Here is a 60,459-nt window from a genome sequence, read left to right as displayed (position 1 = left end):
TATTATATTACAATAGAAAACTGTTATTTTAAATTGTAATAATATTTTTCCATTTTTACAGAATTTTTTGATTAAATAAATGCAGCCTTGGTTAGCAGAAGAGACTTTAATAATGATTAATAATAATGTCATAATGTTTTTAAAAAAATCTTACTGACCCCAAACTTTGAAATTGGATGCCCACTGCATATTTTGTCAAATTTAGTAGCTCAAGTGTACAGCGTAATGCTTTGGAAAAATATCCCACAATGCATTGCACTCAAATTTCCAGTGTGGAGGAAGAACAGTAAATAATGCCACAAACAAAACCAAATTCAAAATGGGTAGTTAAAATGGTCATTTTTATTTCTAAGATGCAACTGGATGACACTCGTGGATGCAAGAATTAAATGAGGTCATATGACAATTTAGCATGCTACTATTTGAAATGTTTATCATTGCATAATTGCTTACTATTTCGCTTACTATGTTTTAAAAAAAGTAGATGGTTTTCATTCTGTACTGCACAATCATGTTAGTGCAACTTTATCCATAAAAATGCTGTTTCTGTTTCCACTGCTGACATTTTATACTGCACCTTCCCACATAAAAGTAATGTAACAATCTAAACACAAACAGTAATTTATTTTATGTGATCACTCCAGGCTGCTGCATGGATGTGTTGTTGAGAAGGGTAAAGGTTGAGCTCAGCAGGAGTCAGATGCATGTGTGGGCATCAGATGCTGCTGTCGGGCCTGACCTCTGTAGGGTTGTCATTCTGAGAGGACGCTCGACGGCTTAATTCACACGGGTACAGGGCTCTCTGGAGCTCCGCCGTCACCACTGGTATCTCCTGCTTCTCCCATTTACCCTAAAAGAAAAGATAACTTACCATTAGGCATTATTACAAAGAAACATCCTCATTTTAACACTGTTCAACCTGACATGACGGTGTTTTCTCATAGGTATGCGAATTAATTAATTAATATGCACTAATTTTGTCAATCTGAATGAATCCAATCCAAATTTAGATTCTGAAAGTTCTGTTAACTGTAAACTTTGTAATCTGATTCACATGTTCATTTTTGAGAAAACAAAAAACTAAGCCATGGCTGTTTTTGCCTTGATGACAAAGTTTTTTAGCAAATTATTAGCAAATATCAACCGTTCTCCACTGATAAGTTCAAGATGATAAAAATATGATGTAAATAAACCTATGCACATTATATGTATTATAACAGTTTTTCATTACAGTTTATAGTATATAGTTTTCAACTATATAGTTTTCATCACATATCAATTATAAGATTTAAAACATAATTATTCATTACCACCCATTTAACAGAAATAGTGTTTAAAAGGGGACATCGGATGCCCATTTACCGCAAGTTGATATGATTCTTTAGGCCGGGTGTTCATGAAATGTCTACAGCATACTTTGGTTAAAATTCCTCAATGGTTGTGTAAAACAACAGCTTTTTTACCTGGTCAAAAACAGCTCTGTTCACAGCAAGCCGTTTCGGTGCATGTCTCTTTAAATGATAATGAGCTACTGCTCACCCCGCCCCTCTCTTCCATTTTTTGTGTACTCTGTGGTGCATTACCAGTGTTGCCAGACGTACGATAATTATCGTATTTGTACGATAATTTTGACCTATGTATGATCAATAATTTTTAAAAATTGTACAATAATTTCAGAATTTTGTGATACTTCAAATGATGGTCGTTGTAATCATTAATCAATGATCGCGCACACCTCAGGCTCCCGATGACAGCGACAGCGTTTGGACCTTCCCACTAAGTTATTTATCTATTCTGGTAATTTGCAGGTCGTGTCAAAAAGTTGTTGGTAGATAAATAGCTTTGACTCGTGTACGATTTCTTCCAGATACGATAATTTTGAGCTTCTGGTGCAAAACATCAACATTTCCAATCTGGCAACACTGTGTGTTACCATCAAAAAAAAAAACTAATTGTAGGATGGTTGTGTCCACACTGCTAAGACACATTTATTTTTATAAAACTGAATTTTGCATCCAAGAATAACGTTTTAGTGCAAAAATATTGGTCATTCTCAAAGTTTATTAGAATATTAGAATCTGATTGGGCGGTTAGAGTCTAGCTGCAAAAAATCTAATAATTCAGTGCATCTGAACTACTCTGGAAATAAAAGACTTCTGGTCTGTCATTGATCAGAGATGGTGAAAAGGTGGTTTAATGTTGTGCTTACAGGGAAGAGCTCGGCGGTGGATTGGTTGCAGTGCATTGAGATTGGGGAGGTCAGGTAGAGGGAGTTCAGCACCTCCCCGCTGAAGCCGTCCCAGGACAGCGAGGAGAACTGCTCTTCCACCGTAGTCCCAGGACAACTGCAACTCTCACGTCCTTGAAACCTACAGAGAGGGCAATAAAATGAGGCTTAAAAAAAGAATTTTTTTTAAATGTCCACCTCTTAAAGTAGTAAATTGGTTCCACGGCCACAAAACCACTTTTATAATTCGTCTGATTCCACTATAGCGTTGCGAAATTGCCTTTTTTAAGCTGGAAAAATGCAATTTGCCAGTGCAAAATGGATGTATACAAATGTCATCTGTCTGTCTTTGTTTTATTCATTGCTGAGGAAAACCTATTTCTGTTTTTTACGTCTGATTTCATAGAGGAAATGAAAGCATTCCTCTTGTCCTCAGGCAGTTAATCTGGAAGCCAGATATTAGTTTCATATGCGCTGGTTTTTGTTGTTGTAGGCTGACTGTGTTAGAGCGGTGTGATACAGTGACGGCGCTGATGCCATTTCGAGGTTTTCTTCTCATTGTGAGGTAATGACTGTCTGGGATGAGTTAGACAGGAAGGTCATGTTTGCTGTTTTTGGTGGTTTAGTTGAGTCTTATGGACACATGGTGCACCTGTTGATGAGACTGAAGTATTTCTGCAGGTAATCTGTGTCCACGTGGCTCTTGCACAGCTCCAGCTGTGTGCGGGGGTAATAATGGACGTAATTGACACACATTTCTTCCATGATCCCAAAACCACCCTGCAGAAGAGAGAAAACAAAGCCACTGGATTTGAAGTGAATAGTGACTAAAATGTCTGTTTCTTACATAAATCTCTCATTCTCACTATAGCTTTAGAAGACTTCGAATATAACATAGCCTACATATTGTACAGACTGGCTATGAGGCTTTTAACCTGTCATTTTGGAGCTTGACAGGTCCAGTCCTCTTTCACTACTTTTACAGAAGAAAAAGTCATACAGGTTTGGAATGACATGAGTGGGAGTAAATATCTTTTTTTTTTTTGTTGAGTGAACCGTTCCTTGAATGTGGAGGTACTATGGGCAAAAAATCATTTTTTCAACAGAATATTTCAACTTCAAGTTTCGACCTTGCAAAATTTCTTGGCATAAAATAACTCAAATTAATGTTTCCTGGTATTAATTGGTATTTCACAATAGGTAACACTCCTAATGTGAGATATTGCTTCTTATTTGATATTGCTGAGGGTTTGTTTTTTTATTTTATTTGGAAAAACTTATCTTCCTTGGCATTTTGCTTTTTAAGTGGTACTTAAAAGCACATAAATGTGTTTTATTAAATTATCTGTTAAATGAGTTATTGACTGAAAAAAAGGGAGATTTACCAACCACTGATATGCTGATCACATTAAAAATAAAATAAATACAAGTTTACCGAGGAGGAAGCAACAATACAACAACAACAAAACAAACAAAAAAAGATTTAATATGACAAAAAAAGGGATTTGTTAAATGAGCAACTGACAAAGGGTCTGAGAATTACCGACCAATGATATGCTGATCACATAAAAAAGGTTTTCTTCGGTGTTCAATAATATAATATATTTCACATTTACATATTTAATATGATGTCTATTTTGCATATTTTTACCTGGGTGAATACAAACTATTCACTATGACAAATAATTATTATTCAATTTGACCAAAAAAAAAACTCATCTTAAGTTGAAATGTGACTATATTAATGTGGGTTTAATTTACTTTAAGCAACTCTTAAATGAAGTTTGCATTGTAAACTTATATTGTGCAGAATGATGAGAAACCTTTCAGTCCTGTTTGATTTCCAGCCAATCAATCTGTAACATCTAGAATCACATATCTTGTCTGTACCATACTAAATTCTCATGAGAGAATGTATTTGAGTGTTTTTTCAGTCTGGAGCAGTGTTGGGATGAGGCAGACTTACCACGGTAACTTTGTTCCTGTCTTCAGTGGTATACGCGCACTTAGTGACGAGAGCGTCGCCCTGTGGGGTAGACAAAAGCACAAAGCAGCGATCGCACATGATCAGATGGGGTTTAGCACTCAGCTATTTGTAGAACATGCTAGAATGAATGTCTCTTGGCAGGTTAGCATTAAATTGGCAGGCTCAGCCGTGTGTGTGGGTGCTGGTATTGACAGTCTAAATGCAGAAGATCTGCGCTTTTGTTGGTGGCTTGCTGGCTCCAGGCGTTTCCTGTAACGTCTGCAGCGTCTCTCTCTTTCTCTCATCTAAATACGCTTCAGATTTTTACATGTGTGATGAGAAACTTACTGGCAAAACAGTCACCATCTTCCTTAAAACACGGATAATCTGCACAAAAAGGGAGAGGTTACAAATGTTAGTATTTGACTGAGTTTTAGTATTTGAATCAAAACCAGATATATCCATTCACAGCATCCTAGGATTGTGTCAAGGCAATGTTTTTGTGGTACTGAGGTACTATAGTACAGTCAGTGCAGCAGATGAGAATTTACATGATAGTCCTGGTATTTTAAAGCCATGGTACATATAAAAAATTACATGGTAATATTCAAAAGGCAGCCCAAAAATAAACCATTTCATTTAGGGATTTTTATTACAAGAGTGTGTGTGATTGTAAGCACAAAAAATGGCGTGGGAGTGACAAAAACATCAAGTGCTCAGGTATACCGCAGGGAATCGTGGGTAGTTGACATGTCTCAAGCCGTGAGCAGTGTGTCACAGTGTGAAACTGTTATAGACTGTGTTCATATCGACTGAGAGACTGAAAGGGACACCTTTACTTTAAAAGTATTTAAGCCGGCTGCAAAAGAGCTGAAAATAAAAAAGGGTGAAAATTAATGATGAACAGTTACGGCATCTTAAATATTCACAAATCAGCATATTTGAATGATTTCTGAAGGATCACGTGACACTGGAGACTGGAGTAATGATGCTGAAAATTCAGCTTTGATCACAGGAATAAATTACATTTTAAAATATATTACAATAGAAAACAGTTATTTTAAACTGTAATAATATTTCACAAAATTACTGTTTTTTTACTTCTTTTTTATCTAATAAATACATCCTTGGTAAGCATAAGAGACTTCTTTAAAAATGAAAAAATAAAACGTGAAATTGACTGGTAGCGTATATGTATATTTTAAAGTCAACATGAAACAACCATTTAACTTCCGCCATGTGACTTATTCATGAAATTATGGAAGCCCGTTTCTGCCACTGATTTTTTTTTTTTTAAAAAGGTAATTGTGACTTTTTATCTCACAACTAAGACTTTTTTTCTCACAATTTCGAGTTTATATCTCGCAATTCTGACTTTTTTCTCAGAATTGTGAGATATAAACTCGCAATTGCGAGTTATAAAATCCAATTCTGTGAGGGAAAAAGACTGATATATATAAGTTTATATCTCACAATTCTGACTAAACTCACAATTCCGTGTTATAAAGTCAGAATTGCGAGGAATTCGGAGAAAAAAAGTCACAATTGCGAGTTTATATCTCACAATTCTGAGAAAAGTTCAGAATTGCTAGATGAAAACTCGCAATTACCTTTTTTTTATTCAGTGGTGAAAATGGACTTCCATACATAATGTAGCAAGCAACTATTGATTTAATAGATTGGGAATTGATTGGATTGTGAAAGTGGGTGTTCCATTCCAAAATGATGTAGTTGGTGGGTGTGGTCTCTGTATAAGTGGTTAAAGGGGATTGGCTGAAAAATGGGCTTGATGATGCCAGCAGAAAAGAAAAGTTGGGTAGGGTTATTATGAATCATGCACAATAAGACCAGGAACATGCATTTAAATTTGAAGTGAAAAGGAACATTTTGATGCTGTGCACATGTTGAGAAGCCAAGCTTAAAGGGATCGTTTACCCAAAAATGACATTTCTGTCATTAATTGATATTTTTGATGAAATCTGAGAGCTTTCTGACCCTGCAGAGAGCAATGCATCTGGGTTCCCAGACCCAGAAACGTAGCAAGGACATCAGTAAAATAGTCCATGTGACATCAGTGGTTCAACCATAATTATACGAAGCTACGAAAATACTTTTTGTGCAAAAAAAACAAAAATAATGACTTTATTCAACAAATGCTTCTCCTCCAAATCACGTATTCTGCCATTATGGAGAGTACCTCTGCATGTAAACAACGCATGCGCATGATGCTGCTGACGTAACACACATGCGCTGAGCCGTGTTTACATGCAGAGCAACGCACACGCATGCGTCGTGATACTCTCCATAATGGTGGAATACGTGATTTGGAGGAGAAGAATTGTTGAATAAAGTCGTTATTTTTGTTTTCTTTGCACACACAAAGTATTCTTGTAGCTTTGTATAATTAAGGTTAAACCACTGATGTAACGTGGACTATTTTACCAGAAAGGTTCCTTACTACCTTTCTGGACCTGGGAATATTTCAGTTGCGTTGCTGTTTATGCAGGGTCAGAAAGCTCTCAGATTTCATCAAAAAGTTCTTAAATTGTGTTCCAAAAATGAACAAAGATCTTACGGGTTTGAAACAACATGAGGGTGAGTAATTAATGACAATTTTAATTTTTGGGTGAACTATCCCTTTAACTTTAGTATAGGGACCAATTCTCACTATTAACTAGTTGCTTATTAGCATGCCTATTATTAACATTCTGCATGACCATATACTACATACCTAAACCTACCCCTAAACTTAACATCTGCCTTACTAACTATTAATAAGCAGCAAATTAGCCGTTTATTGAGGCAAAAGTCATAGTAAATGGTTTGTTAATAGCGAGAATTGGACCTTAATGTGTGACAAAACTTGGTAATACCTGGTAATGAGTGCTGAAATGTTTGTCCTCTTGTACCACTTCCACCTCTCTGCCTCCTCGTACCAGGACGGTCCTCACCCCGAGTCCAGCCAGATGAGTGTGCAGCTGGGACGCAAAGATGTGTATACCACCTACAGGAAGAGCCTGCAGGACAGAAAACACAGCTTCAATAATTAATATATGAACTATATTTTTATATTTTATGAAGAAAATTTAATTTTAATGTCAGGGTGTTCTGAGCGGACACTCTTTTGCATTATTTGCCTCAATAAGCCACATGATTTGAACTATCATTCAGTTACTTATATAACAATATTTTTTAACATTATTTCTCTAGATGATGAGCTTTTTCCACTGTGGGCTGGTTTATAAGGCTAAATGAGAGTGTTTTTCTTTTTTAATGGGGAGTCTCTTGCGATTGCGTAATTTGGTGAATATTGGCCTTGTTTTCAGGAATCCACTCAATGTGTTTTAATTGAATTCAAAGCCTGTATGTACTTGATTTATCAGAATGTAGCAGTTTTGGCTGCATCTTGAATTTCTTCGGCTGGCTTGAGTGAAGCGCAGTGTTTAGGAGTGTTTGTGAGGCGCGCAGACCGTCTGTGTGCATTTGGCGGTGCAGTAGCCAGTCAGCTGGAAAGAGCGCTGGCGGGGAGGAATGGCCATGACAGGAGTGTAGACTAGCCCCAGCTCCATGATGCCTGCGTCAAACCTCCTCAGAGATGGAGTGTACCACAAACGAATGCCTGAGGAGTCCCTCCGTCCTGTGACAAACACACAGAATGAGTCAAGAGGAGATGTGCACTCAGAAATTAAAGGAAGTGGTCTGGAGAAATCAGTCTGACGAGAAGTTCAGAACAGAGATTGCCAAAAACATTAGGGCATTGCTGCACACAGTACACAATTTGAGCACACTGGGTGTTTCATCAACTATAGGCACTTTAAAAAAACTGAAAACAATTGTCTTATTCACTAATAATTGCATGGATTATTCATATTTATGTGAACAGGAGAAATTTTCACATAAAGATGTGTATGCACACATAAATTTGTTCTTAACCTCATTCTAATGGTAATGAATTCAGAGTGTAATAAACAAGTGACTGCGTGCCTGAGGTTAGTCATTTGCATAAAATGCATCCAAACTTTATTTATATAAGTACATTTAATGCTACCCAGAGTTTGTCTTTATATTATTTTATTTTTTTAAGTATGTTTCTGTACCAAAATTGCTGAATCGTGATTTTGTTCATTAAAAAAAAATTATACGCAGATTCATGCTTACATTTTTTTTAATAAAATAGCCTTCTGTATTGTTTAGACTAATTTTACAATTTGCATTTTTAATACGCACAATTACATTTTCTAACTTATATGATTTGATCAAATTACAGGTGATTTACATTTTTTCTCCTCGAAAAACAAATACAACATTTGAAGAAAAAATATTACGAAACTACAATAGAAAAAAAAGCGAAGCTGTTTGGTAAATGTTTATTTTATCCTTTATTTAGATTATCATTGTTTTAAACGATGTAAACTATTTTGTGTTTTTATGTACTAATTCATATTTTTATGATTTTAAGATTTAAAGGCTCTGGAACAAGTGTAAAACAATATATATTGATGCATTTAAAAAGTAGCAGAAGTAAATAACGAAGGCATGAAAATGCCAACTTTAATGTGACCATCATATAACCCAAAAATTAAAAACTGAAATCTGTTAGTTTTAAAAAAAATCAACAGTAAAAGCGCCAAAGTTGAAAAAAATAACAAAATGTGCCAAATACTGTATCCCACAATGCACTGTGCTTCACTGGTGGTAACATCTGCAACAATTTCTACTGTCTCCTTCTTAATTTATTTAGATTGACAAAAATTAAGACATTTTATACAAAAGTAGTTTAAAAATGCAAATTAAGTCATTTTATTTGATAACTGAAGTAAATACATAATGAGCTCATGAGATAACAATGTAGCATTCTAGCACTCTTACATAATGTCTACTACTTCACATGCTAGTTCTTAAGAATCGGTAAGCAGTGTATAGTGTATACTGTGCAGAATTATGCAGCATTCTGAATGTAGTCTTAGCCAACTGGGCTGAAGTGCATCTTTGACACACTTTATGTGCTGCATACCTGATAGAAGGAGAGGGTTGTGGTAATGAACTTCAAGCCGAAGGAACCTAGAAGAACCTTCTCCTCCCAGAGGCAAACCAGCATCAGTGGGGTAGTAAAACGGCTGCGTGTACAGACACACATACAGAACTTTATATGAACTTTAATAAGATTGATTGTGGTGCAGTATAGCTTCTGATTTATGCTTTCCAGGCTAAAAGATATTGGAGCCAATGCACAAGAAGCTTATGCCAACTCTGACTCAGTCAGAGCCAGAAAAATCTCGTAGATCCATGACAGTTCACGACCAGCGGTTTAGACTTAGGAAGAAGAGCAAAGTGGAAACCTAAACCCTTATCAGTCTACTTTTAAAACTTGTGTGCGAAAGACCTATTTATGTAACCGTCCTACTTCCACCTCCAGTTTCTCGCCCCATTCCCGTTTCTCTCTCTATCACACTCTCCTGGCTCTCACCCACTCCCCCTCCTTCTCTCACAAGGCATTAAAAAACATTTAAAAACCAAATGATGAAAAAAATAAAAGACAAACTGCAATCTACTGAAGAAAAACATCTAATTTTTGCTACATAATCTCATCTCTCCAGCTTGACATTGGCAGCTAGCAGAACACATGATTTGTGTTTGTTTTACTCCCATGTAATCTCATTGGAGGCCCGTCTCTCTCTCTATCGCTCTCTCCGAGCTCAGCATCGGTCCTTGGCTCCATAACTGATTTATCAGGACGCCTCTGCTTTCAGATTGGCTCACAGCTCTGCTCAAACCATGACTGGCACCTACCTAGAGTGGGCGAATTGGCACAGATAAAGCCCATCTGTATGTTTGCCTCCTAAAATGGACTCCTAAAGATACTCATAATCATATGTTCTGTTTTTAGCTCGCAAACTTAGCGCTAAAGAGAGAGAATATGATGTAGAAAGTGACCTCTATCGATGCGATTCATGATAAAACATCTAATGCATACAGTCAGAAAGGACAGCCATTAAAAAAGTGCTTCATTTCACCTTCATTTCGCTCAGTTCCTCACATAAAGCAATTAAATGGCTCCAGGAGACTTGATATATAGCAAATGTGTCATTTGGACCACTTTTATGGTCATTTTACAGAACTTTTGTGTCTATTTTGGAGCTTGAGAGACCTTGGCTATTCTATACTTTTATAGGAAAATAGCAGCATGGACATTCATCAAAACACCTCTTTTTGGGTTCTTCAGAAGTAAGCAAGACATACAGGTTTTGAATGACATAGTAAGCTACTTATAACAGAATTTTTGGATGAGTTGTCACTTTAATTCTGTACTATGTACTGTAAATGCAGTATGCAGTAGTTCACGTACCTCTGCTCCCATGGCCCAGGCAGCCAGAACGTGTCGGCAGTAATTGAGTTTGCGGGGCTTCATCTTTGAATCGCAGGAGCCGCTGAATTGAGGCACGGTGTCTATCTGAGGAGAGCATTCGAACACTTCCATGTGATGAACAATGGCTTCATTACCAGGAGTGATCACAGACTCGTACTGCAAAAAAATAAGAGTAATTTATTTTCACCATTAATAACCAAGATTAAGACATACTGTATAAATTGATTGAGGAGGGGAAAACAAGTTAAAAACTAATTTTTCATTCAGAGTGTGCAAAAAAAAAAAAAAACAGATGCATTGTGCAGCATAAAAGAACGCACGATCCTTAAATGGATTTTAGAAATGTCACACTTTATTTTTATGTCCAATTATTGCTATTATTTAACTATTAACTATGACTTTTGCCTCTGTAAACTCCTAATTTGCTGTTTAATAATTGTTAGTAAGGTAGTTGTTCAATTTAGGCATTGGGTAGGATTAGGGATGTAGAATATGGTCATGCAGAATAAGTACTAATAAACAGCTAATATGTTAGTAATAGGCATGCTAATAAGCAACTAAGAAATAGTGAGAATTGGAGAAAAGTGTTACCAAAATGTTTTGTAGAAATTTCTGACTTAAAAGCGAGATGCTTGTGTGTGATTCACAGAAAAAAGTTGAGATGCTGTGCAATTATCAGAAATTTGTCTAATGTGTCAGAAAAACAATTAAAAAGCAGCATAGTAGAACAAAAATGTGTTGTGTTTTTATTTGATAACTGGACAACACATGCTAAATTAATTACATAATGACGACTTGAGATAACAATGTAGCATTCTACTGATTTAAATCATTACATAATGTCCACAATTTTACACTTACTATTTTAAATTTTGATGTACTATAGTGTAAGGTATTTTATATATCATATAAAAGATCAGGATCTCCAAGCAGATGCGGTTGTTAAAAGTTTAAATTTATGACTTAAAAGCACTCAAAGTGCTCATGCTCAATTGGAAAAGTTGTGAGACCTGGTGCAACAGACAAAAACATCTAACATGTTTAGAAAAGCAATTAAAAAGCAGCGTAGTAGACGAGTAGACGATGTCAAACTGAAGTAAGTTCATTGCTTGAAATCACATACTTATCTAGTAGGTGCTATGTTTGTTTTAGAACCTACTTTGCGAAAGTAAAAAAAAAATGGTATGTATATATGGTGTATTAATGAAATTCGTACATACGGTACTACATCTGCCATGTTGTCATGTGACCTAGCGTCAGTTGTGTTTTGGTTTCCCAAAGAACATTTCTGTGAACAGTTCTTAAAAGATCAATTTTTTCTTAGTGTGAAGAACATTTTAATAATCTTTTTCCACTTAAAGAACCTTTTGTTGAATGAAAAGGTTCCATGAATATTAAAAGGTTCTTCAATGCTAATAAAGAACCTTTATTTTTAAGAGTGCCTCATGGGATAGTAAAGTGTCCATTAAACGCAACCTATAGAATCTCAGTGGACGTATTAGGTCATCCTGGTACTTTTCACCTACTGCTCTTCAAATACTTTGAATGCGGCCATACTGTTTTTCGCATACAGTATTTGGTCATTTTTTCCATTCTTCAGCATCACATTGAGTTTTTAAATTAGAACGAGTTGTGAACAGCCCTGTAGTTCAAATCCCAAAGCTCCAAGTACAGTTTTATCAATAGTTTCGACTCTACTTGCTTCTCTGTTTCTGCCACGGGACTTGCATCCCGAGGCAACTAGGAATTACACAAGCTTCAGTCTGGATCCAGCCCTTACGAAGATCTGAGATGACCAAACACCTGAGAAGAGATGATGCCAACCCCTGTAATGTAGAAACTTAAAATTTTCTGAAAAGCTGCTATGCAACGATTTGTATCGTGAAAAGCGCTGTACAAATACATTAGAAACTCCATTAATTATATTCAGATCCAGTTTACATCGCCCCCCGAAAATGTTTTACTAAAGAGCATTATAATTGGTCAAAGTACCTCATATGCACCAATTATATAGGTATCATGAATCTGAAGGTTCACGTAGAAAGGTTAAATGTAATGTGCAAGTGGCTCCAAGACTTTCAGGTTACCATGACAATGTGGTTCTTGGGCATATTAGGTGGGAGCTGAAAGATGTGGCACCAGTAAGTGGTTTCCTGTGTGGGGATGATGACATCAGGGGCCAGGACCTCCAGCGTGCGGACATCTCTCGGGAGAGCAGGGGCGGGATCGTCTGGACGCAGGAGCAGCACTCGCTGGACGCCTGGCTGGAGACGGGACATGTTGAGCTCATGCAAAGATTGGATGGGCTGCTCCAGCATGGCGTAGATAATGTGGACAGTACCTTCCTGGAAATAAAGAATCCTGTTGTTATTTTTGTCATTATTTACATTCACTTTGATGTTTTTTCCAGACCCATGTTCATTCTATGGAAAAGAGCAGCCTGAACATTCTTCAAAACATCTTGTTTTGTGTTTTCAGAGAAAAACAAAGGTCACACAAGTTTGGAATAACATGAGGGTGAGTAAATAAAGATAAAGTTAATATACACCTAATTTAGACTCTTTCCTAACACTTACAAACATTTAAGGAAACAATACTACTGTAAATTGAGCGCAAAACGTTATTCTCGGACCCAGTATTATCGTTCATATGTCTCTTTGTACTACCTCTACCCTCTCTATCTGCTATTCTGCTTTCATTTGTTTACTAACGAACCTCTATGATGTAGTCGTGTGGGTCGCAGGTGCTGAATGGTCTTTTGAAGAGCAGGAAGAAGCCTTCAGTCGACTGATGAGTCTCCAGCAGCTCATAGTCCTGCTGAGTGTCCAACATCACTCTGCCTTCATTATCACTCCAAGCATCCTAAGAAAATGAAATGCTATCATGAAAACATCATTTATGACTATGTCTCTACCTTTCAAATGTTTGAGGTCAGTTTTAAAAGTCTTTTATGTATGGAAGACCATTTCTGCCACCGAATAAATAAGGTAATTGCAGCTTCTCCCCTCACAATTCTTATATAAAAATGTCAGAATTGCAAGAAAAAGTTAGAATTGAGAGATAATATTCTGAGGCGAGAGAAAAAAAGAATTACAAGATTTAAACGTAGAATTGTGAGGTATAAACTCGGAGAAAAGGGTCAGATTTTTGAGTTTTTCTCAGAATTGTAACTTCATTTCATGCAATTCTGAGTTTGTATCTTGCAATTCTGTCTTTTTTCTCTGAATTGTGAGTTTATGTCTCACAATTCTGACTTTTTCTAAAAATTGCAACTTCTGAGTTTATATTGTGCTGTTCTGACCTTTTTCTCAAAATGTGAGTTCACATCTCGCTATTTTGAGTTTATATATCACAACTTCCGATCTCAGAATTGTCAAACATACTTGCAGTTGCAAGAAAGAAAAAGTCAGAATTGTAAGATAAGAAGTCGTAATTACCGTTTTTCATTATTTATTCCATAGCATAAACACACACAAACACACACACACACACACAAAAACAGAATTGCGAGATGTAAACTCAGAATTCTGAAATAAAAGTTATATAATATTAATAAATTCTACGTTTATTAGAATTCTGAGAAAAAAATTCAGAATTAATAAATAAAAATATTTATGTTCACCAAGGCTGCATTTATTGAACCAAAAAATACGGTAAAAATAGTAATATTACGAAATATTATTACAACTATTTTATAACTATGTTTTAATATAAGATCCTTCAGAAATCATTCTAATATGCTGAATTTGAAATATTTTACTGCCAGCCATTTTCCAGCCCTACAATGTTTTGACTCACTGTCTGTAACTCTTCTCCTTGACATACGCTGTGGGAGGAAGGGTGAGCGGCTGGCCATACAACATTTATTCAAAACGGACCGAACTGTGCGGTCCAAAGGCAAAATAATGAAATAAATCATGCATAATGAATGAAGGGGGGCCTTGACACACGCATGACCTTCTACTTTCAAGCACTTTATTTGGGGCGCGGCAGGCAAAACCCAGACGTGAGCTGTTCAGCTCGATGTTAGGAAGCAGTATTGCACTATACGATTGAAAATGAGCTCTACCAGCATGTGGGTGTCTACTGTAGCCGGGCAATCATAACAAGATCCAGAAAGCAAGCCTCGAGTAACAGAGAGAGGTTGCTCTGACACTGGGGTTAGACATTTGTCATCAGTCGTTCATTATTCAGCAACAAAAAAATCTAAAGTTGAGTGCGGCCTTTTAAAGTTCACCCAAAAATGTTCAAAGAAAGAAAAAATTCGGTCATTATTTACTTAACTTCATGTCATTCCAAATCTGTATTACTAATGTTTCCTCTGGTCAAACACAAAATATGTTTTTAAAACAAGACAACAATTGTTTTTTCAGGCAATTTTGAGATTTTGACCATAATGTGTTGTCTTTCAGAATAGTAGAAAGAGCAAAATACACATTTAAGTGTTTATTTTATTATTCTTTATCTATTTGTATCTGTAGATTTCATGATGTAAACCCTATTTGTATATTTAAACATAACAGAAGATTTGTAATAAAAAAACTTTTAAACTAATTTGTACTGCCTTAATGTACTGTGATTAGTTAACTGGAGAAAATATCTATTAGTTAATGTGTTACCATATTCACCTGTCATGTCTTACCATAAAAATGTCTTTTATATATATATATATATATATATATATATATATATATATTTTATTTTATTTTTTTTTTTTTTTTATTATTATTATTATTTTTTTGTCTGTATAGTGTAAGTCAATGGGGCCCAAATTAACAATATTGGACCCCATTAACTTTCACTGTATGGACATATGGCCAGAAGCAGTTGAATCATTCCTCAAAATATCTTTTTTGTGCTCCAATTGAAAGGTGTGTAAAGTTTAAACAATAACAAAATTATCATTTTGGGGTGAACTATCTTTTTACCAAGACAAAACCCTCATATTGACAAGATTTTACATTATGTTGCATCATTTTTCTGCTCATCTCAAATACATATTTTGCAAAAGCACATAATCCTACACTATCCCTGGAGCAGATTTGCAACACCATAAAGCAATAACCATCATAAAATCAAATCGTATAAACTATTCTTACCCCAAAATAGGATTTGTGTCCATCGTCCCACAGAAGGACCAGGTCGGCATTTGTGGGCTCTCCCCGATCGGACATGCCCAGCAAAATGCCATGGTGGAGCTCTTTGACTTTCAGCTCCAGATAGACCTCCTGGGTGGGATAGCTGATGTTCCAGGACAGCTCCAGCTGACCCGCGGGGTCTAAGGGGATGTGGTAGGCCAGGGTGGGTCTGGAGTGGCCCGCAGGAGCCTGGTAGGACGCCACCAAGAGCACCACCACAGTGGCCAAAACGGTGAGGTACATGAGGGTGACGTCTTGCAAACGAAGATCTTTGTTCAGAAGACGCATTGCCTGTGTTGTGTTCTGCGTGAAGGCCCTTTGGACGTCTTTGGGTTTTCCTGAAGATATTCTCTCCTCAAGTTGTAAAAACGTTTGGTTTGATTAGATTTTTTTTTTTTTTTACTGCGGTAGCATTCACTCCTTTTCGCTGCTGTTGTTCTTTGGCATATCTGTCGATTTTTCTTATCTTGACTTCTTAGATCCAGGTTTTGTTTGATGTCTCGGTTGGTAGATGTCCACTGGTCCTCGCCTTGGTCCACTTCTGCTGGCTGTGGACTCTCTCTGGCTTTTAAGAGCACGACCCTGTGACAGCCTCTACTTTATCCTGCCTTAATTCTATTAGCTGGGTTAACGAAAATTCAATTGTTTATTTTGCCCTCTGGTAAAACTTTTTTCCAACATCTGCTTGTTGTGAGCAAGCAGGGCGAATTTCTGTAATGCATACTTTTTTCAATGATATAGATGTGAAGTATTATGCAAAATAACTGATATAAGGTGGTTTGTGATGTTAGATTGCATTAGGATATATGCATGTGAAAAAATGCATTTAATTGTTTTGCATTTGACTATTGCTTGGCTGTTACATGTACTTACTATAGAAATAATAGTATAATTATGCATACTTAAACAATTAAAAAGTACAAGCAACTAGCCTAATCCTAACCCTAAACCTGTAGTAAGTACATGTTGTTGATTAATATTGTGCAATTACAGTGTAATAATAGGGATGCCTTAAAATAAAGTGTAACCAAAAAAGTATTGATGTATCAGGTTAATACTTCTAAATCTCAACTTGATAACACATGTCAAAGATCCTTTATGAAAATTGGTACATTACTGTTTGGAGTATGAAAAAATAAATACAATACATTTTTAAATGCAAAAAAAAAAAAAAAAAAAGCAAACTGATGTGGAACTGTCATTTATTTTTCATAATTATTTTTATTTTAATTATTATTACTACAATATAGCATTGGTGTCTCTGGGAATGCCAAAATGTGGCTTTATAGTGCATAACAACATATGATTCAGTTATATTGAGGTCATATCAGAGCTGTCTGATTTTGGTTTTTTTCTTTAGTGGGAAATAAAAGGCTGCACAATAGAGAGCATGAATGTCAGGTTATTACGGTTAATGGAAACAAAAACATTAATTAAGCTCTAAATTAATATGCTGTTTGCTGCCTTCGTCTCTTTCAGTGATTTCCAATAGTCTGAGGAAGAGAGATTTGGTCAGACCATTAAATATTCAATGGCTGTAATGTATAGACTTTAAATTGATTATTCTATAGTATATAATTTTTCAAACAGTATTTTGTAAGTATAAATAAAACCAAACATTTTTCAGACACCAGATATAATTTTTGATATCTTTTTACTAGTGAGTGCAAGGCACTATAGTTCATAAATGTAAGTGAGGACAGCAAAATAAAGTGAACTGTCTGTGACATATTATACCCAAAAATTCTTCATGTGGACTACCAGTAAAATTTGGGATCAAAAAATATTCAGACACTTTGACCTGACCATGTTTTAATTAAGTGTTTTTTCTTTAATTGCTAATCCGACCTTTTTACACCAAAGACTGAACATAATTAAGCATCGGTAATTGGTTGACCTAAATTGGTATTATCTAATTATATACTTAAATTAACAGCTGAATCATTTTTGGTTGATTGTAAAGCATTACATACCTTTCTATCAAAGTTATCTGACAATATCAAGATGAATTTGTTCTGACACAGTTTAACTCTGAGTTCTTGTCATAGTTTATTACCATTTTTGACTGTATATGTACACACACACACACACATACATGCACATTTAAATAATATGCATTATTGTTGTATTTGTTTATTGTTATTAAACAAGAGTGTATTTTATATTACAGTATATATTAGTGTACATTAATAGTGTAAGATTTGTTTGTGCACAGTATTATTTAACAGCATGTGTGACAGACGTGTGCTCTGCTGTTTGCTTGGAGAAAGACTATTTCTAATGGCCGTGCTTCTGGAAGGGCCACCTGTGTCTTCATCCTTTCACTGGTTTATAAGAAATTAAAAGATATTGAGATGAAACACTTGCAGTAGTAACCTCCTTAACGCACATGCTCAAATGCCTTGGGGCCAAAGGGACACGGTGCAGCTGCTGCCAATTGTGTCGTCTCAATCAAGAAACATTTGGTGGTTTGAGGAATAAAGGTTATTTAGGTCCCTGTGGCAGTGGTGGGAGGCAGTGTGAATGTGGGAGGAGCGAGACAGGAACAGATGCCAGTCTGATCCGCTAATAAAATGAAGATGCAGGGCCAGAGGGGCGTTTAGTGCCCCGGAGACATGACTATTCCTCGAGCTGGAGCAACAGATCATCAGGCCTATGACACGCTAAGCCCGACCTGATCTGGACCCAAAGAAGAAGAAAAAATACAGGTGGAACTGGATTCTGGATTTGTAGATTTTCTGAAGGAAGTGTGAGTTGTGTTTGCCCTTGCAACAGTTGCCAGAGTATTGTGAGTGGTTGTCAGGATAGGGTTTCATGGTTACCAAGGTAACCTTGTTGCAATTTTGCATTGCTATGTGGTTGCTAGGGTGTTATTGGAGATTTATAGGTTTAGCTAAAATCAAAAGAGAGAAAGAAAAACAAACAAATGAGAAAGAGAAATTAAGACATGGAAAGTGCAGAAGGAAAGGAAAATAGAAAACAAATACTTGAAGGATCCAAATTTGTTGTTTCATTTCAAAAAATGTTTTTGTTTGTTTTTTGTTTTGCTTTGTTTTGTGTTTTAGTTTTGCTTTGTTTTAAAGATAAGGAGAATCAAATACTAAAAAGTAAAAATATAATGTTTTGCTTTTGTTTTGCTTTATTTTACAAGGGAGACAATAAGGAGGATCAAATACTAAAAATAAATAAATAATAAGTCCTTAAAATCATTTTAAAACTATTTTGAACTGTTCAACATTATAAATAAAAGGCGGGAAATTTCCAAAACTTTCCAGAAAGTTTGGAAATTTATGGAAAATTTCAGGAATTGTTGGAAACTTTTGGAAAGTTTCTGGAAATTTTCCACCCTTTTGCAACCCTAAATATAATCTAAAAATATTACATTATTAAATGTATTATATTATTATTATATATAAAAACCCTATAAAATGTATAAATATTATTAATGTATAATAAAATTAATGAATTATTAGAAATATTATGAATTTTGGCTTTTAACGTTTAGATTATGGTCTCTTGAATTTCTATGGTTTCACGTTCTCAGCACTAAAACCCATATTTATCAATGCAGCAAGTGAACATGTGTTTAACGTGCATACGTCTTTTATTTGTTTTTTATTTATTTATTATAACCTGGCCATGTTGATTTGTGCCTAATTTGACAGGCGTCTAGCAACAGATGAATTTGCTAAAAGATGCTGTAGAGTTTAATTGCCCATCCACTTATGACAACAACAAAAGATAAGGGTACCATTTTTCATCTTTTTTAAAAGTTAATAATCCAAGTTATTAACCTTTAAAAGCTATTCTACCTATGCATGATTATATGGTTAGTTGCATATACTAATCCCATTATGCTTTGTTATTTCCCTGCTGTTTTGATCAGAACAGACCTGCAGCCCATTTTAGGTCGTGCCCCATCGGTTTTAGTGTATATTTTGTATGTCGCACACACATGAATGTAACAAAGGGGGCTGAACGCATGCAGACACACACCATTGAGGAGTCAGATGGCCTGAGGCTCAAACTGACATTATCCAGCTTAGAACAGTCAGTCAGTCAGTATTACCTCAAACACACTAAACACAGAGAGAGAGAGTTGTTTGGTCGTGTGTCAGGAGAGACGTATCAGACTCAGGGTGTAAGGAGGGGTGAAGGGCAGGAAACAGCTCTGGTCCTGTCACTTTCCCTCTGGTCATGTATAATGCACAACCTTGCACTATAATAGAGCTTAATATGTGAGAATTGAATAATTAATGCAATAAAAAGTACTTTTAATTTGTAAAACTGTCTTTTTTTTTACCAAGTGAGGACAGTCTTAGCGTTGCAGTGAAAACTCCTCTGCGATATGCTACTGCTGAAAACTTTGGGGTCAGAATTATTTTTTAATGTGTATGAAAGAAGTTCACCAAGGTTGATCAAAAATCCAGTAAAAACAGTAATATTGTGAAATATCATTGCAATTTCAAATAACTGTTTTGCATTTTAAATCATTTAATTTATTCCTGTGATCAAAGCTGAATTTTCAGCATCATTACTCCAGTTTTCAGTGTCACATGATCCTTCAGAAATCATTCAAATATGTTGATTTGCTGCTCAAGAAACATTTTGGATTATTATCAATGTTGAAAACTGTTATTTTTTTTTTTTTTCAGGATTCTTTGATTAATAGAAGTTCAAACGAGCAGCATTAATTCGTAATAGAAACCTTCTGTAACATTATAAATTATAATTAGAAGCATCCTTGCAGAATAGAAGTATTAATTTATTTAAAACATATCTTACTGACCACTAAACTTTTGAATGGTAGTGTAAACTACATTAGAAGAGCCAGTGGCCTTGTTATTTACTCTAGAATGTGCGCACTGCGCTAGCTAGACAAATTTTAAAAACAAAAATAAAAATAGCTGGTACAACACACTAAAAATGTTAAATCCACACTGCTTTACTTTTCCATTGTTCTTCTATATAAACGCACTAGACGAACATGTTTGACTGTTGTGCTCACGTCTTTTGCAGTCAAAAACACAGCCTGTGTAAATGGCCCCTTATTGTGCAGTAAATAAATGAGGTCTCATAGTTGAAACTCATGAGAAACAATGTAATTATTTTACAAGGTGGTATGAATTTGTGATTCATACAAAAATATGATTTTAGAAAAAAACATAAAGCTCCACACTAAACCTAAGCATCAGTGGGGTTTAAGCAGATTGTATGAAAATGTGCAAAGGCAATCATACAAAATCATATGAAATAGCCACTAATTCGCCAAATTGTAAAATAGTTATATTATTGACATTGCTAAATCTGTAGAGCAGATGACTCCTGTTGTCCTGACAACCACTTAACTCAAGACGAACCTCAAGATGAAGTTATGACGAAAAAAGCTGGAGAAAAGGCTGGCAAAGCTTTTAACCTTTTTAAGAGCACTCCATTGAAGTCCATAATCCAACCCAACCATCAAACAGCAGTGATAGCGACAACATTACGCTCTGAAGCTGCACCTTTCAGCAGAAAGAACTGGAAAGCTTATTGCCATAATAGACAACATAGATGGAGAATCTGATGATCTGACTGTATCTGATAGCTGATTAATTTTTGCTTGACTGTATTAACAAAATGCATTGCCGCCATTAATCCACAGAGTCCATTCTGTGCCTTCAGCTGGAGAACCGGCCACATTACAGCTGAGTCCTTGCTGTGTGTGTATCCTACAAGTCATTATCATGTTGGCCAAAATCAATGAGCAGGCCTTACAGATGGGTTACTGCTTATCTTGGCCTTCATCCAGCTCCACTGGGCGGCTCTTTTGTTCGGTCTTCAGAACAACCTTACAGCCAGATTTCAGCAGATAAGGAGTTGAAGGAAATCAGCGGCTGACATGACATGATCATCTACAGTAGATCTTATGTCAACATTTTGTGTGAGAGAAAGGAAGACTGTGAGGGTGAGTGTATTTCTCAACACTCATCGCTCCAACCAAGAATTATATGCGCTGTTGACTGTAAACAGCCGCTGGTTCCATCAAATTGCAAATCGGGAAAGAGCAATCAATGAGAAATGAAAATATGACTTACTGTACACACTGTTTTATCGCACTTCACAACAGCTGTCTTGGACCTCTTTGATGTGTCGTACAAAAGTGAAAATGTGAAACGCTGCATTTGTAAATGTAGCTGCCAATACAGTAAACAGTAATAGCGTAATCAGATATACAGTTTAAAATGTTCATGAAAATGCAACTTTAAATGTGAAGTGTGTAGCATTTGGATGTTAGATTTTTAAAGCTATCCCAGTTTGATATGCAAAGACAACTACTGTATAAGTAAATATAAAGCTTATTTCCCTGAAAAGTGTCGCATCCGACTCAACCAATGGCGTGTGTTTGGGGCGGGACTGTGTGTTTGGTCAGCCAGTGACAGAAGGGGTGGGGAAGTGTTCAGAAAGCTTCAATTTAGTGAGGCTAGTGGTGCAAGAACACAACTTTAAACTTACAATAACATTTTAAATAACTTGGCCTTCAATTTTTCCCAGTTTTGATTAAAATTGTGGAGTAAAATAAACAAATAAGTCATGTAAAGCCTTGGCTTTTCTGATATACTTATCACTGCATTTTACCATTGCTTTTATGCACCTTATTTTGCAACGCAGAAGTAAGCAATATTTTCTGTGAATGTGCGAGACTTCATTAGCAGCTCTGGGTAATTACCTAAAGTAACAAAGTGCAGTAAATGGTCAAACTATTTGCACTTTAACCGGTGTTTATGAATAGAATAATATATTAAAATAATAACAAATAAAGTTTCCAATATCAAGCAGCATAATATGAAAGCCTGTTTCTGCCACTGAATACATTTTTTTTAAAGTAATTGCGACTTTATAACTCACAATTCTGACTTTTTTCACACAATTGTGAGTTTATGTCTGCCAAATCTGACTTCTCAGAATTGTGAGATGTAAACTCACAATTGCTAGTATAAAGTCCAAATCTGAGAAAAAAGACTTAGCCTATAACTTATAACGCAATTGATTGTTATAACATCAGACATGCGAGATATAAACATACAATTGTGAGAAAAAAGTCAGAAATGCAAGAAAAAAAATCTGAAATGCGAGTTTATATCATGCAATTCTGGGAAATAAATTCAGAATTGTGAGATAAAAGTTTGCAATTACCAAAATTCCACATTCAATTTACAAATGGTCCGATCTTAAGTTAAAAATAAGGTGGGTAAAATAGCAGCAACGGCAATAAAAGCCACCAGTATTCAATAAATATATAAAATTAGTAATAATAATCAAAATAAACACTTTATCTTTATTTTATTTATTTTTTAAAGAAAACGAATAGATATAATATAGAAAAAAAGAAACCTATTTTTTTTTTTTAAGAGATAGAACAAAAATAAGAAAGCTAGTGTTAGTTTTTCAAGAAAAGCATGCAATTAGAGAACAAATATGCATTTGATAGAGGGTCAAGTGTGTGTTTTTTTTTTTTTTTTTTTTTTTAATAAAAAGAAGACAGATAGATAAAATAGAATTAGAATAGAGAGTGCTAGAGTTAGAGTGTCAAATACTGTCTACACATACCCCAACCCTAAACCTACCCTTTACAATAATGCAAATACAGTATTGTTGTTCAGCGTGACAAAAATTAAGCTCTAGCCTGTTGATGTGCGCATGCCCAGTAGCTACAGCTGTATTGCTTCTAGCCTTAACCGTATTTATCAGCATTAATCATCAACTCAGAACGCAGCTCAGAATCAGATCAGAATTTCTAGTCTGAACTAATCGTTTATAAAGCGCTTTATGAACTATTTATAACACAATATTATTAACATAATGTTTAATTACAAGGTTCGCCACATAATATTTAAATTAGGCAACAATACTCATGTTGATTAAATAAGCAACAGCATTAACACTACTGTAAATTGTGGCCTCAGAAAGTTTAACATACTGTACATTTTAACGACTTAATTAATCAGTGAGGCGGTATCTTAACGCCTTCCAGGGGCTCTGATGAATTTATGATGCTTCTCTGGATTCGTTGAACTCGCATCACGGTTCCTGATAGCCGCATATCGTCAGTCAGCGCAGCGACCGGAACTGTAAAACCGTCTCATCCCACTCCGCGCGCGCGGGCAGATTTACAGTGCACTTCAGCTGCACGAGACAAACAGCAGCAATTATCTGGCGGGAAAGAACGCGACACCAAACATACGGCAAATCAGCATCGGAGAACAAACAAGCTGAGATTTCATAGTCCGTAGTAATTTCTCGCACAAAGAGAGAAGACACTGCCATCTGAAGCTCGAGGCGCATTGTGATATGGAGCTGCGAAGGTTTCATGTTCCGGTTGAGGACGTTTGAAGGAACGGCTGTTTTTATACGGCACCTCATTTCACGGACCGCTCTTCGACGCAGAACTAGTTTACGCTGATTTCTTCGAACGACGGCGGATTTGATTAGGTCTACCTATCGAAAAGGACTTTTGGTTACCTCAACAAGTTTTTCCTCTTCTAAATTACTACATTGTGCTCTCGGAGCTTCTCTTTTTTCCTCACATTTAAGGAACCGTCTATGAAAAGTCGCTCAGGATGTTGGCAACTCCACATAAACGGATATGAAATAGGGAACACTTTGATTATTACCAAGATATCGCTTCATCTTAATCGTGCGAGACTGTTAATACGCCGCATTTAATGTTTCCTCGACCCGTTCGCTTCACGTTTAAGCCGTTTTAGGACGCCGAAAGTCGAGGGAAAACGCCGAAAGTCGCTCGCGCGGATTCCGCAACAGTTCTGCAGATGTGCTCTGGTTCAATTCTAACCACCGTGTAGGTAAGATTACAACACACCTGTGATTTAGTTCGGTTCATTTGTCCGCAGAACTGTTTTTGTTGTGAAGAAATGTAATGTGGTTTCTCTATTGGTGAACGGTAATCATTCCTAATTCGCGTTTAATGGCAATGATGCTCGGAGACATTCTCCAGTTGGCATTTTCATTATTAGCACTTTAAATTAAATTAGGCCTGTTTTTTCTTCATGCAGCTTCAGCTGGCATTTATAGGGAGTTGTTCTCTGTCCATGGTGCTGAAGTTATGGAAAGTTGACCTGCTGAACTTGGATTTAATTCAAATATGTTGATGTTACATACGTTCAGTATATCCTTGATAGATCCTTCTCTGCGTTGTTATAGAAGTTTAATTCATGTCTGAGTTAATGTTTTTAACCAAATCAACTCTGTATAACTTATAGGAGGTTGAATTCCAGGTAAAAACCATTGAAAAGTACATTTTCCCACTGTTTGTACTTGGATGCACCCAAAGAGACAGCCCTTGGTAGTTGTTCAATTGAAACTGAGATGTAACTGCATCATGATTTTGCATCATGTGACCAGTAAGACCATCTTTCTCAACCTGTGCTCTTTTAATGATAATTCAAACATTAAGAGCCATTGAACACGTCATGTCACGTGCAGTCAAGCAGATATGGCAATCTACACTCCTCCTGATTGGTCGATGCGATTTCCCATGACCTCTTGAAAGGTGCAAAGAGATTTTTTCCCCTACGACATTTACGAGATGGGACATAAAGGGGGATGGGCTTTTCCAGCATAATAATGTTAAAGAATTCTCTCCACCCCCAGCCATGACCGTTCCTCCATCCTTGACCCTCCCCCGTCACATCCCTGTCACACACATATTAATTGCAAGATGCCCCCATTCCAGTGAATCATAGAGACATGTCTATTCCAAAGTGTCATCTTCAAAGGAGGAATCATCATATGCAGACCTTATTTTAACCAAATCATCTTCAAAACAGCTTTTCTGTAGTGTAGCAGTGGACATGTGGTGCTGTTACCTCAAAGAATTATTTTAGCCTGCTCTGACATGTAAAAATACGTTTCAGTAGTCAAGTTCGTTACGTCATAGAAAATCATATTTTCTCATAAACCTCATAAATCATAAACCTGTTGAACAAATATTGTGAAATTGGTGTACGGTTTAAATTTTATAAATCATTACAAAGAAACAGTAAGGAACACATTAAATTAAAATGAAATTTTTGAGTAGAAAGTCTGAATTATTATTTTCTTGTAAAAATTGTCAATAATTTGTTTTATTTAAAACTTTATTAAAAAAAAAATGTATTTATTTATTTATGTTTACAGTGTGTATGACATCCTTCTATGGAACACAAAAGAAAACATTTAAAAAAATTTGTTGGATTTTTGGACCCCATTGACTTGTAAAAGCTACGCTAATAACCTGTTTTATTTAAAACTTTAAAATTTAAAAAACTTTTAACATTTTAAAAAACTTAGTATTTATTTATTTATACTTACATACATACATACATACATATATGGCATTCTTCTCTGAAACACAAATATATATATACGTCCATTGTATGAAGTTGAAACATTCCTCAGAATATCTTCTTCATGTTCCACAGATGAAAGAAGTCATACAGTACAGGTTAGGAAAGACATAAGGGTGATTAAATGATGACAGAATTTTTAATTTTTAATTTATCCTTTTAATAATCTTAACACATTTTTTAAGGTTACCTGACAAAACGTTTTTCGTAATATAATGAACGCGCTTCTCAGAGACTAAAATGATTTGTATTCTGCATGCAGCAAGGTTTAGGAATAATTACAGAATGTAACAATGACTTTAAATTGCATCACCTTAAAAAGTATCACAATATTTTAAAGTCATACAATGTTTTTTTTGAAGCACCCAATTGTAAAGTGCATTTAAACAGGCTAGATTTTATTCTGACCATACGGCCTGTGAGCAGAGACGTTCAATGATTTGGATATTTGGAGCATCATTCTTCAAACTCTTTTCTGCCAGAACCTCCAGGCTGCCTTTCACACCACATCTCGTCGCTACTCTTTCATTTATGTCCTTCACTGTTCCTGCTCTCCTCCCTCATCCCCTCCCCCCACGACGGTTGCTATGTCTCCTGCCACAAGGCCATGTCACTTCCTGCGACCGCAGACACCAGCATGGGCTTACAACACTCCTGCCGCCCCAAGGGAGAGCATGCCAGCCGATGCCTTGCAGAATATAAACATAAACATGCTACAAAGACTGTTTTAATAGAAGATGGAAGCTTGCTCTCACATCCCCCCAAACCTGCTTAGGCTGAATTGGAAAAGTCCCAAAGCAATAACAAAATGGATTATTTCTCACATCGTTTGGTGTGGAGGTTTCTAGGGAGCGTATACCATGAACGTATAGGGATGTTCACTGTGAGACAGCAGCAGAATAACTTTTGAAGCACATAATGGTGGAATGATTCTGGATACGGAGCGGCCTCTTGCCAACTGGACAGGCAGAGATATAAAAAGATTAGGGCAGGAAGCAAAGTGGAAAAGAGGCTGGAGTTGTACTCAGCCGCCCTGCAGGAATAACTCTAAACACACACACTATGTTATCTCACAAAAGAGTGTTTTTATGTAAGTCCTGTAAACACTTTTATCCTCTTCGTGGTGATGGATGAAGGCTGGAGGTTGTGTACATAGCGGCTACAAAAAAAAATGACTCTAATGCAGACACAGTCAGTCGCCCCTGAGGCCCGAGAGAGTTGAACCGCCTGTTGTTCCGGTTAAACTGAGGACAAGTCCTTTAGAAATAAAGAGGACTGTCAATTTAATATCATTTAATAAATGACTTCCTTTAACATCATTATTATTAATATCTATTTTTAAAAAATGAATTTAATTTAATTATTTCCCCGCCAGTATTTTTTTTTTAAGTTGCCAGCCACCGCCAACATTTTTGATAATTTCCACAAAAATTTCATGGTCCCTAGAATATTTTGTTGTATGAATACATGAACATGTAACATGTCAAAACAAAGAACAAAAACTCATTTTATTCTGACATCATGCATCCTTTTTTATCAACACTTGAATGTGTTTCATTAAAAAAAAAGCTTGAACAAAAAGCTGAGGAAATCATGTTTTTGTCAAAAGACTACCCCAGATTGGATTCAGACCAATGATAAAAACATTGATAGAGTAGAACACTTTCATCAACATGCCCAAAGCTTCACAGTCCTATAACACTTACTGGGTCGACATTTCATTTGGTAACGTTACGCAGTTTTGATTTATATGCTGTTTAATGTTAGATGATCACTTTATTTTACATATGCATCTTCTTCGCCTGTATTTTGATCCAGACATTCAGTACTCTTTCAAAAGATGTGTAATAGCACCTCCTACCATGTAACAGTGAAAACACGGAAAGCCGGAAAACTCAGTCAATGGCAGGGAAAAAGTTAATTAATTGAAGTTTACACAATTAATTTTGTCTTGTCTGTATGTCATTTTAGACCGTTTTTAACCTGACACAGTGTCTTAAAGGGATAATTCACCCAAAAAAGAAAATTCTGTCATTAATTACTCACCCTCATGTCGTTCCAAACCTGTAAGACCTTCGTTCATCTTCGAAACACAAATTAAGATATTTCTGATGCATTCCGAGAGCTCTCTGACCCTCACATAGACAACAAGGATCCTAACACGATCAAGGCTCAGAAACGTAGCAAGGAGATCGTTAAAATAGTCCATGTGACATCAGTGGTTCAACCGTAATTTTACGAAGCTACGAGAATACTTTTGTGCACAAAGAAAACTAAAATAATGACTTTATTCAACAATTAGTCTCCACTGCATCACCCTATAGCGCCATTTTGGGGTAAACAACGTATTCAATGTATGCACGCGGATAGGTTGTTTACATTCAGATCAAAGTGTAAATGATGTAAACAGCGTATCTGCGTACGGTGCGGCTGACACAGAACAGCATACGTTGTTTACGTATGTGATATTCTCCATAATGGAACCACATGAATTATTTTAACTATCTCTTTGCTACGTTTCTGAGCCTTGATCGTGTTAGGATCCTTGCTGTCTATGGGAGGGTCAGAAAGCGCTCGGATTTCATCAAAAATATCTTAATTTGAGTTCTGAAGATGAACAAAGGTCTTACAGGTTTGGAACGACATGAGGGTGAGTAATTAATGACAGAATTTTAAGTTTTTAGTGAACTATCCCTTTAAAAGTGCAAATGGTGTGAGAGGCAGAAATCAGCAAGATGTGCTGCAAAAGCCAAAGACATTCATCTGCATTTTTATATAAAACAACAATGAATTAAATTTGCATGTGCATGAATTCATTTGAAATCATTTATCATCACTGGTGTACATTATATGAGAATCATTTATAGTCAAACACCTGAACTATTAAGTAATATAGTTATAAATAGAGATTTCAATGAGTACATTGGGATGGGAAGTGCTCCTCAGCTAGAAGATGACTCAGACACCCTGAGGTGCAAATGAATCGTCTGTTCCACATTTAGCTCTTACAAAATAGAATTTGATGGTTTGAAATGAACCGGATATTTACGTTTTCTTCAGGGAGTGCTGATTACCAATGAAAAGCCTGATAAATGTATGCTAAAGTGTTCTGGGTGGGAGTTTACATTTCATAGTTCTGAATTTTTTTCTCCAAATTCTGAGTTACATTTACATTTACATGTAATCATTTTGCATACGCTTTTATCCAAAGCGACTTACAATTGGGGAATACATAAAGCGATTCATCTTAAAGAGGCAAACAAAGGAAGTGCTCGCAATACCAAGTCTCAGGCATTGTTCAAATAAGTACAGGCTAGAAAAGGAAGTTCATGTTTCATTTCCGCCATAGAATAAAAATAAAAAAGGTAATTTAATAACTTCTTATCTTACAATTCTGACATTTTTCTGACAGATTATATCTCACAATTCTGAGTGGGGTAATTTAAAATTTGGTAAATTGTTGTGGGAATAAATTTTTTGATAGTATTTATATTTTTGCCAGTTTATATTACATTTTGATATCTGTTGGCATAATTGTCTTATAATTGCCATTATATTGACTTATTCTGGTCAAGAACTACCCACTTCATACCCCAATCCATAAAAAGTTGCATGTAAATCAGCGCAACTCTCAGTGCCTGCGTGATATGAAGTGACATTCTGACATTCACTGTTCCATGAGTAAATCTAATGCAAACATTTATTTTTATGCTACATAGGGAATTTATAGTTTACAGTATCTATTTAATGTAACTTAAAGCTTGAGTTGATGAAATAGACAGTAACTATGCCTGAAGAACTCGGGTCACAAATGGATAAACCCCAATGCAGAACACCTGCAGTTTACAGCAGGAGCCATTTTAACCATTAATTTGTATGCGCGTGTATAACTGTATTGTGTGGGTGAGACATGCTCAAGCAGCATACCTGTTGCCGTTTCCATGGTGACAAGATGCCACTTTGTGTGCCCTTGAAAGATTTCATCTCTTTAGATGGTATAGCCAGCGCATAATGACCTGGATGGACAGACTAGTGTACCTGTTATTTGTGCCAAAGTGATGCTATATAGACCTACCATGAATTAGAGCTACACGATTATGACAAAAAACATTTCGATTAATTCCCTTGATATTGTAATTGTGACTATTAACATTGATGAATAGAAAATTCTGCATGCCAGATTCTTTATGTAATTTACACATCTAAGCTGGTCCATACTGCGCTTTTATTATGCAGGAGAAATAATGCAACTTTGGTTACTAATATTATTTTGAACAAAAAATAGCAAACACCAAACTGGTTAAAGGGATAGTTCACCCAAAAATGAAAATTCTGTCATTAATTATTCACCCTCATGTCATTCCAAACCTATAAGACCTCCGTTCATCTTCAGAATACAAATTAAGATATTTTTGATGAAATCCGAGAGCTTTCTGACCCTGCATAGACAACAATGCAACTGACACATTCAAGGCCCAGAAATGTAGTAAGGACATCATTAAAATAGTCCATGGGACATCAGTGGTTCAACTGTAATTTTATGAAGCTACAAGAATACTTTTTGAGCGCAAAGAAAACTTCTAAAAACAACTTTATTCAACAATTTCTTCTCTTCCGTGTCAGTTGACACACGTTCACAAGAGTACCACGACGCATTCAATATTGTTACCGGTTGTGGTTGTGGATAAAAAGGGCTTGACGAAGGAGTCATGAAACAGAAATCCTTTAATAAGCTTCAACACACGTATTCCATTTTACAACATAAAGCTGAGACAACGACAGACAGAAAACTGAGGACTTATAAAGGAAAAGGAACAAAGGAGCAAACAAGATAATAAATACAGATCAGGTGGGGATAATAAACGATGATTAACTAATGACGAAGACCGGAACAAAACCAAATAAGGGCAAACAGGAAACTAGAAGGGACAAACACGTAACATATCACGCCCCTCCCAGAAGGCGCGTCTCGCGCCGCAGAGTTCTACCGGGGAGGGGGGGCGGGTGCCCTGGAGGCCTGCGCAGGGGCCTCCAGGGCGGATCCGGGGACACAGGCACTGACTATATCCCCCCCAGCGGAGACTTAGGAGGGCTGGACGGGACCAGCGGAGACGACGGAGAGCTGGACAGGACCAGCGGAGACGTAGGAGGGCTCTTGCGAGGAGCAGGCACTGGAGGGCACTTGCGAGGAGCAGGCACTGGTGGGCACTTGAGATTCTCTGGCGGGCTTGCCATACTCTCAGACGGCAGGCTTGGGTTGGCTGTGAACGGCAGCAGGCTTGTGTTGGCCGCTGGCGACGGCTGGCTTGCGTTGGCCACGAACGGTGGCGTAAATTTCCCCACGAACGGCGGGCTTGGAAGAGCCGTGGACGGCGGCTGGCTTTCGTGGGCCGCGGACAGCGGCGTTAGTTTCCCCGCTGACAGCGGGCTTGGGAGAGCCGCGGACGGCGGCTGGTTTGCGTGAGCTGCGGATGGCGGCTGGTGACGGGGAGCCGCGGCCGGCGGGCTAGTTCCGGCTCGGGCCCGGACAGACAGAAAACTGAGGACTTATAAAGGAAAAGGAACAAAGGAGCAAACAAGATAATAAATACAGATCAGGTGGGGATAATAAACGATGATTAACTAATGACAGCGACAGCCTCCCCCGGGTCCTAATGCCCGCTCAGTAAGGAGTTTTAATTCTGTAGGGGGCGCTGTTGGCCTACTTCTAATAAAATGAAAGTAAAATACACAAATAACATTTAGACTGTGTTTCTGATTAAATAAAGCAGTAATTGACATCATAAAATCATGAGTATGTTTTGATTTAAAGGTCAGAAGCTATAGCTTACATGAATAAAAAAAATCACAGACATGACACTTGTAAATTAAATAATTCTATATACACTGATTTATTCATTAATGTGTAATATGTTATATTTTTTAAACAAATTATGATCTCTAAAATATTTTCAGTATTTTTACAACTCTTATGCTTTAGACCATCTTCAAATGTTAAATCTTAAAATAAAATGTTAAGGTTACTACTGCATCTTTCCTGAAAAAAAAAGAGAAAAGTTTATTTATAGTTATTTTTAAAGGTTCAATGTACTGTCATTATAAAAGAACTTCATTATTGTTTATTTTTCTAACAAATAAGTTCTTGTTAAAAACTAACCAAAATTAAAAAATAATTTGCTTATAATTTCCATTTTCCACACAGGAGAGACTTGGTGTTGTTTACAAACAAAAGGAAATATATCCATATCAGCATTGGCTATCAGCCAAAATGAGCTGAAAAATATCGGCATATCGGATATCGGCAAAAATCCGGTATTGTGCATCCCTAATTCTATAGTATGTACTATAGCACTAAAGTATAAACAATAATAATGAATTAATTAATTATGTAATTAAACATTCAGTTACATTATAATAAAAATAAGAAATTATTTACAAATGTAAAAAAAATATATTGATATATTAAAATTAATTTTACATAATGAAATGCAATCTCAAACATCCCTATGGACAGGCACAAACACTTCCTGTTTACATTTTACACTCTCCCTTTGCGAATTTTGCATCATGAAAGATCATCCTAATGTATCAGACGGCTCGAGCGAACCAGCAGGCCAATATGAAGCATTAAATCAGTCCAGATTGGCATTCAAGCGCACCCGCTTTGGGTTTGTTTATCTGAGGTATGCATTTCTGCATATTCAATGCAATTCAAATCCAAGCTGTCCACTGCAATCAGTTTACTTCCTGTATGCATGTGTTTGTGATACAAGAGATATTCTGCACATTAGGAAAGAGCAGTGTTTGTGTACTTTGGTAAGGGAATACATTTCCCTGCTGTCATATATTTGGATCAATGTGGGTTTAACGTCAGTCCTCTATATACTCATGAGGAAGTAGCATGTGTTCATGGCCTTCATTAGTGTGGGAATGAATTATCTAATGGCATACCTGCATGCTTCATCCCTCAACACACACACACACACTATGGATCACTCAAATAGGCCTGTGCAGTAGCCGTGGGGTTGCCAAGGGTAACACTTTTATTTGTCACGAAACACAAATAGAAAGATTATGCAGGGTGCATATGGCACTGCCATGTTTCATATCTTGAAGTGCTTTTACTGAGTTTGATGTGTGACTTGAGAATGAGAATAGGCTTTTTATTCTTCATAGTCATGTATGAAGACTTAGTCATGGAATTAATGTGGTATGAACAAATGATCTGCCACATTTAGTCACTAAACCAAATGTCCCTCAAAGGGAAGTGATATTAATATGCCTGGTAACCTTCATAGTGTGTTTGTTTACTGTCAGCATTCTGCTTTTTTTTTTTTTTGTTTGTTTGTTGATGTATGATGGTTTCGAGACTCTATTAGCACTGTAACATGAGACAACTTATTACTTTTAAGTCATTATAGGCTATTTATTTATTTTGGCCCATATAAAATTGTCCTTCAGGCTCTATATTTTTTTACTTTTCAGGCCAAGTGTGTTGTGCTTGTCTGAACATGGATTAAATCACCCTATAAGGTTTCTTCATCCTTTTATCTCTTTGAAATTAAAGAAATGTAGTTTTGACTGCAGCGTGTGTGAAACTTTTATCTAGGTTACACTGTAGTCTCACTTAGACATAGCAAACCCTTTGTTGGTGTGTTCTATTGTATGTAGTGCTTGGTGAGGTTTCAGACAGTTTAATGAATAATTATGTCCAGAAAATATTGCAAAAATTACAAAACATAATGGATACGTTGCTCTCTATTGTTGTTTTTTCATGCAAAATGTCTGTCTGTGGTTGCTGTTTCAGGTAATTTTTTTTTTTCAGATAGTCCTAGGTTATCTTATCTTCAAATACTACATGTGTTTAACGGACAAAGGATTTTGAAATATGATTTTTAATGACAGTATTGTATGAATTACGCAAGTTTATTTAATGGTGTACTTATTCTCACTAATACATAATGCTAACAAACACATAACTATGCTAACATACATACTGCTAACATATAACATAACGCTAACCTAATAACATGCTAACATACACATACTGTTATTGTTACACTGTAACATACGCATAACATAACATGCTAAAATACACATACTCTTAACATAACATACACATACTGTAACAACATAACATACACACTGCTAATACAGTATATACTGTAACAACATAATGCTAACATACAGTAAGCAGTAACAAATAACATATACAGTGCTACCATACACATAGCCTACTGTAACATAATAGCATACACACTGCTAACATGCACGTACCGTAACAACATGATAACATACACACTGCTAACATATACTGTAGTAACAATGCTAACATACCCATACTGTCACAATATGATAGCATATACTGTAGTAACAATGCTAACATACACATACTGTAACAATATGATAACGTAAACACTGCTAACACATACTGTCACAACATAATGCTAACACACACATACTGTAACAACATGATAAAATACACACTGCTAACACATACTGTAACAGCATGATAATACACTGCTAACATGCAGATACTGTAACAGCATGCTACATACTGCTAACCTAAAAATACTGTAACAACATGCTAACATATATTGCTAACCTAAACATACTGTAACAACATGCTAACATAATGTAGTACTTCATGTTAGCAGGAAGGATGTTAGCATGTTGTTACAAAAATGTTGTTTAAAGGGGTCATATGATGCAATTTCAAGTTTTCCTTTCTCTTTGGAGTGTTACAAGCTGTTTGTGCATAGATAAGATCCCTGAAGTTGCAAAGACTAAAGTCTCAAACCCAAAGAGATATTCTTTATAAAAGTTGTGACTCGTCCACGCCCTCCTAAAACGGCTCATTTAAACACGCCCCCACATGTCTACATCACTGTGTGGGAAGATTTGCAAAACACCGCCCAAATGTATACGCAAAGAAAGGAGGCGTGATTTTTATTCTCGCTGTAGTATTGTTGCTGCCGCTGGCGCCATGTCGTGGAAATGCTGTGTTTTGTTGTGAAAGCGAAACTACTTTGTTTGGGCTTCCAAAAGAAGACACAACTAGAAATCAGTGGTTAAGCTGTATTTACAACACTGTTCCAGAACAGTTCAACCCAAATATTAGAGTGTGTGCAGCGCATTTTACGGAGGACTATTTCCTGAACCTGGGAGAGTAGCCTACAATGCTGACTTTCACAAAGACTGTTTCTATAAAGTGGGGCAATTCCAACTTTGCAAGGACAGTCTGACGCTTCTGACTCACATCCTGTAAGTATGTTTTCATATTTAAAGAATTTGCCACTGACTATTCGCAGTGTAGAGTAGCGCTTGTTGTTTGTCGTTTCTCCGATCACAAATGCAGACATGGTAATGTTTAACGCATAAAAAGACAGTATAAGTCATTATAATCAGTAATTATGTCCCCACTGGATGCAGCAAATGCCTCGTTTATAATGGGTTTTATTGTTTTTGTCTAGTCGCACCGGGACATGGCATCACAATACGGTGAGGGCGTAACATTTCTGTCTCACACTTGAGGTATTCGGCCAATCACAACGCACTGGATAGCTGGCCAATCAGAGCACACCTCGCTTCTCAGAACGAGGAGCTTTGTAAAAATCGACACGTTTCAGAAAGGCGGAGCATAGAGGAGCAACAATAATGTACAGTATGTGGAAAATAATGTGTTTTTTTATCCTTAAACCACATAAACACATTGCATTACACCAAATACACAAAATAATGTTCTTTTTAGCAACATCATATGACCCCTTTAACATCTGTGCTGCTAACATACATACTCTAACAACATGCTAACATACATATTGCTAATCTAAACATTCTGTAACAACATGCTAACATACATGATGTTAATATACACGATGCTAACATACACATACTGTAACAACATGATAACATGCATAATGCTAAAATGCACAAAATTGATATGTTAACATATATAATGCAATTCACAGTTATAGGAGTTAGAAAGATAACAAATAGGATACAACGCAACAAACGTTAACAGCAACAGACCATTAATAATGGTATACATCCAAATAATATACAGTAAGTTATAGCAGGGGTTTTCAAACCTGTCCTGGAGGATCTCCTGCCCTGCACATTTTGTATGTCTCCCTCATCTAACACACCTGATTCCACTCATCAGCTCATTAGTAGAGACTGCAAGAACTAAATTGGGTGTGTCTGATTAGGGAGACATACAAAATGTGCAGGGCAGGAGATCCTCCAGGACATGTTTGAAAACCACTGGGTTATAGGTCACATACAACAACAAGGTTTTTAGAAAACATCTGACACAAGGTTATCGAACTCATATCGAAGTTTAGGGATGTGCGCTACGACTAATTTGACTTGTTTAAATGGATGTTTTGTATCCGATTATTTGACTAGTCTAAAAGCAAGAAACCTCAGATCATGCGTTTTGGTTCAGAAAAATTAACATTGACACGTGGTCTGGAGAAAGACGGGACCTGAGGCAATTAACAATTATTCCTGCACTTGAAAAAACACGCTCAGCAGGAACTGAAGTCGCTGGCGCGCAGAGATAATGACAAGCAAGCCGATAGAGTTTCAGAAAGCGCCTGGACATCCCGCACCACCACCGAAGTGGGTCTTCGTGTAGAGCAGAGTTAGGCAACATCAGTCCTGGATTGCCGCTGTCCTGCAGAGTTTGGCTCCAACCTTAAAAAAAAACCTCACCTGCCTGTAGTCCTAGTAATCCTGAAGACCTTGATTAGCTTGTTCAGGTGTGTTTGATTAGGGTTGGAGCTAAACTCTGCAGGACAGCGGCACTCCAGGACTGATGTTGTCTATCCCTGGTTTAGAGGAATAGACCGTACGGACGGGATCACAGCGGCAGCGGGTTGTAGTGAATGACGTGATTGACATTTGCTGGCTTTGGCTAGCCTCTAAGCAAACGCCTACGTGCCTGTATGGAATATGATTACGCATCGCTCCAGTAGAGTTATTGTAAGCCAGTTTGACATTACACAGTTTACACAAAACTTTTCTGTTTGCTTCTAATTCAAAATAATCCCACACCTTGCTGGTTCTTCGCCTGGTCATTTTTGAGCAAAAGAAATGCACAAAGAAAACGCATGCAAGGTCTGAGGTAAAAATAGAGTTTAAAAAATAATGTATTATTTTTCAAACATTTTATTTTAACTTATTTAAAAAGTTTTAAATGTAACATTAAACTGATGGTAATTTGAATGATAGGATCATGTTTTTTGTATTGTTTAGTTTTTTCTCTTGTGTAATCGACTATTGTTTTCAGTGTTGACTAGTAGGAGCTGTACCGTTTAGTCGACTAGACCTGCACGTCCCTATCAAAGTTATGGTGGTTCACAAATAAGCAGCGATCGTTTGTCATTTGAACAATATGTATAAGGAGGACATCTGAAGTAGAATCAAGTGATCGTCTGCCTGCATTACTCAATTTTGTGGTTGTATTATATAATGTGGCCTACAGATTGTTTTTATTTTGGATGCTGGTGCTGGTGTCACATCACACCTCTTAACTAGCCTAACCATCAAGACTACCAACCAGCTTCATCAGACCAATCATTCTGCTTGACAAGCTTCACCAGCTAAGCTTTCACTGTTTCACAGCATGAGACAGGCATTAACTAGCATAAACCAGCCTGAGCCAGCATGGAAATGTATGCAGGTCTAAGGTGGTCTTGTCAGCAGGGTGGCACATCCATATTCAAAGCTCTTTGTGCATGCAGTCCAGATGTATTCTTCTGGAAGTGTACTTGATGCCGCATCGAGTCACAATGGATGGAGTCACAATCTTATCGCGTGTGCAGAAATGAACGACCTTTGTTGCAGGTTTATGTTTCCACATTCATGTCCCCTGTCAGGTTGCGTCATTATGCTGTCACATGAATGGACTTGCCTGTGCGCCCTGCCATGCTTCAGAGGAAAATGCTTTCTCATGATTTCCCATGGCACACCACGGAGAAATGTGCAAACTTCTGTGTCAGGAGTTGTTAAGTCCCTTTCACATGTTTCACACCAGGGCTTCAATGCACCTTTGACCTCCACTCGAAAATACTGCAGACAGTGTCACAGAAGAGTGATTTGAGGAAGTTGCTACCAATAAAGTAAAACGGTAAGCAAGGAAAATACTAAAGCATACCGTTGTGAAAAAGAAGTTTGCTTAATTGTATTGAACATGCATTTGTTGTGCACTTCAAATCTAAATCAATCAAATCTATAAAATGCTTAATAAAAAATGTCATATTCATATTAGTACACAGTGCTTTAACTAATGTTAACAAATACTAATTTTTCATTGTTAGTTCATGTTAATGGAGTTTAACTAATATTAACAAATGAAACCTTATACAGTGTTACGAAAAAAATCTGTACTTGCAGATAATATTATTTTAATCAATTTAAAATGGCACTTTAAAAAAGAGACTGCTTTCACTCTTAAAAATAAAGGTGCTTCACGATGCCACAGGAGAACCTTTTTGTCTAAATGGTTCCATAAAGAACCTTTAACATCTGAAGAACCGTTCTGTTTCACAAAAGGTTCTTTGTGGCGAAAGAAGGTTCTTCAGATTATAAAAAGGTAAGAAAGAGATGGTTCTTTAAAGAACCTTTGACTGAATGGTTCTTTGTGGAACCAAAAATGGTTCTTCTATGCCATCGCTGTGAAGAACCTTTTAAGCACCTTTATTTTTAAGAGTGTTCATGGCTGTTTTAGTGCACTTTTAAAAAAGTACACTGTAAAAATGCCAAATTAAAAGTTTTACGTTTGTTTTAAAAATCTTTTGAAGTACGCTTATTTTGATGCGTTGAACATGCTAAAGCACATGTGAAGTACTTGATTATAAGTTTAACTGTAGTGTGTTTTTTGATAATGCATTTAAAGTAAATATATTTAAGTGTACTAAATTGCAACTTCGTTACATATGTGCAATTACAAATACATGACATACATTTCAATAGACATGATTTTAAAGTATATTTTATTTTACCATAAATGCTTCAGTACATTTAGCAATACACTTGAACTATATTTCAAAGACAATATAAGTAATAATTTTGAAATTACAATTAAAGATGTACTTAAAGTACTACTTAAAATAGATAACTTCATTTAATTTGAATTTAAACTATATTTTTAATTAACATACAATTACATAATATTCTATTAAAAGTATATTTTTGTTGTAAAAAGTACTCTTTTTAAAAGTAAGCTGAAGTATACTTCTTTTTCAGAAGGAAATGAAAGAGGTAAAATGACCTTTAGATTAGAACAAAAAAAAAAATACAGTGAGAAAATAAAATACTGAATGTCATAATACGCCTTCGGTGTTGTGTCATACAAGTATGGTGTGCTTTTATATATATATGGTGGAAATTCTACTTCAAACTGTTTTATATGCAACACAATCATGTAAAAACAATTTTTTAAAATAATCTACTGACTAAAAAAATGGGACTTCATTTCTTTGGATTTTTTTTTTTTTTGGATGCAAACCAAGAGATATGGTTATTCATAACAAGGGAATGATTAGGCTGGCATCAGTACAAAACTATCTTCATGTTATGTAACACTAGAGTTAAAATGAAAGTGTCTGTAATACATGAAAGAGTGATACATTATAAATATGTCTGGACATGTTTGAAGTCATTGTAATATGCATATATATTTACATGTGCTCACCTGTGACAATGTGCAGACCATTCAATTCAATATTAAAAGCCTACAGATACAACATGCTTACACCAGACACACATGGCACGGCGCCAGATCTAGTAAATAATGCATTAAAATGAAAATTATTAGCAGAAACCAAACGTTTTGCACCCAATGAGCCAAAACCAAAAAAAATGATTTAAATGTCTTTGCAATAACTATCATAGAAGCCAGTTTCCACCTCCAAGTAATATAAAATTAAAAGGTAATTAGAAGAAAATAAATTAAATAAAAGGGCACCCGGCCTTGTGAAAAGCAGTACACTTACAGCATACTTTTAAAAAGAGTACATATTATGTAAAAGAATATAGTCAAGACTAAACTGAATGCCATGTTTTCAGAGACTGACGGCATGCTATTTGCACTTAAATGAAAATGTATAATCGTTTAAATTTATATTAAATGCAATTATTTCAACTTAAGTGTGCTTTTTTCTGACCCACTTAAATAAGACTTCATATATTTCCATATGTATTTTGTGTTTGAAATAGGTTTAATGCATGCATTAAAATAAAATAAAAATATAATTTAATGTAATTTCTATTAAACTTGCATTTAATGTATTTAAATATATTTGTAACTTAACCTTTTTAATGATGTACTTTTTTTTTGTTTTAATCAAATATCATTTTTTTTTTTTAAACGTATGTTGTTCTTCAATTTAATTCTGACTTTTTAAACATAGATCTTGATTTTTTTGGCACACACAAAACCACCTCAAAATACCAAACATTGACAGACAGGTGTATGTTTGTGATAAATTCAAGAAATGTAATGTAATTATCAGCAAAAATAATCCACATGCAAATATGCAATACATTTTTAAGCATATGATTTGTCACACACTGAATTGTGTCATTGATTTTGCAATCATATTTCATTTTTTTGACGGCGATTTGTTTTGCAAAGTCTTCAGCAAGACTGATGCATCTCATCATATCAGAGCGGATGTGTTTACAGGACATTAAATATGATTAAACCTGCATGTTTACGTGCACACTTCTTCTTCTCCATGTCAGGGTTTCTAAAAAGCTACAGCTGCAGTCAATATTTTTGGCCTGCTTCTGTGTCTTTTATTAAAAATCTCAAAATTGTATTTTGAGTTATACCTGCTTGAACTATGACCACTGCATTACAAGGATATGCTGCAGTAGCAGAGTGACTTGTCTGTGGTCGGCTGTGTGTGTCTGGGTTCTGAGCGTGTGTTTGCACACATCCTGTAATTAAAGCTTCATGTGATGAATATGTTGTGATATGGCAACATATTCTTCATACTGTGATCTAATTTAGTGATCCCCATGGGAGGTTTGTGAGGTAGACTGCAGCCCGCTAATGGATGTTTGACTTCATTGAATTACGGCTACGTGTTCACATGAGCTCTGTGCGTATATGCTGGGTTTTTGCGTAGGTTACACGCTTGAGTCTCTGCGCATGTAAAAAACTAACTATTCAATTAACCTTTCGAATCACTGGGTCCCAGTATTACTAATATTTAAAGGTTAAAGGTCATGAACATGGCAGTCAGTAGCAGGGCCAATGACAAAACAGAGTTTCTACAATTAATAAATAAAAAAAATTCAAAATTCAAAATCAACTAGATGCTTATATATATATATATATATATATATATATATATATATATATATAGCATCTAGTTGATTTTAAAACTTGATTTTTAAAAAACATTTACACAATTTTTAAGAAAAAAACATTACATTGAACATTGAATACATTAATCATTATTTTATATTTATATTATATTTACATTTATTATATTTAGGTATTTATTATTTTTTAGATATACTACAGTTCAAATGTTTGATTGGGGCTGGTAAGATGTGTTTTAAGTCTCATTTGGTCTCAAAGTTTGCATTTATTTGAAAAACAGTAATATTGTGAAATATTATTACAATTTCAAATAACTTTTTCTATTGGTTTTTTTTTTTTTTTGCATATATTAGTAACATATATTAGTTATAATATATATTAGTAAAATATTTAAAGGAATTATTGTCCTTGACATGTTGTCTTTATGACGTATTTTCCTGCTATTTTCTGCATGTTGGTTGCACCACATGACCAAAAATTTTTAAAGTTCTAAATATTAAGTGATTAAGCACTTAAAAAAGTCATAATAATTAAAGAGCATGCCAAATTACTTATTTTGATATCAGGACAGTTGCATACCTTGTAATATTTAATTTATGCCCCATAAAATATCAAAATAAATTTTAATTCAGAAACAAAGAACGTATATTCAAGTCATTGTATGTTTGAACTCCATTTTTAATGTATTGATTCTGAATATGGACAAAAAAACAAAACAAGCGTCACATCATTGACCCAGGGATCAGCAGACTGATTTCTAGCTTCTCCTCAGCCTAATATCAACAATGAGCTCTGACGTATTATTGATGTTCTCTTCTAGCTGCCTTTTTCGCAATCAAATGAAAACCAACAGCCCTGTTTCATTTCCAACCCAGATCGATTTATTGCATTCGGCCACTAGACGAATCAGATTACAAAGGCCTAATTTGATTTTTGAGAGCAGGTACGAACTACTCGAGGACAGCTCAGCTGATTGGCTGAGACAGACGCCTGTCAAAATAAAACACAAAAAGACTAGAATCCCACAGACAGTCACATATTCTTTAAATCAAGGTAGTTGAAGAGGAAATGAGAGTGGTGTGTGTGTGTTTCTGATCCCGACAGGACCCTATTATTAGAGAAGAGTACAGGAACCAACTTTTTATTTCCTCCCCTCGGTATTCAGGACGTAATGTTTCCGTTCTGTTCTTTTCTTAATGGTCCTAAAGCTAAATTCAACTAGGAGCTTGATGGAGGTCCATGTCTAAAGAGTACCCAGTGGAGGAAAGAAGATAGATGAAGCTCATTACAGTTTATTGCCATTACACAAGATTACTTTGCTTTTGTCGCTTCACACCTGAATTACACGCCATTACAGATAGTCTTATTTAAGCGTTATACTTCACAAACCTTCAGTCTGAATCAAAGCACAGAAAAAAACATTAAGTAAAATTTACTCAAATTTACTTTTGGAAGTATTTGCACTAAATACTTAAATTTTAAATTTTACACATGGAATTAAGTAAAATCCACATATTTTTAATTTGCGTAAGAATTTTACTCAATTGTTCAAGACAATTAGCCCAGTTACACTCTAAAACATGATTTATTTAAGTGAATAAAACCTATTAATGTTTAATGTTCTGTTACATTTAAAATGTTGTTGAAGTTTTTGCATTTGCCATTGTTGTTTGATGATTAATTCGGTGATTAAACAAAAAAATTGTGTAGAAACTATTTTGTCTTAAAAATTGCAAGCAAATTTCACAAATAATTACAAAGAAACTGTAAGTAACACACTGAGTTAAATATGAACTTTTACCAGGAATACTGAAATAGTAAGGTATTATCGGTATTAAAACTGTATTAAAATTCTATATATAAAATACTACATGATATCATAATAGTGTGCAAAACACTCGAATAATAGTAGGCTTTACTCGAAAATAATAAATAGTAATTTAAAAAAAGGCCACTTGATTTGAACATTTACTCTTCCAATTCAGTCATTCTTACAACTACAAAGCAGCCAGTGCAGTTTCAGTTAATGCAACGATAACATTCATGTTTCATTATAGTCTGTAAGCCAATCGTGTCTAGTCATTTCCACGGCTCTCTTAACATGTGAATGCACATATGTTGTTTTGCATGCTTCAGCAAGCATCATTTCTCAAAGGAAAGTGACATTTGAGTAAGGCTTTTGGGTCAGTTGACCTTGCCTAGCTCCACTGAAAGGGCATTACCTATTAATACTCATCTAACCTTGCCCGTTTCCAGTCATTCATTGAGCAATCTCTCCTAAAGACTGCCTTTCATTCTCTTCCATGTCTAAACAAACTGGGTGGTTGACCTGAGGTCAAGTAGAGCTAGTTTCCCATATACTGATTAGCCACAACATTAAAACCACTAAAACGTGAAGTGAATAGTATTGATTGCATTGCTACAACAGCGGCTTTCAAGGGGTTGGATATATTAGGCAATAAGTCAACAGTCAGTTCTTGAATTTCATGTGTTGGAAGCAGGAAAAGTGGGCGAGCAAAATCTGTGTGACTTTGGCAAGAGTCAAATAGTGATGGGTCAGAGCATCTCCAAAATGGCAAGTCAAGGGGGCAACTTTGATGCCAAGAAGCCCCAAATGTAAATGAAAAGCCTGTTTTATATTCATTAATGGTACCTCGTATTAAAGTGTTGCCAATCATTGTAAAGTAAGCTACAGTTGTAGTACATGTGCAGCTCATCAGGGCCCCCTGCTGGTCTGGGGCTCTACAGACTCGTGTGGATCCTGGAGGGTGTCCTGAATGGTGCTCATGCTTGCTCTGAATGAGGATGTCAGCCTCTTTGTGCTCTGATCTGTCTCTAATGGTTGGTGGTAGAGTAATATTTAGGGATCTAGGCTGCTAGAACAGACATTACAGATTGAATCTGAAGTAGCATGAGTGTCGTTGTGATCACATCTTGCATCACTATTCCTTTGAACAAGATGATAAATAAATAAAATTTTCTCACCCTACGGTAGAATGTGCAAACTGATTTGTGTGTGTTTGCTGTTATAGTGAGTCTGATTTCACTTTAGAGATCACACTGGGGATAGAATAAAAATGTTGCAATGTAAAATTGAGTAAATATGATGGATGTAACTAATAGATATAACCATACTTCCCCAGCTGATTAGTTACAGTACATTAAGACAGTTGTTTTGTATTACAAGTTTTCTGAAATGTCATGTTTAAATATGCAAAGTATGCTTTTTCTAATTAAATATGCAGTAATCTGCATACATTTCCATAATATAAATCTCAGTATTGTTTTTATAGAAGGAAAAAAAAAAAACATAGTCCCACTTTATATTAGGTAGCCTTTAACTACTATTTAAATGAATCATGTAATACATATTGTGCGAATACTTCTTGTGCACATACAAATACCTGAATGTAATTACATATATATTTACACTGTTGACCCTCCCTTTGTAGCAAATTAGCTCAAATGGGAAATGTATATAAATAATTACAATCAATTATGATTAATTACAATTATTTATATCAGCTGCCAGAATTAATATTGTCATCAACTAATCTGTTCCTCCAGCGAACATTCAGTGTAATTTCATATCAACTCTAAGAAATGATACTTTCGTGGCCCCAGAAAATAACATTCTTACAGTAATAATGCATTGATCAGAATCGTAAAAGGGACATTGAATTTACAAGCGGTGACAGAATCAGAAACTCATGTAATTTGTGTACAAAAGTTTTATTAGCTAAACACTAACACATAACTAGTCTAAACAAACAAACGAATAAACATACACTGACGCGAACATGCAAAGGGGAGCTAAAGTGGATGAATGAAGCCGTTAGAGAAACCAGAGGATGCCGTTATGTAAAATGAGTCAGAACCACCTGAGTTAAAAACCGTCAGTGCCATTTTACAACAGGGTCTACAGCTTATACTAAACCTCTGTTTCGTTTAGTTAAATGTACGATACTTGCATTGCCTTGGTCATTGAACGAGTGTCCGGAGCCTGCCAGGCTCTGAGACTTAGTCACCAGAAGACGAGAAGGTGATGAGAGACGAGTGAAGAGACTAAAATAAGGCCAAAACTAAGGCCGGTCACTGAAGTGAGGCCTTTTATGTTCTGTGGAGGTTACACCTCTCGGGGGTCAAAGAACCAATGGAGATCTATATTTTCGGAGGGAAAGCTTACGGCTTTTTGTTTTCGAGCATGGTAATTTGCATGTGTAACTGGATTGGGTGTTTCTTAGAACACTAATATGTTGCATAGGTATTCTATACACTCTCATTTAGATCATCAGAAGACGAATTCAAAGAAACCAAACATGGTATTGGTGAGATTACATGAACGAGTGGTTCTATCATAAGCATGCATAAAACAGTTTACAATACAGAAGACAATATACAAGAACAGTAATAATACACACAATGACCTGAGGAGATGTGTGTTCATTCACAGAAAGGTATGTGTATGAATTAATTAGAGAGGAGTCCATTTTTATGTGTCTTTTCGATGGAGAACTGAATTGAGAGTTGCTCTGCCTGCATTCCTTTGAGCAACAGTGTTATCAGCATTGGTTGCCATGGAACCAAAGGCCTGTTCTGCATTTTTGAGGTGTTAGCTGCATTTCGGGGGAAGGGTCCATAGACCCTCATAGTTGGCTTTTTGGTTGGATGAGGACGTGTTAGGAATTATTTGTTAAATATAACAAATAAGTGTGTGCCTGATTGGTTCAAACACTACGCCTTACACCTTGACCCATTATTAAACCTACCCATACCACCAAACCTGTCCCTAACCTTACCAGTATCCCACCTCAATAGCAGCAAAAGTGTTTTGCAATACCAGGTGAATGATATATGAACAAACCTGTCTGTAGAATATAGATATATGAATGTAACTGTTAAGATTGTTAGACTTCAATAGCAATATACTTCAAATGTTAGATAATGTGAGAAAACGGCCTTTAAAGATATGTATTGTAATTGAAATCTACAGATGCAAATATATACATTTAAATATATAGGCCTATTTTAGATGTTTTCTTTCCCTAGTGAAAAATTAATGTACTAAAATACATTTGAAATATATTTATTTCATGCTAAGTATAGTACAAATACATTTGCATATTTATGTGCTTAATAAAAATACCCTGCTTGTACTTAAACTGTTAAAGTCTGCTAAATTGGAACAACTAATTTTGTGCTTAATGCACTTTAATTGTGTGGAAGTAGCGCTGAAGTCCAAATAAAGATATACTGAAGTATATTTGATTGTGCTAAAGTGGAACTATTGCAAGTGTACTTCAGGTACACTTTATATATCTTGCATTTAAAGACTGATATTATACAGAGATCATACAATCCTCGTTAATAGTGAGATTAAAACACATTTTAGGTTTAATATCTGAATTGTACACAAGTAGAACTCCAATTAAAGTTTCATTATTATTTTTATATCAGTAAGTCAAATATTATCTCGGAAAATATGTTAATAGGTTTGAAATATGCTTACTATGTAATAAATATATTTTAAATATTACTTTTTTGTAGGGTTGTCTGAAAGAAGACAGGTTATGGAAGCAAAATAGACAAAAATCTCAAAATCCCACACTGTAAAAAATGACCGTGATTTTAACGGTAAAAAACTGTGAAAAAGCTACGGTAAAAACCTGTTAAATGGTTAACGGTAAGTTCCCCTAATATATACGGTGAAAAACGTCTCGGTTACGTATGTAACCCTCGTTCCCTGAAGAAGGGAATGGAGACGTCACGTCGGATGACTGACGAATTGGGATCTCGCCAGAGAGACCAATCCACTTCGAGTGTAACTAAACGAGCCAATGGACATTGGCATGCGATCATTGCATCCAGCTGCCGCTGATCACAGCGTGAGTATAAGAGGCAGCGGGTGCACCGCATTAATTCATGCTTTCGTTGAGGACCCGAGCCGGTGGCCCGGCCGCCCAGCGGTGGTACAGCGACTGTGGCGACGGGACGTGACGTCTCCGTTCCCTCCTTCAGGGAACGAGGGTTACATACGTAACCGAGACGTTCCCTTTCAGTCGGTCACTCGAGTCACGCCGGATGACCGACGGTGTGATCCCTACCAAAGCGCCACAGGAGCTGCCCCTTCCAGTGCCCTGTGTAGGCCTCCTGACCCTTCCTATAAGGCAGACGATAGGACCGGGCTCTACACAGAGAGGGTCAACTACTGTTGTTCCTTGGGCAACCCAGACAGTAGGACTTGGATAACACTGGGAAGCGTGCCCTTCCATTTGGAAGAGGCACACTGCGGAGTCACCTCCTCCCAGAGGGGGTTAAGTGGCATTTAGACATGTGAAGTAACCCCGTAGGGCCCTATTGCACATGGAAGTCTCTGAGATGGCTTAGGCTGCATCATTAGAGATGGCAGAACGTGGTCTGCCAGAGGAAACACGGCTCTAATAAGCATACCGTGGAATACACATATGGGATCCCGGCAGGGTCTCTCATATGGGCACTAGCCTCACATCAGATTTCAAGAATTCATTGGCTGAAAGGCCTGGTGCCGGACACTCCGCCACGTCCGGACGCCGGATTGCTGGAGGACTCGACAGGGTTTGCCTGGTTAAGGAACTCTCTGGAGAATTAGGCGAAAGAACGCCGCAAGCCGACTCTGAGCCGGGCCTCTCAGTGCCACTACCCGTTTGAGGTGAGAACACAGGAGGAAACCGGTTCGACACGTAGGCTATAAAACCTAGCGAACGTGTTAGGAGTCGCCCAACCTGCAGCTCTATAGATGTCTGCTAGCGAGGCACCACGAGCCAGCGCCCAGGACGATGCGACACCCCTAGTGGAGTGAGCACGCAACCTGAGCGGGCAGGGCACACCTTGTGCTTCATAGGCCAAGGTGATGGCATCCACTATCCAGTGGGCCATCCTCTGCTTGGAGACAGCCTTCCCCTTCTGCTGTCCTCTGTAACAGACAAAGAGCTGTTCTGAGGTCCTGAAGCTCTGAGTTCTATCCACGTACTGTCGCAGTGCACGTACAGGACAGAGCAAAGCTAGGGCTGGGTCTGCCTCCTCCAGGGGCAGCGCTTGCAGGTTCACTACCTGGTCCCTGAAGGGAGTGGTAGGAACCTTGGGCACATAGCCGGGCCGGGGCCTCAGTGTTGCACTGGAGTCAGCCGGCCCAAACTCAAGGCACGATTCATCGATCGAAAATGCCTGCAGGTCCCCCACCCTCTTGATCGAGGCCAGCGCAGTCAGGAGTAGGGTTTTCATAGAGAAACTTCAACTCAACTGACTGCAAAGGCTCGAAGGGGCAATTGTAGGGCTCTTAGCACCAATGCCAAATCCCAAGAGGGTAGGGAGGGAGGCCTAGGAGGGTTTAACCTCCTGGCCCCCCTAAGAAACCTGACAACCAGATCGTGCTTCCCCACCGACCTCCCTCCTACGGGGTCGTGGTGAGCGGAAATAGCAGCAACATAAACCTTAAGGGTGGAGGGGGACAGCCTATGCTCCAACCCTTGTTGCAAAAAGGAAAGCACGGCTCTGATCGAACATCTCCGGGGGTCCTCACGGTGAGAGGAACACCATTCGACGAACAGGTTCCACTTCAGCGCATAGGCCCGTCTTGTGGACGGTGCTCATGCTGAAGCGATAGTGAGAGCTACCTCCTGGGGCAGATCACCTAGAACCTCCGCGTCCCGTCCAGGGACCACACATGGAGTTTCCACAAGTCTGGACGCGGGTGCCAGAGGGTGCCCCGTCTCTGAGAAAGCAGATCCTTCCTCAGAGGAATCGGCCAGGGAGGGGCTGTCGCGAGGAGCATGAGTTCCGGGAACCAGGTCCTGTTGGGCCAATATGGAGCCACTAACAAGACCTGCTCCTCGTCCTCCCTGATCTTGCACAGTGTCTGTGCTAGCAGGCTCACTGGGGGGAACGTATATTTGGCCCAGGCCCAGGGGCCAGCTGTGCGCTAGTGCATCCGTGCCGAGCGTTGCCTCGGACAGGGAATAGAACCACTGGCAGTGGGTGGTTTCTAGAGACGCAAACAGGTCTACCTGAGCAACTCCGAACCGACTCCAAATCAGCTGGACCGCCTGGGGATGGAGTCTCCACTCCCCAGGGAGTGCCGCTCGAGACAGCTCGTCGGCCACCTGATTGAACACTCCTGGGATGTGGATGGCACGAAGGGACCTCAGATGCTTCTGACTCCAGAGGAGGAGGTGGCGGGCGAGTTGCGACATGCGACGGGAGCGTAAACCGCCTTGCTGGTTGATATATGCAACGGTCGCAGTGTTGTCCGTACGGACCAGAACGTCCTTGCCCCGAAGGTGCCCTCTGAGGCGGTTCAAGGCAAGGCGTACTGCCAGCAACTCGAGGCAATTGATATGCCAACGCAGTTGGGGACCCGTCCACACCCCTGACACTGCGTGCCCGTTGTACGTGGCTCCCCAGCCGGTGGCCGAGGCATCTGTAAATACCACAGCATGCCTGGATACCTGCTCCAAGGGCACTCCTGCCCGAAGGAACGAGGGATCTGTCCACGGGCTGAAGGTTTTGCGGCAGGCCGGTGTAATCTGAACCCGGTGAGTACCGCGTTTCCACGCCCACCTCGGGACTGGCCATGGAGCCAGTGCTGAAGCGGTCTCATATGGAGCAGACCGAGCGGAACTATCGCCGCAGCTGCAGCCATATGCCCCAGGAGCCTCTGAAAGAGTTTCAGTGGGACCGCCGTCCTGCCTGATAAAGTCTTGAGGCAGTTCAGCACCGACTGAGCACGTTCCTGGGTGAGGCGTGCTGTCTGGTTGACCGAATCCAACTCCATGCCGAGAAAAGAGATCCTCTGCGTTGGCACGAGTTTGCTCTTTTCCCAGTTGACCCGAAGACCCAACTGGCTGAGGTGCCTCAGCACCAGGTCCCTGTGTGCGCACAACTGCTCTTGAGACTGTGCAAGTATGAGCCAGTCGTCGAGGTAGTTGAGGATGCGCACACCCCGTTCTCTCAAGGGAACAAGGGACGCCTCTGTGACTTTGGTGAAGACGCGAGGCGAAAGGGACAGCCCGAAGGGCAGGACCTTGTACTGATATGCCTGACCCTCGAACGCGAAACGCAGGAATGGCCTGTGTCGCGGGATAATCAAGACATGAAAGTACGCGTCCTTCAGGTCGATCGCTGCAAACCAATCTAGGGGACGGACGCACCCAAAAATGCGTTTCTGCGTCAACATCTTGAACGGCATCTTGTGAAGTGCACGGTTCAAAACTCGCAGATCCAAGATTGGTCGTAACCCACCGCCTTTCTTGGGCACAATGAAGTAAGGGCTGTAAAACCCCGACCTCATATCGGCTGGAGGGACCGGCTCTATCGCGTCCTTCTCCAGCAGGACTGCAATTTCCGCACGCAAGACAGGGGCATCGACGGCCTTGACTGAAGTGAACCGGATGCCCCCGAACTTGGGGGGACGCCGGGCGAACTGAATCGCGTAGCCGAGTCTGATGGTCCGCAGGAGCCACCGAGACGGACTGGGGAGCACTAGCCAGGCTCCGAGAGACCGTACCAGCGGGACCAACGGGGCCACCGACATACCCGCGATGGGGCAGCGAGGTGGAACACAGGGACCCGGCCTGGAGCCTGTGACGGCTTGGCCTGTGACGGCGGGGGGCGGGGTCTGGGTGTGCAATGTAACACTCACCTGATTCCTCCTCGTGAGGGAGGAAACACAGGGACCCGGCTTTACAGGGAACCGCCCTTACCTGGTTCCACGAATGGGCAGGAGGGGTGCTCTTGGGCAACCCACTGCTGCCTGCTGGCGAGAGAGGAGAAAGGAAGTGATCCTGTGATGCACGGTTCACCACTCTCCTCCTCTTGAGACCCAGAGATTGAGGAAACTGCTCTTTTATTGATGTTTTGGGTACCACACAAAAACAAAACGAAACAAAGGATTCTCCACCCGGCCCTCCTCCGGGGGAGGGAGTGGTGCGGTCACCATCTCCCGACGAGCAGTCTCCACCATCTCCGGGTCGCCCGTCTCAGGGCCTCTTGCACTTGCGCTTGCCGCCAGGTTTGGCAGGGGCCTGGACGGGCTGGGCGTCCTGCCTGCGACCGGCTCCACGACGCTGCCTGGTGGAAGGCTGCTGCGGCTGCGCGGGAGCGGGGGCAGCCGCAGGGGGGCACCCACGGCTACGAGCAGGCTAAGGGGCTGCAGCCGGAGTGGAAGCAGCAAGTTTCCTCCGGCGCATGATGTGTTTGATCGCCTCAGTCTGCTTCTGGGCTGCCGAGAACTGCTGGGCAAAGCTCTCGACAGCGTTGCCGAAAAGGCCGGTCTGCGACACGGGAGCATTCAGGAACTGTACCTTCTCCTGCTCCTTCATGTCAGCAAGACACAGCCAGAGATGGCGCTCCTGGACCACTAGCGTGGACATCGCACGACCCAGAGACTGTGCGGTCACCTTCGTCGCTCGAAGCGCGAGGTCCGTCGCAGCACGCAGCTCATGTAGAACCGCCAGGTCGTGACCACCCTTGTGCAGGTCTTTCAGGGCTTTGGCCTGGTGGACCTGCAGTAACGCCATGGCGTGAAGGGCAGAAGCCGCCTCCCCACAGGCTCTATAAGCACTGCCAGTTAGACCTGACGAATACTTACAGGCCCGCGAGGGGAGACACGGGTCACCCCGCAGAGTGGTAGCGGCTGTTGGACATAGTTGCATGGCCACAGACCGCTCCACAGAGGGGATGCCCACGTACCCCAAAGCGGCTCCACCATCGAGGGTGGTGAGGGGGGAGGAGCCGCAAGATTTGTTTCGGGCAGTGAAAGGTGCCCTCCACGATCTTGTGAGCTCCTCATGCACTTCCGGGAAGAATGGCACCGGAGGGGGGCGCTGAGAACCAGCGCGACCCCGCCGGCTCACTCGTCCAGCCTCGAAGGATCGGGACGCGGTGGAGGATTCCACACGAGCCCGACATTCTCGGCGGCCCGGGAAAGCATAGCCGTCATCTCTGGGTCTGGCTCGGACAACGCTACCACACCCAAAGGGGGCAACGCAGCCAGGTCGTCATCCCCGGAGAGAGAGGACTCGCCCTCCGATGCAGCGACCGACATCTGGTCGTCAGAGGGGGCGCCGAAGGAAACGCGTGGTGCACCCTGTCCAGCAGAGGGCCCAGCGCGCTCCTTCGGCAGCTCCACCGGCTGCGGAGTGCTTGAGGGGTGAGGAACTCCTCTTGGGGAAGCCCTCACCGTAACCCTCAGATTACCTCTGACTCCACTGGATCCAGCGCCGCCCCGGGAACGAACACTGGATCGCGGCAGAGGCAGAGGGACTCCGCCATGTTTGACATAACGGAGTCTATTGTGCAACTCCGAGATGGTCATGTCCCCACAAGAAGAACATGAACCATCCACGAAAGCTTCCTCAGCGTGCTGAATGCCCAGACACGTGAGGCAGAGTCCTGCACGGGTCCTTTTTGATAAACCCGCACCCGCCCCGCACCCGCAGTAGTTAACCGAATACCCGACCCGTTATCCGACAGCAACACTAATTTAGTTCCGGACCCGACCCGACCCGACCCGTTTGACATAAAAACCGCGACCCGAACCGCACCCGCATTAAATCTACATAAGACGGAAAAAACGCCTTTATTTTATTTTTAATGTAACAAGCAATTAACAAGTCATTCTGAGTTAATGCGTTAATGTGTTTAAAAATTAATAATAACATTTAACACACGCAGCCCAACAAGTTAACAGAGAGAGAGAAAGCAACATTATAGGCTGCATAAAAATATGTAGGACTGGCAGCAGTGTCGAGAGAGAGACTGAGAGAGAGAGCGCGCACAACATCCAACGTGTAAAAACAATATAAAACTATTGCGTATGTGACCAATCTATTTTAAACAGGTCTAAAAGGCTAGCTGTCAATCAATGTCAATACAGCTGTCGATTGGCTACAGTGCTCAGTGTTTGCAAATCCCGCTGTAGAAGCCCGGTCTTCAGACAGAGCGCGCGAACACAAGCACGGGACAATTTGAAAGAAAGGAGCTGCTTATCAGCGTGTACTGGATTAAGTCGAAATAGTCTTGGTTATAATTGTACCCGCAACCCGCCCGTGCCTGTCACCAGTCCGACCCGCACCGCACCCAACACGTCAATATTATTCCACCCGTTACGTCAATTTTTGCGGTTCACGCGTGCAGGACTCTGACGTGAGGCAGCGATCGTGACCGTCCTGAGGCGCCAGGAAACGACCACACCCAGAAACGCGCGGGTGATAAGACATCTTTAAAAAGACGCGATCACCCGTGTTACTCTTTTAGAGAAAATTTGCTCTTTATTAGTGCTGAAGCACGCAGGGGAGCTGGCCACCACACACTCCTAGTGTGACTGCCTTCACGGGAATCGATCTCTTTCTCCCGTGAGACCGCGACCACCGCTGCTGCGCTGTAACGCCTGCACTCGCTCGCTCGTCTTCTCACTCGTTCAGGAAAGGAGAGCAGCAGTAATTCACCGCCGCTCAGCTCCGAAGCGAAAGGATGAATTAATGCGGTGCACCCGCTGCCTCTTATACTCACGCTGTGATCAGCGGCAGCTGGATGCAATGATCGCATGCCAATGTCCATTGGCTCGTTTAGTTACACTCGAAGTGGATTGGTCTCTCTGGCGAGATCCCAATTCGTCAGTCATCCGACGTGACTCGGAGTGACCGACTGAAAGGGAACTGTAATAGACATTTCAGTCAATTTTACAGTGAAATACTGCTTTTGGAAGTGAAAAAGAATGTAAAATTTACAGGGAAAAAACGTAAATTGACGTTCCCAGAATTCCCTGCGTTGCATTTCAAATTTTGTTTGAATTTGATGTTTTTTCTTTGAAATAACTAGGTTTCTTCTTAGTTTTTTCTTATCAGTTATGTTTATTAGGGTTGTATGTTACATCTAATGTTGTTAAATTAATGTTTATTGCATATTTCAGTTTAACGAGTATCACCATGATGGTGTTTAGTGTTTGTGTGAATGACACTGTGCACCTTCTATATATGTTATTATTTAAAAGCTGCTTGTGATGGGCTTTGGTTCATCATGTGACTTTCTCATCACCACCTGCATTTGGTGGTTATCAGTGTATTTCAAAGGTACAAAACAGATTTCAGTATTTCAATAGGTTGTTATATTAACATTATATCAGTTAATGAAATTACGGTATTTAACTGTAAATTTAAGTTAAAACCGTAAAACCGTAAAACCTAAAACGTTGCTATCGTAAATTTTTACCCCATTTTTTTTTACAGTGCAGTGCATGAAAAACAATGTTTTTGCTTGTCGTGTCTTGATTAAACATATTTAATTTATTTTATTGTAAATACAACAACATAATGTATTCATAATGTGCCAAATGATGACTAGATTCATTTAAAATGTTTTCTTCTTTATCATCCACATCTTTGTTTACTGACCTTCTATATTGACTGTTGTTTTTATCAGTCATCTTGGTCCAAGGTTATCTCCATCATTTCCTCTTCTTCTGACCCTCATTATCCCTCCTAGGGTGTATTTAGTCTCTCTTTTCCTCCCATTTGTTCTGCCCATTCACATTCATCCCTGTGCGATGATGATTTTGGCATTTGAATCATAGGTGCAGGGAAACATTTATCACGCTGAAATGTCCATAAAATTCTTCCGGCACATTTGATTGAAGCTAATGGAGTTCAGTCGCACACACAGTGGTCGTATGGCGGGTTACCTTTGATCATAAACAGTTTTATATAGACGTTTCTCGTTAACCTAATGCCTTTCTCTCTTTGTTTTTGTTTTTTAGGGTGTTGATGGAGAGCCTTTCGAATGACAGCCGGGACAGTGGTAATCACAGGTGGAATTCTAGCTACAGTAATCTTACTGTGCATTATCGCTGTACTGTGTTACTGTAGGCTGCAGGTGAGCTCTTTTGTTTCTGTGTGCTTTTTTCTCTGTTGGAGTACTGTCATATTTGTCTTACAGGTATAATGCTGTGTTTTAGTACCTTCTCTTCCCTTAGGAAGTAGTTACATGCTCTTCTTTTTCTGTAGCTGCTGTTAGATCTCATGTTTTCTGTAAAGGAAGTGACTGCTTGTCACAAACACGAACATGTCACGTCAGAATTGAAAAGACAAGGCACATCATGTTTTTCAGATGGTTTGTTGGTTTTTGCACATTTGATTTGACACTGAAACAACTGGTTGGCACTAAAATTGACGGCCATAGTGGATGACCAAGTTGCATATTCAGACTTAATCTCATAGAGGAAAATAATAACCAAATTTATGTATTAATGAAATTCAAGCATTTTCACTCTTTGCAGTGTAATTCAGTTACAACAACAAGTATGAAATGCACTACTGGAAAAAGTAAGATTAAAAAATAAATAAATAAAATGAATACTTTTATACAGCAAGGACACAAATTGATCCGTAAAGTGACATCAAGTTTAAAAGCTATATTTAAAATAAATGCTTTCGATCTTTCCCTTCTATTCATCAAAAATGAATACACAACTGTTTTTGACATTGATAATAATCAGAAATGTTTCTTGAGCAGCAAACCATCATATTAGAATGATCTCTGAAGGATCATGTGACACTCAAGACTGGCGTAATGATGCTGATAATTCAGCTTTGATCACAGGAATAAATTACATTTTAAAATGTATTAAAATAGAAAACTGGTATTTTAAATTGTAATAATATTTCACAGTATTAATGTTTATACTGTATTTTTGATCAAATAAATGCAGTCTTGGTGAGCAGAAGACATTTCTTTGAAAAACATTTAGAAATCTTTTGAAAGTGTATTTGCTGTTCTTTTTTTAAATCATACGGAATGGAATTAAACTGTTACAAATGTCTTGGTGTTCAATTTCACATATTATAAATACAACAAAATAAACCTAAATATTCATAATTCTATGAACCCCAAAAAAATTGTAAACACTTGTAAAATGTTTAGATTTTAGATGCTGTCAATACTTTGTTATTGGAGTTTTTAATGCATTTACAAATGTACAAAAATTAATGTGCGCTAGAACCACACTTTATGTGTGAATACCTTTGAATACTAATGATTACATTGGTTTTGTGAGTATGAGAAATGGAGAAAAAACCCGAGAAGTACTAAATAAAGTGATAAAATAATGGAAGTCAGTGGGATCCAAAACAGCTTTGATGGAATTTTTAATTGAACTATCCCTTTAATGCCTTTCAGTTTTATATATAAACTAAAGGCCAGATTTACTAAACAGGGTCAATTAGCGTTACAGCACAATTCCAAAACAGCGACCGATGGATGTGGAAATTTCTGCGTGTGATTTACTGACAATGCACAAATTAAAGAACACAGACACAACATCTCATTTACATATCGACCAACGCAATATAACAAGCGCAGCGCAAATTAGCGTAGTCGCAAATAAGCAGAGCCAATGCTCATCAGGTGCGGGTGATCTACTTACGACACAGGTGCAAAATAGTTTAAGACATGCTTTTTTTGGGCGTTATAATGCCGCAAATACCAATAATTTGACGAAAGCAATGTTAGTAAATCGTGTTGCATAATTCATTTTAATACTCTCCTCCCATAAATTTTGCGTCTGAAAGGGAAACTCCTACAAGTGCATATTCAATAAGGTTAGGCGCAAAAATAACTGTCAGCGCTAATTCTTCACTGCGCATCTTTAGTAAATCCTGATAGTACTATTTTAATGGCAAAAGACAGTTTGTGCTGGCACAAGCTGTTAGTACATCTGGCCCTAAGTTACTTGGTAACACTTTATTTTAAGGACCAATTCTCACTATTAACTAGTTGCTTATTAGCACACTTTATTTGTATTTATAAAGCACATGTTAATGCCTTACTCTGCATGACCATATTTTTGATCCCTTAATCCACCCCCATACCTAAACTTAACAACTACCTTACTAACTATTAATAAGCAGCAAATTAGAAGTTTATTGAGGCAAAAGTTGTAGTTAGTTAATAGTAAGAACTGGTCCAGTGTCCAGTTATTGTATACAGTATATGTATATTTAAAATACTAAGTTGACACACCCTCTCTTTACACCCCTCTAGTACTATTGCTGTAAGAAGGAGGAGTCGGAGTCAGAGGAGGAGGAGCCTGACTTCGCCGTCACGTCTCGTATGCCGCCGGTGCATTCAAACCACAACATCCTGGCGGCCACTGTCCCAACTGCAACCACTCCCAATGGGCCTGCCCTCTTCACGCCCCCGCCGACACGAAAACTGACTCGTTCACAGACGTACTGTCCGTCCTGTACGCATTACGACCTGCCGTTTTACCTGCAGCAGCCAGAAGGCCTGCGAAATGGCGGCGAACGCATTAGCTACCGCAGCGTGCATCAACAGGATTTGGGGCTGCCCGCTCCACTGCCTGCCCCGTTGTCCACCCCGCTGCCCACCCAGCTGCCAACGCCGCTGCCCAACTACCACAAACTAAACCTCAGCCGCTCGGTCACCATGAGGGAGATGTTCACGCGAAGCTGCAGCATTAGCACTGATGTGTAGCCAGCCAGAATGATATAATGCTAAATGCTAATGGCTAACTGCAGCAACGCAGGCAACAGACTCAATTCTCACTGAAAGACATAATTCAGCATTAAGCTGTAGTGCTTGCCTGCGTAAAAACAATGTCAACAATGTCCTCTGGAAACTCCCAGAGTGCCAAGCTTTTAGGAAGACGGCCCAGTGTGTTTGTTCGTAACTGGAAAATATAAAGGCAAAAATGGGGTGAGAGCAAACATTTGGTGACCCTCTCCCTCCCTCAGCGCATCTACTTCACTCCTGAATCCCTTGTTTTGTGTTTTCGGTAATTGGAAAGAGGATTCAGAAAATAAAGCTAAAGTTTTTATGCTTTCCTTACATTTTTCTCAAAAGACACACCAATACACGGAAACGCTGACGTCTTGAATTTTTCAAAATACGGTCTGAATTGAAACTTTTCTATTGTTCATGTAGCTTGAGACATTTAGCTGAATAATAACTGATATAACCACCAACTTTGTTTTAAAAAACAACAACACATATAGTACAACTTATAAAAAGCCCTAAGTGGGGTGCAATAAAGCTGTTGGGTCAAAATGTGACAACAACATGATGTAAGTGTTTGATTATGAGGTAACATATGGGATGAGAGGCATTATTTTTTACTGAAATAATATTGAGTTACTGTGTGCGATTCTAAATATTAATAGATGTTTCACAATTTGCGAACTATTTGTTCTGTTTTGGATGTTTAAATAATTTGTTCTTCTTTATTCACATTTCTCCTATCGAAAAAGGTACAGGTTTTTGTTTCACCTGCATTAACGTCATAAAGATTTCCATTGATCTTATTTTACCAACCTGGATGTCAGATGGATATAAGGCCGTGGATTCTTGATTTCAAGGGCTACATTTGCTCTTTCTAAACGCTGCTTGTTGGACTATGAACAGAACATCTTCTGCCAGAAGGGTTTTTCTATCTCGCTCTTTCTCTCTGCTGTTCATGCTTACAGAGGCATCAGTTAGCCTATTTCCTGCGTTGTAGATGTGAAAACAAGTGGGGCGTTGCACCAACTTTCTTCTTTTTAATAATGACACAGTGATTATCAAGAATATATGTTCTGTTTCTAGCCTGTTTGACAGTGATATTCTTCTCTCGCTGGGTGTGTAGCCGCACACTACAGTCCTGCAGGTGACTTTGACTTCTGTGATCACCATGTGGTTGTGTTGTGATTTCAGATTTCTCTCCTAGCTCTTATTTCTCTCATCAGAACCCGTTTAAATCTCACGCTGTCTCTCTCATGTGCGCACATACACGTTTCAGTGCCTGTTAATACCAACTGTATTATTATTATTATTATAATTATTATTATTTCTGAATAGTTTTTGCATCACTGCTTTATCACAGTATTTTTGTTTCAGTCATAGATAAATAATATTGTTTCATGTTCTAAAGTGATGCCGAAATGGTCCTGTAATTGATAATAAAATTAAGAATACAATGTGGATAATAAATTGGTTGAAAACTTTTTGGCATGTGTTGAAATGAATACAAATTTGAAACCTACATTATTTGATATTTTCGAATCAACATTTTGGTTAATTTTCCGATTCCAAGATATGTCTAGTCTACTTGTAATATAGCACAGTATCAAAGTGAGCAGGTTCAGTATTTTAGAGAGTCTGTATCTAATGATACATTCAGAACATTGAGCACATTATATGAATAGAATAAGATTAATTGTGAATTTGAATGTCAACATTTTCCATTACATTTTTGGTTGGGAGGTTGACCTTTCCTCAACTCTTGCCTCAAAAGTTTTTCTTTGACAAATTGTATATCATGCGATAAATCACATTTTAGATGGCTGAGCAATTGAAAATCTAGGAAACATTTTGAACTCTTTTGAAACATTTTCCATCAGCATCACACTCTAAGACCTTAAGGTAAGCAACAGGAACATTAATTAACATGAATTAGCACAAACTTTATGCTACACTGAGTCCATCTTTAGCAAATCTGACATTAATTTTAGTGCCAACACTTCACAATACGGTTCAGTTTGTTAACATTAGTTTATGGATTGGATATCATGAACTAGTTTTACATCATTTATTTGTCTATAGGTTAATGCTAAAAAATTATAGTTATCGGTTTGTATTGTTCATGTTAGTTTGTACAATGTATATACTACAATGTATATAAGTATATATAATATATACTTGAACTGTTAAATGTATTAGTAAATGTAAAAATTAACATAAAGTTAACTAAACTAAAGTAGATTAAAGGAATAGTTCACCCAGTTCTGCAGTGAATGGGTGCCGTCAGAATGAGAGTCCAAACAGCTGATAAAAACATCACAATATAATCCACAAGTAATCCACACCACTCCAGTACATCAGTTAACATCTTGTGAAGTGAAAAACTGTGTGTTTGTAAGAAATAATTCCATCATTAAAGGTCCCATGGCGTGAAAATGTCACTTTATGAGGTTTTTTAACATTAATATGAGTTCCCCTAGCCTGCCTA

At 38.3% G+C, this 60,459-nt stretch overlaps 2 protein-coding genes across 5 annotated transcripts; one reads left to right on the top strand and one right to left on the bottom strand.

The window, feature by feature from the left end:
* Window positions 1–709: 709 nt before the first annotated feature.
* Window positions 710–16,178, bottom strand: dbh (dopamine beta-hydroxylase (dopamine beta-monooxygenase)). The gene is made up of 12 exons (XM_058789559.1): window positions 15,660–16,178; window positions 13,276–13,422; window positions 12,648–12,905; window positions 10,540–10,716; window positions 9,208–9,310; window positions 7,664–7,830; window positions 7,067–7,210; window positions 4,542–4,580; window positions 4,194–4,253; window positions 2,880–3,007; window positions 2,210–2,369; window positions 710–850 (listed from the first exon to the last, which is right to left on the bottom strand). The coding sequence occupies exons 1-12, from the start codon at window positions 15,984–15,986 to the stop codon at window positions 716–718; spliced, it is 1,845 nt and encodes a 614-aa protein (XP_058645542.1). The 5' UTR covers window positions 15,987–16,178; the 3' UTR covers window positions 710–715.
* A 7,311-nt stretch (window positions 16,179–23,489) lies between these two features.
* On the top strand, window positions 23,490–59,963 carry fam163ba (family with sequence similarity 163 member B, genome duplicate a). Of its 4 annotated transcripts, none has more exons than XM_058788303.1 (3): window positions 23,490–24,537; window positions 55,216–55,331; window positions 57,498–59,963. In XM_058788303.1, the coding sequence occupies exons 2-3, from the start codon at window positions 55,239–55,241 to the stop codon at window positions 57,948–57,950; spliced, it is 546 nt and encodes a 181-aa protein (XP_058644286.1). In that variant the 5' UTR covers window positions 23,490–24,537; window positions 55,216–55,238; the 3' UTR covers window positions 57,951–59,963. The 4 variants fall into 4 exon arrangements, with proteins under 4 accessions (XP_058644286.1, XP_058644285.1, XP_058644288.1 ...); XM_058788302.1 differs by having other exon boundaries at window positions 23,491–24,541; XM_058788305.1 differs by lacking the exon at window positions 23,490–24,537 and adding an exon at window positions 35,653–35,747.
* Window positions 59,964–60,459: the final 496 nt, after the last annotated feature.

This window comes from Onychostoma macrolepis, chromosome 10 (assembly GCF_012432095.1).
Source record: "Onychostoma macrolepis isolate SWU-2019 chromosome 10, ASM1243209v1, whole genome shotgun sequence".
NCBI classification, from domain to species: Eukaryota; Metazoa; Chordata; class Actinopteri; order Cypriniformes; family Cyprinidae; genus Onychostoma; species Onychostoma macrolepis.
Note: the sequence above shows the minus strand (reverse complement) of the source record. Positions and strands in the feature narration are given on the sequence as shown.

What these genes read in the sequence shown, in the direction of transcription:
- dbh (XM_058789559.1), bottom strand. Translation starts at nt 15,986, where the DNA reads ATGCGTCTTCTGAACAAAGATCTTCGTTTGCAAGACGTCACCCTCATG. An exon ending in CCTGGGCCATGGGAGCAGAG is followed by an intron (nt 9,311 to 10,539) that starts GTACGTGAACTA and finishes CTGTACACGCAG; the next exon opens with CCGTTTTACTACCCCACTGA. An exon ending in TACTTCAGTCTCATCAACAG is followed by an intron (nt 2,370 to 2,879) that starts GTGCACCATGTG and finishes CCCTCTCTGTAG; the next exon opens with GTTTCAAGGACGTGAGAGTT.
- fam163ba (XM_058788303.1), top strand. Translation starts at nt 55,239, where the DNA reads ATGACAGCCGGGACAGTGGTAATCACAGGTGGAATTCTAGCTACAGTA. An exon ending in TGTGTTACTGTAGGCTGCAG is followed by an intron (nt 55,332 to 57,497) that starts GTGAGCTCTTTT and finishes ACACCCCTCTAG; the next exon opens with TACTATTGCTGTAAGAAGGA.